General features: G+C 42.8%; 1 long non-coding RNA gene across 1 annotated transcript; it reads right to left on the bottom strand.

Moving 5' to 3' along the window:
* Positions 1-20,272: 20,272 nt before the first annotated feature.
* Positions 20,273-28,763, bottom strand: LOC128411972 (uncharacterized). The gene is made up of 3 exons (XR_008329989.1): positions 28,553-28,763; positions 26,277-26,388; positions 20,273-20,837 (listed from the first exon to the last, which is right to left on the bottom strand). It is a non-coding gene; the product is annotated as an uncharacterized LOC128411972 (long non-coding RNA).
* Between the last annotated feature and the right edge of the window lie 43,326 nt (positions 28,764-72,089).

Genomic DNA, 72,089 nt, shown 5'->3' with positions numbered 1-72,089 from the left:
ATAGAAAAAAACAGGAGGTAGATGCTAACACTCTGGGCACTCTGCTACCACAATTTCCCCTCTTCCAATGCGCCTCATATTACCGCACACATTCATTTTAATCACCTGTATTTATAATAACTATGTCTTTAAAAATAGCTCTTTCTGAGGTAGAGGCCTTTATCCTCAGCTCAGGTCAAATCCTGTATGATTTAACTGGCTGGGGCTGATGGGAGATGTAGTCCTAAACCTCCGGAAGGTACCTCTGTGTTAGAATGTTATGGAAGACCATTATTATTTTGAGGAAGTTTAGGAAGCATGCAGCGATGCTCCTTTCACATCTAGAAAACCTGTGGGCTGGGCTTTTAAGTGGTTAATTCTCTTTTATTTCATAAAACGTTAGTTTCTCACAGGTAGCTGTATGCTGAGGTGGCATTGTGATGGAATCTTAATCTCTAAAATAGGCCTCTGCTAATCCCACGCTGGCACCTGGAATAGGGGAGTGCTGGCTAGTTATATAAGTTATCTAGTCTGGCTGGCTGCCAAGTATGAAGCAGTCTTTGGTGGGAATGGATGTGTCATCCAAACACCAGATTTGACCTATGCAACCCCAACAGCATATAAGCCTTGCAACCACCTGTCCCAGAGAGAACTTCAGTGTAGGCTAGATCCAGAAACTGCTAAACAATAGCCAAACTACAATGTCCGTCTTCAGGAGTCACGCCAGCTGATGATGGAATTCCTGGCAACCAGAGGGGCATGTGATAATGGCAACACTTTGTACCTTTTTGATTAGGGGGTATTTAATAAAATCTTTAGACTTCACCCTTCATCATGCTTTGAATCCAAAAAGAAGATCAGCTCTTTGGAAGAAATGCACCAGGTTGCCAAGGGCAGGAAGAAGAAGAAGAAGAAGAGGAGGAGGAGGAGGAGGAGGAGGAGGAGGAGGAGGAATAGTAGTTTGGATTTGATATCCCACCTTTCACTCCCCTTAAGGCTTAAAGCCCATTTTGGGGGCCTAATCCGGTCTACCATTCAGTTTAATCCGGCCCCTGTGGCTCAACAACTTTGGGGTGAAATCAACAACAAAGAAGCTCAACAACTTTGGGGTGAAATCATAAAAAAAGCTCAAGAACTTCAAAAGGTCAACAACTTTGATCAGCCCTTTGGTTGGCCCCCACGGCCCTTCACTTCATCAAATCTGGCCCTCTTTGAAAAAAGTTTGGACACCACTGCAGGAGCCTCAAAGCAGCTAACATTCTCCTTTCCCTTCCTCCCCCACAACAAACATTCTGTGAGGTGAGTGAGGTTGAGAGACTTCAGAGAAGTGTGACTAGCCCAAGGTCACTCAGCAGTTGCATGTGGAGGAGCGGGGAAGCGAACCTGGTTCACCAGATTATGAGTCTACCGCTTCTAACCATTACACCACACTGGCAGTGGGATTTGCCAGCACAGGTCAGGCCAAGGAAACAGCTGAACCACTATGGAGACTGGAAGAAGGCAGCTGAGAAAGGCAAGGAAAGCTATTGTGCCTAATGAGCAACAACAGGAATGAAGGAAGCGATAGAATAGGCCCGGCCAGATTCCCACCATTCCCCTACCTTCATTGCCCACCCAGTGGTGACCACCTAAATGGTGTGTGGTGTTTTCTCCGCTATCTGGAGACCCAGGTACCACTTTTAATAGGTTTACTGGGTACTTTGTGGGGAGAAATGGCAGCTCCATATGTACAGCCAGAGAATCACTGCCAGAGAAAGACTCTAATGGCTTGGTACACCTAGTTTCTAGTGAACTTGCAGGCATTTGAAACTGTTCTATATATGCCCCTTATGGGACAGATATGTGGCCCCCATTTTGCTGTATTTCTGTACTTTCTCCTTATATTACAAAACCCCACCCCACTGTGTTCACCCCCACCTTAGATTTAGTTCATAGCGGATTAAATTATATGCATTTCCTTCTTCGTTTTTTCTTTCATGTTAGGTATAGCCTATCCTTTGTCCTGATGGATAGCTTTCCAGCCTTCTTTTTTTTTTTAAAAAAGAAGAAGCTCTAAGCGAATGAGCTGCAATGCAGAAGAAATTACATTTGCAGAGAATGAGTTCCTAGACATCAAGAGACTCCAGTTCATGCATCAAGCGTGGTACCTTTGGCTGAAAGAAGAAATGTCCTGCTAGCAGTGCACCCTGAAGACATGTTAATTTGGCTTGTTAGATTGTGGTTAAGAGACTAAGTTGGGAGCAAGGAAGTCCTTGGTTCCAGTATCACAATTCACAGTCAAGAAGTCACTGGATGGCCTTGAGGCCACTAGGGCATGTTCCTGATGCTTCCTGGGTCAAAGATCCTATTGCCATTATGAAGAAATGGGCAGACTGCAATTCTCCACCATTCTCACAAGTGACATGGGCACTAAGTTTCTGAGCAGGGTCAAATCACTTGATCCTTCTGTTTCTTTTGAGGCATACAAACCACTTGTTTCAAGCCTCTGTACAGATGAACATGTGAATGGAAGACGTTTCATTTCGTTTTGTTTTTTATATATAATTTTTATTAAATTTTCTGTTTTACCATTTAAAGCACTCATTTTTACATCCTTAAAATATCGATGACTTCCCTTCTTCTCTTTCTATGGTTCATTTTCCATAACACAAATCCCTGCATATTTTACAGAAACTATACCATGACATCCATCAAAATTTATCTATGCTGTTGAATCTATCTTAATGCTGCCAGCATTTTCAGCCGTACACAGTTGTTTCCCACACATTCAATAAATGTTTCCCAATCTTCTCTAAACATATGTGCTTCTTGTTCTCTTATTCTATATGTTAAGTCTGCAAGCTGTGCATGTTCTGTCAACTTGAGCTGCCATTCTTCTTTGGTTGAGACCTCGCTCGTTTTGCATTTTTGGGCTAACAAAACACGGGGCGCAGTAGTGGCATACATGAATAACTTTTTTTGACACCTGGGAATTTCAGTCTGAATTATCCCCAACAGAAAGGACTATTTTTCACCCTATAGGACGCACCTAGATTTTGGGGGGGGGGAATAAAGGGAAAAAAAATATTTCCCCCCCCCCGTCATGGGGCTGGGGCAGGGGAAGCCTGAGCTTCCGCCGACCCCAGCCCCCAGAACGGGTCCCAGAGCTTGCGGATCTGGCAGCTTGCGGGGCTGGGGGAGGGGGAAGCCCGCCGCCAGCCTCCAAACCAGGTCGGGAGACAGAGGTATGGAGCGCTGTGCCTCCCCGCTGTCCCCAAGCTTGCGGGGCTGGCGGCAGGGAGAAGCACGCGTCTCCCCGCCGTCAGCCTCCAAACCACATCGGGCGACAGCGGGATGGCGGCGTTCCACCTCCCCGCTGTCCCCCGAGCTTGTGGGGCTGGCGCTGGGGCTCTCCAGGCTTCAGCGAAAGCCTGCATTCGCCCCATAGGACTCACACACATTTCCCCTTCATTTTTGGAGGGGAAAAAGTGCGTCCTATAGGGTGAAAAATACGGTACCCTTCAGTTGCCTGCTTTTAAGTGACTGTAAAAAACCAATCTCAGATGGAAAAGAAGAAATGCAAATACGCCTTTTGTTAACTTTAGAGAGTTTTGAACCATTTTTCTTGATGCTGGGAGTCTTCGTGACAAAGTGTGAAATTGCCTGCTGCAAGGTATCTTACACACCTTTATTTTTATACAAGTTGTAACACATTTGGTAAATGCCTGTCATAATATAAAATATGACAGCTTTTGCTATCCTACACGCATTTGTATATGTCCTATTGTTGCTGGAGTTTCAACTGGTTCAAGCCATCCTGAAGGTCACATTTCTTCGCATGAGTGAGTAGTGGAAAGGCACCTTTGTAATAATCAGTCCATTTGCAAATATATAGATTGGTTAGGATTCAGGAGCAAGAGCACAAAGGCAGGCAATGTTAACTCAAAAGCCTTCAAAGCACCATAGAATAAATAACATCTGACTATTTCTTGCAGATGGGAGGGGTGCATAAAATTCTGTTCAGTGGCATTTTTATGAGAACTTTCTATAATGCAGTTGGGGGAGAGGAGAGACACAGTATCTCCTTCTTCCTCCTTCCTCTCCCAACCGTGTATTTATTTAGGGTTTATAGTCCAGACTAAGCAGGGGTCAGCAACCTTTTTCAGCTGTGGGCTGGTCCACCGTCCCTCAGACCATGTGATGGGCTTCACTATGTTTTTTTGGGGGAAATGAACAAATTCCTGTTGTTGTTGTTTAGTCGTTTAATCGTGTCCGACTCTTCGTGACCCCATGGACCAGAGAACGCCAGGCACCTCTGTCCTCCACTGCCTCCCGCAGTTTGGTCAAACTCATGCTGGTAACCTCAAAAACACTATCCAACCATCTCGTCCTCTGTCGTCCCCTTTTCCTTGTGCCCTCCATCTTTCCCAACATCAGGGTCTTCTCCAGGGAGTCTTCTCTTCTCATGAGGTGGCCAAAGTACTGGAGCCTCAGCTTCACAATCTGTCCTTCCAGTGAGCACTCAGGGCTGATTTCCTTCAGAATGGAGAGGTTTGATCTTCTTGCAGTCCATGGGACTCTCAAGAGTCTCCTCCAGCCCCACTAATAGCCCAGAGATGCATTTTAAATAAAAGCACACATTCAACTCATGTAAAAACACGCTGATTCCCGGACTGTCCGTGGGCCAGATTGAGAAGGCGATTCAGCCGCATCCAGCATTAGAACTTGTGCCTGCCTCAGTTTGGGGCCCGGATCCAGATAGGTTTCGCCCTGAATCAGCCCAGGTTGGGTTGAGGCCAATCCAAAGTGCCATATTGGGTCCCAGATCAGGGGGATGGGTGCAGCCCTAGTTCTTATATTTGCAAAGGTGGAAATTTACTTCATGAGTTGTGCTGGGTAAAAAGTCAATACAAGCCACATTGTGCAGCTTTACCTCAGAGGGAAAAGTATTGTCCTAAAATGGATTTAGGCATTTTTCTTATGGACCAACCCACCTACCTTTACTTTTCATATGGCTGAGACATTTGGTTCAAATAAATCTTCTGAAACGTTCAGGTAGGGCAGAATGCTTGGGTTAACCATGACAACATTTTATAAATACCACTTTGCTTCAGGGCTTTCCTCCTTGGAATTCTACATTTGCCATATATTTGTATAGCATTAAATTGCAATATTTTGTTGCTGTGGCAATGCAGACCACTGTACTCTCACTTAGGGATAATAATATTTAATTATGTGAACTAACATTTCATTCTTTCGTGGATATTTCCCAAAGTGTGCACTCTTTATGCACCTTCCAGACCTGGAAACAATTTTGTTTTCTTCTATAGAGTTTATTTTTGTGTTTTACCTATTCTGATGTTTATTGGGTTGTTGTTTTTAAACCTCTCTCTCTTTTACTGCCACACTGTCACTCTCAGTCACTGTTTCTGGAACGTATAATGTGTAGACTAACATAATAGTAACAGAATTTTTGGAGTGCGAAATCTAACTTTAGACTGATAGCCACCTACTTGAGAAGCTCAGTAGATCTTAACAGAGCCTTCCCACTGTTTTACTCAGGACTTTAGATCACCGAGGGCAGAGCTTCTCAACCTGTGTACCCCAGCACCTTTGGGTGACCTGAATACTGTTCAGGGGAGCCACAGCTTTCCTTTCTTCCTTCCTTCCTTCCTTCCTTCCTTCCTTCCTTCCTTCCTTCCTTCCTTCCTTCCTCCCACCTTCCCCTTTATTGCTCCATCTTCCTCTAGTCAATTTACAGTGCTCTTCTCTACTATGTGCTTACATAGAGACTCAACGGATTTGTTTCTCACTCAAGCCTTGAAGGAAGCCTGGTGGCCTATGAGTCTTCTCAGTAAAAGCACCCCAATTGCGTAACACACTTCCTCCATCCCCCTCCCCGGTGCCGGATTTACATATAAGCTAAACAAGCTATAGCTTAGGGACCCACTCTCTTGGGCCCCCCAAAAAAATTTAAAGTAAAAAAAACCCCTGGATGTACATTTCTAAAATATAAGATAAAAAACAAATAAAATAAAACCTACATACAGCAACAGTGTTTTGAGTTGTGTAGGCTCCTGTGATGTAAGTAGCGGGCATATATAGCATATATTCAACACACAAAAAAGTGACAATTTGTTGTTGACAAAGGACAGCTGGAGATATAAATTAGCTTAGGGCCTCATCTAACCTAAATCCGGCCCTGCTCCTCCCTCCCCAAGGATAGGTGGGGAAGCTTTTCCGCCCATTGACTGCCTTCCTTGCTGATCGATCTCCCAAGACTCGTATGCCCAGTGATGGTTGGAGCTAGCGGCAAAAAGTCGGTGGAGCAAGAGATGTGAATGATCTTTGTAACTGCAGCCAGGCAAAAGTCAGAGGTTTCCCTGCACAAAGCTTGCACACCGCTCCATCAGGCAAGAAAAAGGCATTATCACAGTTCATCAACACATTCCAGCCTGTTCTGGAAGCCCCTAGGTTTGTAGAAACACATATAGTCATTAGGGGGTAAAAGGTAAAGGTAAAGGTACCCCTGCCCATACGGGCCAGTTGTGTCCGACTCTAGAGTTGTGCGCCCATCTCACTTAAGAGGCCGGGGGCCAGCACTGTCCGAAGACACTTCCGGGTCACGTGGCCAGCGTGACGAAGCCGCACCAGCGCAGCACACGGAAACGCCGTTTACCTTCCTGCTATAAAGCGGTCCCTATTTATCTACTTGCACTTAAGAGTGCTTTCGAACTGCTTAGGTTGGCAGGCGCTGGGACCAAAAGACGGGAGCTCACCCCACCGCGGGGATTCGAACCGCCGGCCATACGATCGGCAAGTCCTAGGCACTGAGGTTTTACCCACAGCGCCACCCGCATCCCTCGTCGTTAGGGGGAGAGGGACCCAAAAAGGCCACAACCCAAAACAGAGCAATAAGGACTGAAAAAGTTCAGCAACTATGTTGATTGTCTTGATTCGGGGAGGGGAGACTAGGAGGAGATTCTATCTGTCTGACATTAACCCAGAAGTAACTGCAAGGGTGGCTGAGTTTTTGTCAATTGGATCTCTTAGAGTGGTGAATGGCACTGTTTAGCAGGAAGAAATCCCAATGAAAATCCTTGTTACTATATATTTTACATGGCTGTTTATTTGCATATATTTTAAAATTTTAGATATGGATGTTTTATGATGTTTTATGATGACCTATGCTTGCAATGGGATGTGGATGGTGCTGTGGTTTAAACCACAGAGCCTAGGACTTGCCGATCAGAAGGTTGGCGGTTCGAATCCCTGCGCGGGGTGAGCTCCCGTTGCTCGGTCCCTGCTCCTGCCAACCTAGCAGTTCGAAAGCACGTCAAAGTGCAAGTAGATAAATAGGTACCACTCTGGCGGGAAGGGTAAACGGCGTTTCTGTGAGCTGCTCTGGTTCGCCAGAAGCGGCTTAGTCATGCTGGCCACATGACCTGGAAGCTGTACACCGGCTCCCTCGGCCAGTAAAGCGAGATGAGCACCGCAACCCCAGAGTCGGCCACGACTGGACCTAATGGTCAGGGGTCCCTTTACCTTTACCTTTATGCTTGCAATGCCTAATAAAGGTTTGGTGAAGGAAGGAAGGAAGGAAGGAAGGAAGGAAGGAAGGAAGGGGGAGGAGGGGAAATGAAACCGAATCTCCTGGCAGAGGGCATGACTGCCCGGAACACTGAACATGAGCACTGTGTGCTACATCCCATAATATGTGCATGCACTTACCATAAAGTCCATACATGTGTAGATGGGATTCTTTGTTCTTTGTTCTTTTCCTGCGCACTTTGAAGAACCCAGGAAATGGTTTGACGCTGTACGCCAGACAGCAGAATCCTTTTGTCACGGAGGAAATGTTATCTTTATTATTCTGGTCTGCCATTTCTTTTATGCTCTGCGATTCATCAGCCAGCTGTTATTTGTGCAGCACCCTTCAGCTCCTCAATAGGACTATGGCATTACAATCAGCCTTCATTATCTTCTCGGGCTCTTATATTAGAACCAAGCACAGAGGAAACACTTTGTAATTGCTCTAGGCATAGTTCCTACATGTTAGAGATGCCATCGATAGGATTAATGAATATCACTTGGTTGCGGGGGTGGGTTGGGAGGTTGAAGAGGAGGGAGAAAAGAATCGGCAACAGTAACCGTGCCCTGCAGATGGGTTGCAGGGCTAGTGGGGGGGAAATCCCATCAGCAATTAAGTTTGTTTCTTGTAGCAGCAGATGTGCCGAGACTCTCACTGAATATTGAGTACACTTGAAAGGAACTTGGAGAGGGAAAGAGTGGGAAAATAGATGAAGATTTCTTTCAAAGAAGGTCCTAGCAGGACAGGACGGCAGCCTGGGAGTAGCTGGTTTTATGAGTACATTTTGTAATAGTTGTCGAGGGACCATCTCGACATCAGGAGTGGAGGGCAGGCAATTTCCTTGGTTAACAGACGGTGGGTGGCTGGCCAGCCAGCCAAATGCAAGCAATGTGATGGCACACAGGGCTAAATTCATTTAGCCCTGGGGTGGTCAATCTGTGAACCTTCAGATGGTTTTGGACTACCAGTTACAAACACAGCCAACCAGCCCTTTCCAGCAAGGATGGGCGGCTCCCAATAATTTATTGGCTCTTCCGTTAACAAGCAGTCTCTCTTGGAATCCACTTGTTGAGATTTGTGGCTTCCCTGTAAAAAGCAGCTCCCATGTTTGTGTGAGCCCAGCAGTGGCAGCTTTGTGCAGGCTCTCCAGGCACCTCTGTGACTTTGAAAGTGCATGTCAACTCAAGCACCTTTGGCCCTGGAAACAGTTGCTTCTTAAGTTTCCTGAACCGATAGCAAAACAGGCACCAGGGAAAAGACAGTGGGAAGAGTTGCCCACAGAGGAACAACCTGCTGATTTGATACCTGATTTGATTTTGTGGTTTTATATGTGTTGGAAAAGAGACATGGGTGGTGCTGTGGGTTAAACCACAGAGCCTAGGAGTTGCAGATCTGAAGGTCAGCGGTTCAAATCCCCGCGATGGGGTGAGCTCCCGTTGCTCGGTCTCTGCTCCTGCCAACCTAGCAGTTCGAAACCACGTCAAAGTGCAAGTACAGTGGTACCTCGGGTTACATACGCTTCAGGTTACATACACTTCAGGTTACAGACTCCGGTAGCCCAGAAACAGTGCTCCAGGTTAAGAACTTTGCTTCAGGATGAGAACAGAAATTGTGCTCCAGCGGTGTGGTGGCAGCAGGAGGCTCCATTAGCTAAAGTGGTGCTTCAGGTTAAGAACAGTTTCAGGTTAAGGATGGACCTACAGAATGAATTAAGTACTTAACCCGAGGTACCACTGTAGATCAATAGGCAGAAAGGTAAACAGCGTTTCCGTGCACTGCTCTGGTTCGCCAGAAGCAGCTTAGTCATGCTGGCCACATGACCCGGAAGCTGTCTGCGGACAAACGCTGGCTCCCTCAGCCATTAAAGCGAGATGAGTGCCGCAACCCCAGAGTTGGCCACGACTGGACCTAATGGTCAGGGGTCCCTTTAACTTTACTTTATGTGTTGGAAGCTGTGCAGAGTGGCAACGCAGCCAGATGGGCGGAGTATAAAAATACTACTACTACTACTACTATTATTATTATTATTATTATTATTATTATTATTATTATTACAGTGGGACTTTGTAAGTCGAATGGAATCCATTCTGTAAGTTTCTGCAGCCAATAGGAAGCTGCAGAAGCTGTGCCAGACGTTCAGGTTCCAAAGAACGTTCCCAAACCGGAAAACTAACTTCTGGGTTTGTGGCGTTCGGGAGCCTAAACTTTTGAGTCGCAAGGCGTTTGTCAACTAAGGTACGACTGTATTATTATTATTATTATTATTATTATTATTATTATTATTAATTATTATTATTACCCTGATCATGCCCCTCTTTTCTTTTCTTTTTTAGCCCTCTGTCACTTTAACTCAAAGCAGGGTTTATTTGTGTTGCACTGACATGTTTTCTCTGCTTGAAAGATGTTTCAGATGATATTTAATAATTGACAGAGACCTTTAACACATGCATCGCAAACCATGGGTCATCATTAGTTGTTTAAAAAACCTCTCTGCACTTTTCCCCCATTAATGATGTGAATCCATGAGATTGCTATGGTGATGTTGGTGGAGCATCCAGCATCATCAGTTTGGGGTTGGTTTACTTCAAAAGGGCAAACTGTAAGTTCAGGAACTCCAGGTTTTGAAGCTGAATTGGGTTCAGCTTTCCATGTTCAACATTACAAAGCTGGGGACAAAATTCAACTGCAAAGGCTTCATTTAATTGCAGGGGAAAGAGAACTTGCTCTCTCCTCAGACAGACAAAGATGGGCAAGTACCTGCCTCATAGATTTTTCAATTAATACAAACAAACCAGGAAACATATGGTGATAACATCATGCAGCAAGTGGCATAAAATATAACAATTTAACAGCATTGGGTGGGGGAACCCAATGATGTTATTTTTGACAATGAACAAGACCAATAGGAGAAGATAACAAGATGTGAACTGCAATAGCCTGTAACCAGTGGCCAGTTCATCAAAGTGACAACTGAACTGGTACCAAACTGTGAACTGGATCCTCAGTTGTGATCTATTCGCACACTTTAGAATATATGCAGGGGCTGGCTTCAGACTTTCTGACAAATGCAAATAAATCAGAGGCGGAGCCTCACACATTCATTATTACAGTTATCAATGTATGTACAGAACAAAGGGGACTAGGAATTTGTTGGGCAGGAAACTTGTCTCAAGAAGCCACTAACTCAGCCCTTCCTTTTTGTGCACATACAAAGACCTGTGACCTTTTTGAATCTTGGCTCACAGGCAACCAAGGCTCAGGCTACGGCTTGAAGAGCACAGTCAGCTTGGCTTGTTCATTGTGTTGCATCATGACATGAAGTATTTTCCTGGCATCAGAGTGCATTAAAGAATTCCTATAACAAAGAGAACTAAGCTGGTCTCGAACTGATCGGGAGAAGCTACCCTGTGGGGGGCTTTTAATCACTGAGAGGCACACGCAGTGGCATTGCTCAACAGTTTAGTACATCAAGTTCAGAAAATTGCCATACGTGTTCAAAACAGCAATGTAATTTTTAGCCAGCCAGAATATAATTAGCTGAGTAATTGTCTCCTTTAAGGCTGAGACAACAGTCAGACAGAGTCATCCGTTTCAATAATTGGATTCAAGTGGGTAATTCTTCAACTCAATGAACTTTTTTTCTTTTGGGTAGAAGAAATGCCCCCTGTGAATTCTCACCATCATTTAGCTTGTTCATTGTTGCAGCATTTGGAGATGTAGTTGTGAGCCTGATTAAGGCTGCAATCTGATACACGCTTGCCAGGAAGTAGGTTTCCTTGAACTAAACAGGACTTACATCGAAGTAGAGATGCACAGAATTATGTTGCAAGTTACTGTTCTGCTGTGCTGTGCTGTTTAGGTTCTGGAACAGAATAAATATATAAAATATACAGTGGTACCTCGGGTTACATACGCTTCAGGTTACATACGCTTCAGGTTACAGACTCCGCTAACCCAGAAATAGTACCTCGGGTTAAGAACTTTGCTTCAGGATGAGAACAGAAATCGTGCTCAGGCGGTGCAGCAGCAGTGGGAGGCCCCATTAGCTAAAGTGGTGCTTTAGCTTAAGAACAGTTTCAGGTTAAGTACGGACCTCCGGAACGAATTATGTACTTAACCTGAAGTACCACTGTATGTCCATAAAAACATAAAAATATATTCTCTCTCTCTTTCTCTCTAGCTATTCTTTATTCCCGGTTAACATTTAATAGGGGACAGAACTGTGGGGTTCTAAAAACATTTAGAAGTGGGAACAGATATTTCTAATGGCAGAAAGATTCTGGGTGGGGAAACCAGATTCTCTGGGCTTAACTTTGGAAATCCAGTTTGCGGATCCTGGGATGGTAAGCAAAATATGATGAGGTCAGCATTTGGAGGATGTCTTAAGTGGGTGTCCTCGGAACCTAGGATGACCACGAGTCCTACTTTATAGAGGACAGCCCACTTGTTGTCTTGCTGAATACCAGTTTAAAGATAAATAACTATAGGGTAAGAATTAGCACCTGGACAGCAGACTAAGGAGGCTCATAGCTCACCTGATCACTGTCTTCCCCCACTGTGGTGAGATGTATTGTATTTTTATTAAAATTATTGTAATTATTTCTAAATATACATTAGCACATGCATGTTTTATTCAAATCTGTGCCCCTCTTTTACCTTATTTTTGGTGACATATTTCCTCATCTTTTGTTCATGTGTAACAAAGGGTAGATGGGATACACAAACCAATAACTCTCTCCTGTTGCCTTTCGTCGGAGTGTGAGCTCCTGTTGTGTGTCCCAGCTTCTGCCAACCTAACAGTTCGAAAGCACACCAGTGCTAGTAGATAAATAGGTACTGCTGTGGCGGGAAGGTAAACGGCGTTTCCGTGCGTTCTGGTTTCCATCACAGTGTCCCATAGCGCCAGAAGCAGTTTAGTCATGACCCGGAAAGCTGTCGGTGGACAAACTCCGGCTCCCTCAGTCTGAAAGTGAGATGAGCGCCACAACCCCATAGTCGCCTTTGACTGGACTTAGCAGTCCAGGGGTCCTTCACCTTTTTACCTATCGCATGTTTTTAAAATACATGTTGAGATTGGGCTTGTGACCTTTTGGTGAAGGGCAGGAGAGAGATACAGAAAACGTACAAAACAAGAAAGGGCTTCTTATCAGAAAGGCACCCACTGCAAGACATCGGAAGGCAACTGGTCTGTCATCCACAGACTCACAGTAAATCTTGAGCCGGCCCCACTATTCAGAGTTAACTTGCTGCCACAAGTTTCTGTTGTATGTAAGACACCAGTGGGATGTTCAAATCAGTGACGCAGAGCAAAATGCTTCTCCTTTTCTTTTCTTTTGCTGGTACTTTCAGTGCCACCGGGCTCTGCAATCAACCTCTGTGTGAGCCTTATCTATTTTACCCCCACTGTTACAGAGAAAAGGTCAAGTCCTTTTTCTTGGGTACTTTTACACTTGTCCTTTCAGTTTTGCAAGCCTGATCGCTTTGGCCTTTAATATTCCTATGCCTTTAGCCTTTTCCCTTTGCCTGTCTATCTGTCTAAATCTCTTGGTTTTGCATATAGATAGATAGATAGATAGATAGATAGATAGATGATAGCAACTCAGCTGTTCTGAAAACCATACATTGTCTGCCAACAAGGCAGGCATAATGGCATAATTTCATCTGGAGTGGAATCTGTAAGGTATTGATATGGCTTTTGTTCAAGCAGGCAATAAAGTGCTTTTAAATGGAAATCCAGTTATATATTCTACATGGCAAAAGGTTAATTTATATCAACTTCATTCATAATCACATTCGTCTGCCCCACTACACCTTGATTGAAAAAGGCTTCATGGTTATTTTATCTCATTTGTGTATATGTTATTATGATGATTTAAATAACTGAATTGTAACGGTGCATCGGGTGGTATAATTGATGATATTCAGTCACTATATTTGAGTTGGTAGAATCACACCAACAGCAGCAGCGACATCCGAGGCCTGGAGAATGAACATTTTCCATTATTGTCCCCTTTCCTGCAGGCTTTCACAAGCAGCTACTGCTTTTAAAAACAAAGCATATGTTTGTTATGGATTAATTTTCTCTTATCGTCGATCACCTTGGTGGCCTGCTGTCAAACCAGAAGGTGTCATAGAAATAATCTAAATAAATAATATAGCATTGCTAATACTTCTAATTGAGTCTTTTTGTACCATAATAAAGTCTGAAGGCATATGAGGTTACCCTCTTGCTGAAGTTAAGGAGGTCTGGATCTGATTAGTGTCTAGATGAGTAACTTCCTGAGAACTACATGTACATTCTCCTGAGTTCTATATTGGGAGGAAGGCAGGATCGAAATGTAAATATGCACATAAATAAGTTCCCCTTGGTTTAGTAATACTGTCCAGTGTATGTGATAAAATAGCTTACAGAAATACAGTGGCTACGTTTTTCCTATCTGTCCATACTATTTATTGCTATAATTTTACGCATTTACATCATATACCATACTTTCCTAGTCCATTTCTCTATCACGGATTTCTTCTTGTTTTTCCATTTCTTTTTTCATTAGCACACTAGCAGTATCAAGCAAGCGACCCATTGTGCTTGCAATCTTCTGCACACTTATTTTTTAAGTATGAATAGGCTGCTTTTCCAGCAGATGAATTTAAAGGCAGCTTATAGCATTTTTTAAATACATTTTTAAAAATCAGATGAAAACATCAAATAAAAACCAGGAACACAGAGAACAATATTTTATCAAAAGAAAAGTTGCTTCAGTAAATTTAATTCTGTGGCACTTAGGGGGAATCCTATGCCCAGATCCAACAGGATGAGCAGTTTAATATGCCGGGTATCTCTTGCAGCTCAGCCAGCTTAAAGTCCCCAACCTCAGCTCAGCTGACATTGTGCCAGCATAATTTAATAATTCCTGCTCATCTGGGGATCAGCTAGCTGAGCCAAAGCTGGCAACCCAGCACAACACTATTTTAAGAGTTTGTTTTCCCTTTGCCAGGCTTAGGCAGAGCAGCAACTTTGCTCCTGAAAGGCGTTTGGGTCTGATGTAACTTTGTTGTTTGTTGTTGTTTAGTCGTTTAGTCATGTCCGACTCTTTGTGACCCCATGGACCAGAGCACGCCAGGCACTCCTGTCTTCCACTGCCTCCCGCAGTTTGGTCAAACTCATGTTGGCAGCTTTCAGAACACTGTCCAACCATCTCGTCCTCTGTCGTCCCCTTCTCCTTGTGCCCTCCATCTTTCCCAACATCAGGGTCTTTTCCAGGGAGTCTTCTCCTCTCATGTTGTGGCCAAAGTATTGGAGTCTCAGCTTCAGGATCTGTCCTTCCAGTGAGCACTCAGGGCTGATTTCCTTAAGAATGGATACGTTTGATCTTCTTGCAGTCCATGGGACTCTCAAGAGTCTCCTCCAGCACCATAATTCAAAAGCATCCATTCTTCGGCGATCAGCCTTCTTTATGGTCCAGCTCTCACTTCCATACATCACTACTGGGAAAACCATGGCTTTAACTATACGGACCTTTGTTGGCAAGGTGATGTCTCTACTTTTTAAGATGCTGACTTAACTTAGAGTAGCTAGCTCTATGCCAGCTTCTAGAGCATAGGATTGCTCCCCAACTTTCTAGGAAGCATGCTTGGAGCAGGGCCATGTCTCTCTGTGTTGTGTCTTTATCCTGTCACTCATGTAATTCAGCAGAATTATTTATTGCATCAAATGGTCATTTCATTATTAATTTGCATTCATCCTTTCTACATTCCTCTATTCAGGAAGGGTTGCAACTCAGAGAAAGGACAAAACAGACAATCTAAAGCACATTGTCATTTTATGACAACACAAAACAATTAACAAACTCTGAGAATCCATTCCACATATAGTGTTAACAAGAAAACATGCTTAAAAATAAGCAAACAGTAAAACAAAATTACCCCTGTCAATTGCAACAAATTAAATAATGACAAAAATCCAAGGAAATATCTGCAACAATACAGTACAGTGGTACCTTGGTTCTCAAACGCTTTGGCTCCCAAACGCCAAAAACCCAGAAGTAAGTGTTCCAGTTTTCAAACGTTTTTCAGAAGCCGAACGTCCAATGCAGTTGTTGGCTATTGTTTCCGGGATGCCTGCACCAATCAGAAGCTGTGCCTTTATTTTCGAACATTTCAGAAGTCAAACGGACTTCCGGAATGGATTAAGTTTGGTGCTTTTGTTTTTGTTATTTATTTTGTGTATTTGTTTTTGAGGCTTTTTCGGTTCACTTGTTTTTGTGACTGTGTAGAACCCAGCTCAGCTACTGATTGATTGATTGATTGATTGATTGACTGATTGTTTGACTGCGGAAATAGATAAAAGCCCCCATCCAAACAATGACTATCATCAGTGCAGGTAAGACAAAATTTTAATTTTAATTTTTATCATCACAATACTGCCTTATTTACAGTACAGTAAATAATCTCGCCATAAATAATGATCGCCAAAGAATTGATGCTTTTGAATTATGGTGCTGGAGAAGACTCTTGAGAGTCCCATGGACTGCAAGAAGATCAAACGCATCCATTCTTAAGGAAATCAGCCCTGAGTGCTCACTGGAAGGACAAATCGTGAAGCTGAGGCTCCAGGACTTTGGCCACCTCATGAGAAGAGAAGACTCCCTGGAGAAGACACTGATGCTGGGAAAGATGGAGGGCACAAGGAGAAGGGGGCGACAGAGGACGAGATGGTTGGATAGTGTTTTCGAGGTTACCAGCCTGAGTTTGACCAAACTGCGGGAGGTAGTGGAGGACAGAGGTGCCTGGCGTGCTCTGGTCCATGGGGTCACGAAGAGTCGGACACGACTAAACGACTAAACAACAACAAACATTGAGTATTGCTTTCATTTTATGGATCAATGGTCTCGTTAGATAGCAAAATTTATGTTAAATTGCTATTTTAGGGGTTGTTTTTAAAAGTCTGGAATGGCTTAATCCGTTTTGCATTACTTTCTATGGGAAAGCGTGCCTTGGTTTTGGAATGTTTTGGTTTTGGAATAGACTTCCAGAATGGATTAAGTTTGAGAACCAAGGTACCACTGTATACGCAATTCCAGAGACCTTGAGCAGCCAGCTCATGCCTATCTTATCCTGTCCTGTAATTCAGCACCTGTGAACAGTTGTCTGACTACATGTCCCATGAGCCCCAGCCAGGATGCCCAATAGTTAGTGGGAAGTGTGGTCCGACAACATACGTTGCGCACTATGTTGTCTACCCCTGAGGTAATTATTATTGTCATATGACAGATGACAGGCTGGGTTTGAGAGACAGGCACTTTCGAGAGTTAATCTCAACAGTTCATGACGTAGCTGAGATGTGAAATGAATTTGTTTCTGAGGACTATTTCTAGGGTAGCTGAGGTCCCAGCCCTCCATGGAAAAAGCAACGGAAGGGTATTATGTAAGCACCCACCCATAACATTCCAGTCACGGTTCCCATGGTGGATTCTTATAAAAACATGTTGTGGGAATAGTTCTGCTGAAGGAATTGCATAGCAATGAGCTGCCACCAGAATCTCCACAGGGCTCCGCAATCGCTGGCACACCGTTCCCTCCCTGGCACAAAGCCTCAGGAATGCCTCGTGGGAATTGTGGCAGAAATCACTCCATGGTGGATAAACATGCTGCATATAAGTCTTCGGGGAAAGTTAATAGAGCAATAGTCAGTAGTTAAAAAGGCAGCAGTGCATAATCTAGAGAACCAAGTTATCCTGACTGAAATAATCCAACACAGAGGGAGGCTTGCAACTGAGTCCTGACTTACACAGTTTCTCCATGCTATTGTATTTATCAGGTCTATTTCTTGAGCTAGGGACGCGGGTGGCGCTGTGGGTTAAACCACAGAGCCTAGGATTTGCTGATCTGAAGGTCGGCAGTTCGAATCCCCGCGAACAGGGTGAGCTCCCGTTGCTCGGTCCCTGCTCCTGCCAACCTAGCAGTTCGAAAGCACGTCAAAGTGCAAGTAGATAAATAGGTACCGCTCCAGCAGGAAGGTAAACGGCGTTTCCATGCGCTGCTCTGGTTCACCAGAAGCGGCTTAGTCATGCTGGCCACATGACCCGGAAGCTGTACGCCGGCTCCCTCGGCCAATAAAGCGAGATGAGCGCCGCAACCCCAGAGTCGTTCACGACTGGACCTAATGGTCAGGGGTCCCTTTACCTTTACTTTATTTATTGAGCCCAGTGGCTCAAGATGAGCTCCACTAAAAAGCAGCATAGTTGAGGTGATGTGGTGAGATATTATTATTATTATTATTATTATTATTATTATTAGCTATCCTTCACCAGCAGGTCCCAGGGCAAGTTACAGCAATTTGAAATTCAGACTTAAAAACAGTTTAATAACTTACAATTAAAAAAGCTGTATGATGAAGAAGCCAAATGTGCCTCTGTGGGGAGGGAATTACACAATTTAGAATCATAGAGTTTGAAGGGACCCTGAGGATCATCTAGTCCAACCCCCTGCAACTCAGAGGCTGCCGGAGAATGGTGCTCTCCTGAGGCACCACTTCAAACATCTGATGGAGGTGGAACAACCTTTGTTGATCTTAACACCTGGAAATGTCAGTAGGGAAGGAGGCAATCTTTCAGAAATTTGGATCCTATGTCATTTAGGGCTTTATACACTATGAATTCCACTATGAAAGTTCTGCTGGCCCAGTTATATCTGGGATGGCCTGTTCATGCATGCAAGTTATCATGTTATATTACAGTTTGCTTCTAATGAAGATCATGCATGTTTAAACACTGGTGTAAACATTGTTGTTAGTGATAATCCAGCTCAAGGGCATCCTGATCAAATTTGCAGATGACACCAAACTGGGAGGGGTGGCTAACACCCCAGAGGACAGGATCACACTTCAAAACGACCTTGACAGATTAGAGAACTGGGCCAAAACAAACAAGATGAATTTTAACAGGGAGAAATGTAAAGTATTGCACTTGGGAAAAAAAAATGAGAGGCACAAATACAAGATGGGTGACACCTGGCTTGAGAGCACTACATGTGAAAAGGATCTAGGAGTCTTGGTTGACCACAAACTTGACATGAGCCAACAGTGTGACGCGGAAGCTAAAAAAGCCAATGCAATTCTGGGTTGCATCAATAGGAGTATAGCATCTAGATCAAGGGAAGTAATAGTGCCACTGTATTCTGCTCTGGTCAGACCTCACCTGGAGTACTGTGTCCAGTTCTGGGCACCACAGTTCAAGAAGGACACTGACAAACTGGAACGTGTCCAGAGGAGGGCAACCAAAATGGTCAAAGGCCTGGAAACGATGCCTTATGAGGAACGGCTAAGGGAGCTGGGCATGTTTAGCCTGGAGAAGAGGAGGCTAAGGGGTGATATGATAGCCATGTTCAAATATATAAAAGGATGTCACATAGAGGAGGGAGAAAGGTTGTTTTCTGCTGCTCCAGAGAAGCAGACACGGAGCAATGGATCCAAACTACAAGAAAGAAGATTCCACCTAAACATTAGGAAGAACTTCCTGACAGTAAGAGCTGTTCGACAGTGGAATTTGCTGCCAAGGAGTGTGGTGGAGTCTCCTTCTTTGGAGGTCTTTAAGCAGAGGCTTGACAACCATATGTCAGGAGTGCTCTGATGGTGTTTCCTGCTTGGCAGGGGGTTGGACTCGATGGCCCTTGTGGTCTCTTCCAACTCTATGATTCTATGATTCTACATACCCCATGCATAGTCTCCAAATGGAGTCAGTCAGTCATCATTCATTCAACTGCCCTTCATCTGAAGATCACAGAATGATTTACAGTCTAGGAGAAAGTGCTCAGGTGTACAATGTCTGTTAGGGGTGGCTGTCCAATGCATGCATTATCTGTGGGGCTTGCAGACTGCCTAGAGACTATTAATACAGAGCCTGCACATATTAACTGTGCACGTGTGTGAAACATCTCTGAATAATCTGCATTTGCAGATACTCATTGCTGATTATACATGTCTGCGTCACATGCAGCATCTCCTGATGTTATTCAGTTTGTGCACATTCTACCTTCCTGCACATTCCCAAGGGAGGTTGGAAGTGATCCTGTGGGGGTGAAATGCTTCTGGGAGATGATATATAATGAGTTGAAAAAAATGTTGAACTATACATTTATAAAGAAACCAGAAGCATTTTTATTGGGCATTGTGGGGAGTGACATAAATAGAAAGGAATGTAAGCTCTTTTTATATGCAATAACAGCAGCAAGAATATGATAGGCCCAGAAATGGAAGCAAGAAGAGTTACTGACAATTGAAGAATGGAGGATGAAGTTAATGGACTATGCAGAACTAGATAAACTAACAGGAAGGATTCGAAACCGGCGAGACCAGAAATTCACGGAAGACTGGAGTAAATTTACGGACTATTTGAAAAGTAATTGTGAAGAACAGACGACGTTTGTAGGGTTGCAAGAAGTTTTGTGAGGCGTATTATTAGAAGTATTGTAAAAATGGAGAAGGGGGAGGATGCTTTGTTAAGAGATGTAAAGGCAATATAAAGTTAAGAAATGCATAAGAAGTGGTTAAAATGGTGGATCATCAGAGGTGCTGATGGAAGTCTAAAAAGATTGTATAAGTGATAAGTTTTGTGGTACATTTTATAATTTATATGTTAAAATTAATAAGAAAATTATAAAAAAGGAAGTGTTCCTGTGGGAGGGAAGGAAGGAAGGGGGGAGGGAGGGAGGGAGATGGAAGGAAGGAAGGAAGGAAGGAAGGAAGGAAGGAAGGAAGGAAGGAAGGAAGGGGGGAGGGAGGGAGGGAGGAAGGAAGGGTATTATATGAACTTTGTTAACACAATGCAGCCACATAAACTCTCTGAGGCATTAGCTGGTAACGATTTTAACTGGAAGAAACAATTCAAGGCTGGCTGTACAAATTGCCCTGCAGATTTGCTGTTTGTTGCAGTTGATGATTGGCGGGGGTTTTCTTCTTGTCTTCTGATTGATGCTCAAAAATGTGAGCAAGGCACATGGAGTCTATAAAGCAAGCTTTCCATGGCTGACTGATGTTGAAAACGTGATGGAATGGATGGGTGGGGGGAATCCCGGTGGGAGATATCTTTTTTAAAAAGAAACCTCCTAAAGTTACCTGTTTGCACGTATCAAATGTAGCCTTTAGCTAATTCTGCAGAAAAGTAGCACTCATTTGTTCCGGCTCCCTGACTGCAGTGGTGCCCTCTCTGAGTCAGAACTTGTTTCCCAGCGGTATAGAAGAATTCTCTACGCAGTAAGCACCTGAGATCTGAAAGTGCTGGAGGTGGAAATTCTGCAACAGCAATAAAAGAAAAGCCCAGCAGTTAACGCTCCCACTCATCACAGAACGCAAACCAATGCAGCAACCAGAACTCCCATGAGCAAAGCGAGATGAACATCTGCTTCCCTTGCTTCACAGCCTTCATTTTTAAATATAAAATCTCTCTCTTGAGACGGCTTGCAGCATTGCAGAGCTCAATAAATTACATTCCTCTGTGACATTCAAGCCAGTAGACAATGGGCAGCAGAGGCACACGCCATCACTTCCACTTGTTGTCACTCTGGGGAGTGTACACAAACACAAAAGGAGAGAGAGAGAGAGAGAGAGAGAGAGAGAGAGAGAGAGAGCTAAAAATTAGCATCTACTATCTTATGTAAATACATACACACATGCCTATCAATAAATCACATTTATATCCTGCTGGTTTTCCACTGTGGCTTCCAACAGTTCTGTGAGATAGCAACTGGCTCAGTGTCTGCTGGTTTATTTAGTGGTTGACTGCATTATTATTATTATTATTATTATTATTATCATTATCATTATCATCATCATCATCATCATCATCATCATCATCATCATCAACAACAACAACCTTTATTACAGTCCAGAGACCCAACAAATCGTTACAAAGCAATACACAATTCAGACAGCCTACCTCCAGGTTAAACAAGCATTTCCTTCAGAATATAGGGATCATTGGTTCTTGCAACCACCAACAAAGACTTGGCCACTGCTAATGTTCTAGCATTTTTATTATTAATTTTCATACTACCCTTCCTCTGAAGATCACAGGGTGGTTTACAATTTAAAAAACATAAAAATTCTCAACACAGTAACAAACAAAAGCTATACTAGTTAGGTGCCAGGCAAAAGCATTCCTCTTCTCCCAGCTAAAGGCTTGGGAGAAGAGGAATACTTTTGCCTGGCACCTAAATATAAGCAATGAAGGCACCACCAACATCATTATAAATGACTTGGATGAAAAAGTGGATGCTCATAAAATTTGCAGATGATGCAAAAACAGGTGGGATAGCTAATACATTAGAAGACAGAAGCAGGACCCATATTATCTTGACGGAATCAAGACCTGGACCAGAACTAATGAATTTCCACCAGAGCCTGTTTTCACATGCAAGGGAAGTCCCTAAGTGAGGTTTGACACCCATTTGCTACCCTCACTTTTAACCAGCCAGTTGAAGCCGTTTCCTGGGGTGTGGCCACTGTCACATGCTGACAGCTTCTAGGAGCCACAGGTGAGACATGGGTGCAGGGTGGGGACCAAAGGTGGACAAACTACCCCAGAAGAAGCACAACATGTTGCCCCCTCCCCTAACACCCCCATACACCCCATTGAACCAATGCATTCAACTTAGAATAAAAGGGCTTTAGATTAAACATTCAGGAGAACTACATGATGGTGCAAACTGTTCAACAGTGGAATAGACTGTTTCTGAAGTTGGTGGACTCTCCATCAAGAGACGTTTTTAAGTAAAGGCTGGATGACCAGTTATCAGGGTTGCTGCAGTGGTGGATTTCCAGCATTGGGCTAGATGAACTTTGAGGTCCTCTCCAGCTCTATGATTCTATGTCTTTCTCCAGTTTCTGTCCATCACACTATAATGTTTTGCAATGCTTATGTATGTTATCTCAGTAACTCCTAAAACAATGCTGTAAGGTAGCGTGGTGTTCCTTCCCCCATACTGAAGAAGGGGAAGGGGAAGGGGAAGGGGAAGGGGAAGAAGAAGAAGAAGAAGAAGAAGAAGAAGAAGAAGAAGAAGAAGAAGAAGAAGAAGAAGAAGAAGAAGAAGAAGAAGAAGAAGAAGGTCACACTCTTGTCAAGCTCCCAAAATAGAACTGGAGAGGTGTTCATTAATGGAAGAACTCATAAATGCTTTTTTAAAGAAAGGCATAAATGCTTGTTGTGCTTGGCAATCGTAAACCTAGGCTTGAATTTCTGAGGAAACTCTTCAAGATGTGTGTGGTTCCCTCCCCAATGAAATAAAATGTCCCCAAAATATTTTGTCTGACAACCACTATGACTAGTTCAGTTACAAAAATAAATAAATGAGGATATGGTCTGTGTGGAATGAGATCAATGTTCAATCGTCTGATGCATAGTCTTTTAACAAAATAATTCCCAAACTGTGTGCCAAAGCCATGCTAGCATCCATGAGAGAAATGCAGGAAACGTTGAGAGAGTACCTTAAATGTCATCCATTCCTTATTCCCTATAATTCACCTTACGTGGGTGAGTGAGATAAGCTTGCCACCATTTCTGTTCTGGGCAGTATGACTGGTTCATTTACTCACTCTTGATGGAGAGGTACAAAATTATTCACAGAGGAGGCGGCGAGCTATGTCTCTGCATGAATCACTGATCGCCTCTCCCTATACACCCAGAAGTGTGATTCATGCAGAAACACAGAATGGGGTGTTCCCAAGGACGGATGCTTCTTACGCTAACATACTCTAAAAATAAATATTTTGGGTGAATGATCGAAGTATGCTTCCAATTTTCATGTGGACGCAAAACTTTATTTTCAGAGAAATATGAGCCTCAGGTACCAGATGCTTGGCCAACAGCGTACCAACATTATCTGACAGATAAACTGAGACCGAAATCTTGAAGCCTTGTAAACATTCTTGTAGATGGTTTAAAAGCTCCTAAAATGGATTAGTGCTGTCCATCATCAAATAGATGTTTACATTTTCATACTCAGTGAAATAAATTTGGAGTCCCTTGAGTCAGAGTAAAAATTCTAAATAGATTCTCAGTGAATTATTTCCCCCACATAAACCTCAAATATATCAAGTAAACACCAGTCTGAAGGCACCTATCATTCTTGGGATTGTTTCTTTCTGCTTTGTAATGAAAGCTCCCAAGGGAGAAATTATACTAACTTGGAGCTGCGTGATGACACATTCTCTTCACAGCTACATTTGTCTTGTAACTTAAGCATGTTTCTCTCTCTCTCCTGGCAAGACATTAGGGATGGAGAATCTCTTTCACCCTGAACAGGCACATTCCCACATGGCGAGCCTCACAGGGTCACATGCCACTGGTTGGAAGAGCCAAATGAAAGCAGCCTTGTCAAGAACTGGCATACAGCACACACCCCACCAAACTCATACACTCACATGCATACAACACACCAGACCAGGTCCACATTCAGATACACATAACAATAAGCTGTGTGTGGGGAAACATTTCACCTTCTTTTTTTAAGCCTGAATGCTGGATTATGTGTGATTTTAATGGAAACAATATCCCTTTCTTACCTCTTGAATCTCCACAAAGGTCTTCTACCCACACAGCAATTAGCACAATGGAACAGCCTTTCTTTGCCACCCATAGAGGGATGCTTTCTACCTTAATCATTGTGTGTGTGTGTGAATTTCAGTGGGGTTGCAGTGCATGGGGAGGAGAAGATTAATTGCTGTGGGGTTCGTGAGCAGCAAGGAAGTCCCAAAGACTATACCCAGCCTTTGAATCCATGGTCTCCTCACCTCTGTAGTCTGTAGTGATAACATTGCAATCAGTGTTTCCATCAGATAATGTGGAGCTAAAATTAAAATTTAGATGTACGGGCTCCATCATGTATTTTTGTTTGGGTGCCAAACAAGGTCTCTTGTGTGTCATGGAACTGATGTAGCAAAAAGTATCTTCCGTGCACTTTTATCAAAGGTAAGCAATTAATAGGGGCAGAGGTAGTAAACCTGTCTGGAAGCCTTGCTGCTTTGTAACGTAATTGGCTTTCCAGAACAGTTCTTGGACACTTCTGAAATATGTACTCAGAGTGCATACAGTATCTCCTAAATCTTACTTAGAGCCCATAGCCACTTCAAACAAGTCTGTAGCTGCTCTCTAGCTGCAAGTGGGATATCGATCTTCTTTGTAGCTCTTCTTTAAAAACAGACAAGGCACCAACTCAAACTCCTCCTGTTGGATGACTACAGCTGAAACATAACTAGTTTATAGGTTCAAGGCATTTAGCTTTTACAATCATCCTTGCTGTGCCTTTGCCACCATTGCTCTGACAGCAGCTGCAGCAAAATAAAAAAATAAAAAGGAGCTGTGCTATATGCATATCAGGAGAGACTTGGGGGCTACCATATGCAATGTCTTTCCATTCTCCCAAGACACTCCCACAATAGGCAGAAGGAAGGTGCCAGCCCTGGAGTCGCCCTCCCTGCCATTTGTTGTTGGACAAGCATATGACCTTGCCCACACACATTGCTCTGTCAACAGATATACGGTAGGTATTGGGGTGGCCGGAGAGGTTTCTGCAGCTAAAGCAAAACATCCCACTGCCACCCTCACAATTCGTCTGTCTGAAAGTCTGTTCCGTCTCATTTTCTACTCATATGAAGTTGTTTCAAATAGTACTTACAATTTTCCTCTCTCGCTCGGTCTCTAAGAACTTGGAGTGGCTGTGAAGGAAAGTGTCTGCTGCAGGGATTTGAAACGTGTCCTAAAATGTATCTAGAAGTGGTAGTGTGTTACGATGTGCTGTCCTTTCTACAGCCATTGCATGGCAAAGAAAGATGGCTGCCGTCATACACCAAAGAGAGTAGCCACATTTTCCTCATATGTTGTCACTTGAAGGCTACTGGGGTCATTGTATGGGGAAGGCATGGCTGCCTCCATCAATATATGGGGACAACCATAGTTTTTCTTGTACAATTCTCGTGGGAGGAATAGCATGTCTACATGTGCCACTACTTCCAGGGACATTCAGACACATTTTCAGCTTACACTTTATGCCTAGAATTAATAATGATAATGATAACAACAACCGAAGAAGAAGAAGAAGAAGAAGAAGAAGAAGAAGAAGAAGAAGGAGAAGGAGAAGAAGGAAGAAGAAGAAATGGTTTTTAAAGGGGAAGAATGAAGGCAGCCTTCAGACTACCTCCCTCCATTTTGACAAGAGTTAAGGATGGATGAATTCAAAGGGTGGATGGATGTGTCAATCTCAGAACTTTACTTTTTTTTCCAATCTCAAGTCCAGTTTGCCACATTTACATATCTGCGTTCCTCTTTTTTTTTAAAGTTTTCATGAAAATTCATCAGCATTATATTGTGCACTTCTCCCTCAAGGTATATTTCTGTGTGCAATTGTGCCAGCTGCTCACATGTCTCCTGGTATACATGCATCTTCATGCATGCTTTCCTATAAGACCTGCATTTCTACACACTTATTTTGGTCGGGAAAGTGCAGCACAAAATTTGAAGAATTGTGTGCATTTCAAAGCATACCTGGATTTGGGTTCACAAACTGTTTCAGGAAGCGTGAATTAGCGAGGTTTAAAGTAACATGCCTAATAGGAGTACAATTTCTGGAAGGTACCATATTCTGATCTGCACTTTATTCCAGGAGCTGCAGATTGGGCAAATTTACTATGGAATGGGTTGCTGCACAGATTTCTCAAGCATCTATCATACCAACTCACCTCAAAAGTTATTAAAATGACTCATTCTTCAAGGAGCTATTTGAACCTTGCTGCCTGCTGTATGATTCTATAGCATTTCCGTTATCATCTGAGGTAGCTGATTAGCTCATTCCTAGTCACACACAGGGGACGCGGGTGGCGCTGTGGGTAAAACCTCAGCTCCTAGGACTTGCCGATCGCATGGTCGGTGGTTCGAATCCCCGCGGCGGGGTGCGCTCCCGTCGTTCGGTCCCAGCGCCTGCCAACCTAGCAGTTCGAAAGCACCCCTAAGTGCAAGTAGATAAATAGGGACCACTTTCTAGCGGGAAGGTAAACGGCGTTTCCGTGTGTGGCTCTGCCTCGCCAGGGTAGCTTCGTCACGCTGGCCACGTGACCCGGAAGTGTCTCCGGACAGCGCTGGCTCCCGGCCTATAGAGTGAGATGAGCGCACAACCCTAGAGTCTGTCAAGACTGGCCCGTACGGGCAGGGGTACCTTTACCTTTACCTTAGTCACACACAGGCAAAATAACATGGCATAGTATCAACTGAGAGTATTGTCAAGGGCCACAGAGGTAGAGAAGCCTCTTTCTCATAACCTAACTTAAACTATATGTTCCTTGGTGTTGTGGCAACTATATTTTCCCGCAGAGAGCAGAGGGTTTATATATATCTATATCTCAAAACAATAATGTCTGGTTCTGTGCCAGTTGGTCATTCAAGCTTTGCACCAGTTCATCTATTTCTGCTTTAAGCACCGATAATTGCTTTTCAAACATTCCGCTAAGAATAACCTGACCACAATCTAATTTCCAGATGCGACTTTGATTGCGTTTTGCCTCATTGCTGCTTGGCAATGATTAAAATCTATTTCAAAAACAGTCACCTAATTGGATTCCATTCTTGTCCTCCCACCCTGGCCTCTCATTTCCAACAAAGAATCTTCGGAGTCTCCTCCTGATATGAACCAGAAACCTTGGATTTTCGAGTTTGTTGGTATTAGAACAGAGCCTGTGGGAGTTTGAAGTTAAAATGGTATGGAAAGTCCATTGGCTAGATTGGGGAAAAGAAACAGCTGACAGGTGCCTCTTGTAAGGCAAGGTGACATTGTGGGTTTGGGCCGCCATTAAGGACTGTAGACTGGGAGACATGAATCTGAACCATTAGCATGGAGTCTACTGAGATGTTCTCCTGCCCAAGCTCCATTGAAATAAACCTGTGCAAGAACATGGTAACATATGCATAGATTCTATTCATTTCAATGAGGCTGCAACAGAAATGCCTCTGGTTAGAGCTGAGCCAAAGCTTATCACACAGCATATAGCTGAACTATGGAATTAACTTCCACAAGTAGTAGTAATCACTACTAACTTGGATGACTTTAAAACAGGATTAGACAAATGCATGGAGGATCCATGGCTGTCAGGCTTCGGGAAAATGGCTTCCTCCCTTCCTTTGGCCATGGATAAGCAGAACAAAGCGAAAATAGTCTCTTACCAGTTAAAGAGATGTTTAATGTTCACAGCGAAAGAACAAAGACTCCATTCTTGGGGGGAAAGATGCTCCCAATTATTTTATTTTATTTTATTTACTTACGGCTATTAGCCCATAAAGTATGTACAAACATAAAAACACAGAGACATAAAGACCGATATATCCGACAACAGAAGGTGAACACCACGATGCAAGGGTGGGTCCTTGAGCAGAGCCAAATGACAGCTTGGGGCCAGGAGAGCTCCAAGGGACGGATCACAGAGAAAGGAAAACTGAAGACGAAATCCGACATGCACTCTCATCATAACAGTCCGATTAGTTTTGATGTTTTTGTTGTTTTTTGGTGGTTTTTGTGTGTGAGATAACCGCATTCAGGAATCTTGCCACCTGCAGAGTTACAGAAGGATCTGTATCCTGCAAAAGCAGTGCGGCGTGTAACTCAACAGGCCTGCCAACCAAGCGCAGTAAAGCAGGACCCAGGAATTTAGTCCTGGCTATGCTATGTAGGGGACAGTTGAACATTATATGTGGAAGAGATTCAACAGTTTTCCCGTCACACACGCATAGCGGAGACACCAAACCCTTGGAAAATCTGTGGCTCAGCGGGTTCGATGGAAAGACATTGAACCTTGCACGAATAAATGCGAGTCGGTGTGGTACTGATGAAAGAGATGATATGTATGATGGAAGGCCAAGTGGTGGGGTACTAATTAAGGTTTCCACCCACTTCCCCCTGAAGCCACCCCCATCACTTCCTCATCTGGCACCCGATCTCGCAACCATTTGGCCTTATGTGTAGCTCTACCTTATCTGCTCTCCTTGACTTTGGACTGATCGGTTGGACACTTTCCAATGAAAGGGAGTCTGTTAATTCTCTTTCTCCCTGTTCATCTTCTCCTACTGTTCCCCACTCAGTTCTGCCCAGCTGTTGTCTTCCGAACTATGTCCCTCTGCAAACCACTGCTCCAAATCTATACTGCTCCACTGCTCCTGGGCAGCTTCAGGATCCTGGTCAGGAGCAGGGGGAGGCCCCCATCATTCCTGAAGAGAGTAGCTCCTGATCAGCCTGCTCTCTGACAATGGCTATGTTCTAATTCCAATGTTGGAAGCAGAATGCTTTTGATTTCCTGTTGCTGGAAATCACAAGTGAGGAGGTTGGTGTTGTGTTCAGGTCAGTTTTCTGGGCTTCCCAGATGAGAACAGGAAGATGGATTAAATGGGCCTTTGGTCTGGTCCAGCTGGGCTCTTCATATGTTCATATCAGAATACAATTTTCCCTGAGATTTGGTTTCTCTTTTTAAAAAACATTTTAAACCTGCTCCTCAGCCTAAAAAAAAAAGCTCCCAGAGCAGCTTATATACAATCATTTGGAACAACACACTCCCTGCCTGAAGGCTTACCATCTAAAATACAGTACACAAAAGGAAAAAGGGATGGGGAGAAGAAAAAAGCAAAGTCAGATGCCAATTCTTAAAGTTAAATGGTAGTTATTGCAATGACCAGCTGGGCACAGTTCAGGGGAAGGAGGTCTCCCACAGAGCTGGCCTTTCAGCAGAGTTGATGGAATGAGATTCAATCAATCCCTAGCTGTTTCAGTTCCCATCTCCTGAAAGGCGTAGGCCACTCTGCTGAATTTTCGCCAAATGTTCTCCACCATTGTGTTTGTGTGTGTGTGCTACTATTCCTCCCATCTGCCTCACCGGAGAACAATGCTACAATGCTAGGACTGAGCCTTGTAGAGGGGTGACACCCATTTAAAAGCACTAGGCTGGAGGGGTGGGTGCGGGGAAAAACCATTGCCAATGATGATGGTGAGTCCCACCTCTGAGCATTAGCTGGGCAAATTATTCTCCTCTTGAAGAAATCTGGAGAAATGATTCCCCCAATTTCTCTGTTCAAAAATAGAGTGGAGAATTTGGAGACACCTTTAACATCCATGTCTAATTCTTGTAGATTGTTCCTCCGAATACAGAGGTGTTTCCACCTCAGGGTGTTTCCAGACAGAGGCTTCATAGTGCTTGATATTGTCAGTCAGATATTGCAAGCAGGTTGTCAGCAACAGTGCTATTGTTTTGAACTGACTTTTAGGTGGAAAGAGTTCCTGTGGAAATCTGGATTAAGGGAGTGGGGACATAGGCTGGCATTTTGATGCCAATGACATCAGGTGGATGCAGTGGAAAGTTTGCAGGTATGCGGATGGGCATTTGGAATGCACACTGGATGCAAATCCCAGCAGCTCACTCCCTGACTTAAGCAACACATGCAATGTAAATAATATACAAGTAAGAAGCAGCTCTGGGCTTTGTTAGAAACATAGAATTAATTTTTGAAAAACTAAATAAAATCCTTGACAACTGATCTGTTAGATTTCTAATGATGAGTGCTATGTGACGATAGTCAAACATCTGCCATATATATGACATGACCTTGGTAGGACCTCTGAATTTCCTTATTAGAATCGGAAGCTAGAACCTTGATACCAAACGCTTTGAAACCAGCAAGTCATGCAGTCACCTTGGCATGGGGGAGAGTGTTAATGCGAATATAATGAAAGGCACGCTTATTTTAATAAAAAGGAAAGTATCCCTGTCAGCTTTGGTTAATCAAGGCTTGGTCTATCTGTTGAGATGGTTATTGTGTCATTAAGCTTTAAGTAGCTGCCCTGCAGCAGAAACCAAGGGAGCTTTCACACACCCACAGGCTTTCATGAAGAGTGTGGAGTTTGCAAACTTAGGCGGCGTGCCCATAACTGACTTGGTAATTTGTTGTTGTGTTTATTTTCAATCATGCAAGGCTTTTGCATGGAACTCAGCTGTCTCCTGGTTTGTTTCGTTAAGTAGCATATTTTTTAAAATGCATTTTGCACCCTTTTAAGACGGTTGCCTATTTTTTTGGCTGGTAAAGCAATCTGTACTGCAGAACTTATTTTTCCTTCTTTCCTTCTTTTCCTGTGTCAGCTTTCTTCCCCTTCTCCCCCCCCCCCTTCCTTTCAACCTTACTGCCTTCTCCATAGCTTTTTCTGTCTGTTTTTTAATATGGAAACGTTGGTCACATGCTGTAGAAAACACTGTGGCAAGTTTGCAGACCCTCCAAGTGTTCCTATTTTCCCATGATGTCCCTGATTTAGAGAAACCGTCCCAGTTTCTGATTTGATCCAAGAATGTCCAACTTTTCCTTAGGATGTCCCTATTTTCTTTGGAGAAATGCTGGAGGGTTTGGAGTTATCCGGCCCCTGAGCCTTCGGAAGGCAATCCTGTATAGGGAAGGGTTTTTTAATGTTTTATTATGTTTTCATGTTTGTTGGAAACTGCCCAGAGTGGCCTGGGCAACCCATAAAGATATGTGGGGTATAAGTAGTAAAATTATCATTATGGAACGAGACGTCCCTATTTTCATTGGAGAAATGTCGGAGGGTATGAGTTTGCAGACCTTGTAGTTATGGAGAAATACTTTTCAAAAAACGGACCCAGAAACTGCAAATGGTTTTCAATTGTACATGACTATAGCATGATTTTGAATGTTCAGGGTTAGTGATACAGGATTATTTTTGTTGAATAAAACTTCAAATATTGGTTACAGCGATGTAAAGACACTTTGCAAGATTAAAGGCAAGAAGACACCAGGCTGCAGGAAGCTAAACTAGTACACCCTACTAGTATCCTGTCTTACTGGTATAAATAAAAAGGTTTGTAGGGACCCAGTTTTATCTTCCTTTAGTAACTAATTTGTGCCAGCTTTCGCTAGATGAGTGAAAAGAATGGAGTTGTGTAATTTCCCAATTATAGGAGGGGAGAAGCAGAAGGGGGGAAATGGCATTGGCGAGTGGTGGCCTTGCACTCAAATTAGTAGAAATGGAAGGATTTGCAAATGATGCATGAGTAGAAGGAGCAGAGAATGAAGTTTCAACTGCTCATTGAGCACTTGACCTTATGCTGCTGATGTCTGGGTATAATGGGGTTTGAGATGAGCAGTGACCAAATGAACAGGACCATCCTATGGAGTTTGATTCAAATTTTGAACGGGTAGTTGTGCTCACCTATGTGAGCGAAAAGCAGCAGGGCCCTCTGGCAAATTAATGATGACCAAGCGTATTCTGGCAAGGGAGCCAACATAATCTGATACATGAAGGTGATGGTGATCAATACTATACACAAGCATAGGTCAGGGAGAGGAGCAAGAAGAACATGTCAGGCAAGGGGAATTCAAAAGAGAGAGGAATCTATCCTGAGAACAGAGTTACCATGCATGAATCCATCAATTGATAGCAAGATTCAGTTACCTCTTCTCTGAGTTGGTTGGCAAACGGGATGTTTTGGGAGGCTAATTTAGAGACAAACAAAACATGACAACATGCACACAATTACTAATAAAATAAATTCCTTCCAGTAGCACCTTAGAGACCAACTAAGTTTGTTATTCATATGAGCTTTTGTGTGCATCTGAAGAAGTGTGCATGCACACGAAAGCTCATACCAATAACAAACTTAGTTGGTCTCTAAGGTGCTACTGGAAGGAATTTTTTAAAATTTTGTTTCGACTACAGCAGACCAACACAGCTACCTACCTGTAACTAGAACAATTACTAATGACATTGATGGTTTGGGGCTTTAACGTTTTGCCCCCCACCGTGGTCCCAATTTGCACCAGGTCTTCATGCCTGCTATTTGTACTGCAACTAAATTGTCCATTGGTACAAATGAGAGCTTTCCTTCCAGTGTAAATGAAGAAATAAATTATTTGTTAATAAATGGATTTATACCCCACTATTCCTTGCAAATGAGCACAGGGCAGTAAACATATCCATGGAAATATTGTTAAAGACAGTCACCTTCTCTCAGTTAATAGCAGCAGATGCAAAGGTCCCAATCTGGACCTTTTTGGGATGGGAGTAAAGGTTCATTGCCTCCTCTCTTTCCCATCAAGGTCCTGATCTTGATCAGCTTCCGCACCATTGGGATTGGGCTGTGTGGTAAGTCATACAATTAGTAATTGTGCTAATAGCTAATTGTTCTAAACATTTAATTTGGCTATTACTGGATTCAGGCTCCAGTGGAATCCTTTTAAGAGAACACAGGCACCAAATATTTCTTACCTGGCAGGTACCTCTCAGTGGGTTCCATCTGTGTGGCATTTTGTCTCTGATTTCTTTTTAGTGCAGAGAATGGGCAACACAAGTCAGATAAATAAAGAACAGGGCTTTTTCAACTTTGACGGTTGTTTACAAGAGGGAATTTCAGCTGTTTTATCTTACCTGACCTACTACACTCTCTGAAATTCCCTCTTCTACACAACTGCTAAAGGTGGAGGGGCCCAATCCTCTTTTTCCATCTGATCTCCTTTGAGTGACCTCTGGGTTGCAATGAAATAAATGCAGGCTACATGGGATCAGGGCCAAGTGGGTTACAATAACAGGTGATTTCCTTTCAAGGGAAACTTTGCTCTCAGCAACCTTTGAATTTCAGTGACATCCATTCAAATCCAAGTTTGTGTGGAAGAAAGTGAAGACAGAGAGCTGGCATATTTGAAACACACATTTCATTTCATCCCCAGTGAATTAGTAAATTGAAGTATGAATTATTCAATGCCAATAAAAACAACAAAAACACTAAATGCCTGTTGAAATCCCTTGCTCTTGTCCAAAACTGCAGCTACAAATACAAACTATTTGTCAGAGAAAATGAAAGGTTCCGATCGATTTCATCAGTTTTATTTGTGTGATGAAGTCTGACTCATACATGCTCCAGAGCGTGCTGTGGCTTGGGGAATATTCACCCAGCCGAGCCATATTTTTCACATATTTTAAAAATGTCATATGTCAGCTTAGGCACCTCTGGGGAAAGGTGATGCAGACATTTTATAAACGAAGAAACCAAGTGGGACCCTCAACAAATCCTGCAGCATGGACTGCTCCTTGTTCCAATTCCTGCTGTGATTTCTCCCTTGTTTTGTACTTCTTCAGGCTCAGAGGCTTTTCTCCAAGTCCGTCTGCTGATCACCTCCCTTTTCATAGACTCATAGAATTGTAAAATGGTAGAGGTGGAAGGGGTCACAAAGCTCACCTAGTCCAACCCCCTGCAATGCAGGAATCTTTTGCCCAAAATGTGTCTCAAACCCACTACCCTGAGATTAAGGAGTCTCATGCTCTACCAACTGTAGATGGTGCTGTTACCAGGATCTGTGGTGAAATGCATTTGCTATTAGTATATAGTAGCTTTCCCCAACTGGATGTTTGGAGGACACTTCGTCAGAGAAAGAGGCTCTATAAATACCATTGCAAAAGTACCTGTGAATGAGGACAAAGATACCCCCATAGTTAAAAGAACACTGATTTATGATGCTTACAACTGCTGCTCTTACTTGGAGGCCCCACTTGTCTTCCACCCAGATGACTAATGAGGTCTTCACCTAGTTAGATCCAGCATCTTTCTCCTAATTGGGCTTTTGAAAACAACACCGAAACATCACTGCATATAAACTGGTCCTTGGGATCCACCTTTACTGACAGATCCCAAGATTCTATCTGCCAGCAAATACATGCCAACTGTAGTTTTACTGCAACTCCAGAAACTATGGCTGTCAGTGGAGTCATGTCACTCCCCAGGGCTTTTTACCATAGATTTTGGATCTCTCTCTCTCTCTCTCTCTCTCTCTCTGTGTGTGTGTGTGTGTGTTTTAGAGGGGACAGAAAATAATATGAATTATTTTCATATTTCTTTGCAACCCTGCCTACTCGCAACCTGGAAACCAAATGATCCACAAGGGAAATAAATAAAAAATTGTCCAGTAGTACCTTAAAGGTAAAGGTAAAGGGACCCCTGACCATTAGGTCCAGTCGTGGCCAACTCTGGGGTTGCGGCGCTCATCTCGCTTTACTGGCCGAGGGAGCCGGTGTACAGCTTCCGGGTCATGTGGCCAGCATGACTAAGCCGCTTCTGGCGAACCAGAGCAGCACACGGAAACGCCGTTTACCTTCCCACCGGAGCGGTACCTATTTATCTACTTGTACTTTGAAGTGCTTTCGAACTGCTAGGTTGGCAGGAGCAGGGACCGAGCAACGGGAGCTCACCCTGTTGCGGGGATTTGAACCGCCGACCTTCTGATCAGCAAGTCCTAGGCTCTGTGGTTTAACCCACAGTGCCACCCTTAGAGACCAACTAAGTTTGTTCTGGGTATAAGCTTTTGTGTGCATACACACTTCTTCAGATACACTGAACACAAGGGGTTTTCAGACCAGACTGAAAATAGGGTGTCTTTATTCATCCATAAGAACATAGGCCCTAGGGCTGAATGAAAATGGCTTCCCACAGTTCTTCACCCTATTAACAATTGGTGGAATTGGAGGAGGAGCATTTCACTGAATATCCCTTTGGGAAGGGAGAGACAAATCTCCGGTCAGCTGAATGGAGGCAAAAGGAGAAGTTGTGTGTGTTTGAAGTTGGCGCCTCAAATGGTTTCACAGATTCTTATCGTTGAACAATCTCCATGTTTAGATTCATGGACTATACTGAAGACCATAACCACACCCACCGAACCATGTTTTATAGATAAGACTAAAGGAGGTAATTTAGAAGGAAAACAAAAGACTTTGGGGGCATCAGCCAATTCAGCAAACATCACCTTTTCTGGTTTGGCAGGTGTGTGTAGGTGGTTGGCAATGCAAAATTGGCTTATTCGCCTTTCAGTCTGACCAATAAAGGTGAATGCTTTCAACTGGCCTCTTGCTGACATTTTAATCAAAATAAATTGAAGCAGATGTACTGTTTTCCTCCCTGGGCAATGGGGCGACTTTCCCCCTGTGCTATGCCAGGAAGAAAATAACAAGATCACAAGATTCACATTGCAGGAAATCCATGCAAGCTCTGTCATTATCGACTGGGATGCCTGCTCAGCTGGCAAACAAGCGAAGTGATAAAAGACTGCACCCCTCCTCCTCATTGTCTTTTATGAGCTCTATCTAGTACACACAATAGGGCATGAAGCCATTAAGCCCTGCCAGAGTCTTTTGAACCTCCAAAACATCTAGGTTATTTGTGCCTTTGTAAAGGACCTGCTTCAAGGAAAAGTGAGGCATAGCAACATAAATAAAGCCCCCCCCCCCCCCATACTCAGTGTCTAAGCCGCTCTCTGCTGGGAAGAAGGAGTAAAGAAAAGAGCAGCAAACAATGCTGATTGAGGAGCACTCTTTGCCAGTGGATTCTGGGATGGTTTTGATCTGTAAAGCCTTATGACTCAGTACTGCAATAGCTCAAGGACCACCTCTCTCTATATGAATCTACCAGGACCCTGAAGTCATCAGCTGAGGCCTTTTCCATGTGCCTCCTCCATGAGATGTCCACAGGCGGCAACATGAGAATGGGCCTTTTCTGTAGTGACTCTCTGTTTGTGGAATACTCTCCCCAATGAGGCTCGCCTGGCACCTTCATTACATATTTTTAGTCACCAGGTGAAAACGCTCCTCTTCACCCCGGTATGGCTCCCCTTTATCACATACACAACCCAACAGGACAATGACAATAATCCACCAACAGCATACAAATCAATATGGCTAACCTGATCCAAAACACACACACACCCACCTCACTCACACACGAAAACAAAGATCACCACAGCCAATCACAAGCAAACAATCACACCCTAGGCCAACCCCAACCTCTCTCACCACCAAAGGAACACAAGTGAACAACACAAGCAACGCTGACACCAAACTCTACATACATTAAACATAATAGAAACACCGCCACCCGACCCCACCCCCATCCATCTTCCCTCTCTCCACCCCCTTTCTTTTTTCTTTCTTTTTTCTTCTCCCCCTAATGCCTCAACAAATGAAACGGATTTGTAAAAATGTTACATGGAAGAAGAAGAAAAAAATACGAGGCACTACACTTCTGTAAAACAAGAAAATCCTTAATAAAAAATAGTAAAAAACAAAACAAAACCAGGCTTTTGGCTGACTAACATCCTATATCCTTTTAAATGTGTTTGTGGGAGGGAGGAGAGGGTTTTTGTTTTTGTTTTTATTATTTTATGCTGTGAACTGCTCTGAGATCTACAGATGAAGGGAGGTATACAATTTTATTAACCAAATTAAGAAATATAATAATTCAGGCTGATGCTACAGGGCCTGGTGGTGAAATGGATAACCTTCTGAGTCCTGGTGGTGGCAGCGTTCCTGGAGGCTATACAGTCAAACTGGATAAGGGGTCAATGGCTAGAAATGAGTCAATGTGTTGTCTTTTATTTATCTCAATTCCTCCTTCTTCCAATCTCCAGTTCTCCACAGTCTGTGATTTGCAATGAAATTTCATCATAATTCTAGTGTAAATTTCTCCTAATGCCCACATTTGTGTGGATTTTCGCCTAATATATGCATTTTTGAACAGCGGTCTTCCATTATGTAATGCATTTTTGTATTTCTTTTGCTAATAATTTCATTTTTATACACACTTGAACCCAGTGCTTTTTTTCTAGGGGGACGCAGGGGAACGCATACCCCTAAACATTTTGTGAATCTAACGGGAGAAGAAACTAAAATCGTTTTTTAAAAAAAGTTTATTCTCTGGCACGGTGAATCGTCAATTCCGTTGCAATCCTGATGGTGGCCTCATTTCCTGTCACAGTGTTTCCTGAGTCTCAGATGGAAGCGAGCGTTTAATGTGTGAAGTAGGAGTTGGAATCTAGCAGGGTGGTTGGTCAGTTTAACCCCATTACATCCATTTCCGTACACATTGTTTGGCTGGAGAACTGCATTGCAAAATTCAGAGAAATGTGAATTTCAAGATGGTTGTGTTTCAGTCTGTGTATTGTTTTGGAAAATATGAATGAGGCAGCTTCACCTTTAAATGTGAACTGAATAGAATTCCTCCACCCTTTCCTATAATAATAATAATAATAATAATAATAATAATAATAATAATAATAATAATTATTATTTATACCCCGCCCATCTGGCTGGGCCTCCCCAGCCACTCTGGGCGGCTTCCATAAAAACCAAAAATACAGTAAAATATCACACATTAAAAACTTCCCTGAACAGGGCTGCCTTAAGATGTCTTCTGAATGTCAGGTAGTTGTTTATCTCTTTGACATCTGCTGGAAGGGCGTTCCACAGGGCGGGCGCCACTACCGAGAAGGCCCTCTGCCTGGTTCCCTGTAGCTTTGCTTCTCGCAATGAGGGAACCGCCAGAAGGCCCTCGGCGCTGGACCTCAGTGACCGGGCAGAATGATGGGGGTGGAGACGCTCCTTCAGGTATACTGGACCGAGGCCGTCTAGATGCATGGTCTAGATGGGAAATAAACTAATACTGGATGCAAATAATATGTACATTTTTAAATGTAAACAGTAGCAGCTGAGTGGATTTCTAAGCAGCCTCAGAACCAGGAGGGAGGAATAGTAGATGGAGAGATGGAGTTGAATTTCTCTCCCAGCTTCATCCCAAGAAAAATGGCCTCTTTGAAGCTGAAAGCTTATCTTGAAATACAAACAGCAGGTTTGGAGAGGTGAATTTGTTGGAAACAAAGAAGAAACTTAAGAAATAAGTAGCAAGGAAGATATTAATACTGCATAAAATGTTAACTTTTTATTTTGTTTAAAAGACTCAGAGGAGGGAAGAAGCAAGCAGATATGGAATGCAGATTTTCTTGACCTTGGAGACATATCATAGCTAAGACTACTTAATATAATTAGAACAGAATTCAGAGATGAAAGGATCTTGGTATAAGTTTTTCTCATGCAAAAGGTAATTGGTGTTGCTTGAAGGTTTGCTGGTGTGTGGGTGGCTGGGGCTGCTGGTGGAGTTGCTTCTGCAAGCCATTAAAATGAGATAGCAGGAGAAGAGGAACCATCTGCAATTAGAGGCAGATTAATGAATATCTTAATGCATTAGGCCACTAAAAAGGTTTTGAGGAGACATTTGCAGATGAGATGTGACAAGATACCTTCCCTCCTTGGTTTCCTTTTCACCATTCCCATCCACAGCTATAATTGAGACTGTCTACCATCGTCGTATTGAATATGCCTTTTACAACCATTATTTGTTTCTTTAAAAATTGAAAGTTGGCAACCTACATTTTATTGGGAAAGAGATCAAAGATAAAATTGCGAATATCTCAATGCCTATATAGGAGTGTATGGTGTGACTTGGAATGCAAGTTGTTGTATCTCAGAAAGGTTCTGGAGAAGCTTCAGAAAAGAGGAACCAAAATGGCCAAGGGGCTGGAGCAAGGGAAAGTTTGAGAAGAAACTTCGGGGGGGGGGAGAGAGATAAGTAAGTGGGAACATGATCGAGGGTTATAAAGTTATGCATAGTGAGGAGAAAATAGATAGGAAGATGTTTATCATGCTCTTATGATTCCAGAAACCAGAGTCATTCAATGTAACTGGTTTGCATGAGATTCAAGACCAACAAAAGTAAGTACAGTGGTACCTCGGGTTAAGTACTTAATTTGTTCCGGAGGTCCGTTCTGAACCTGAAACTGTTCTTAACCTGAAGCACCACTTTAGCTAATGGGGCCTCCTGCTGCCGCCGCGCCGCCAGAGCACGACTTCTGTTCTTATCCTGAAGCAAAGTTCTTAACCTGAAGCACTATTTCTGGGTTAGCAGAGGCTGTAACCTGAAGCGTCTGTAACCTGAAGCGTATGTAACCCGAGGTACCACTGTACTTATTTACGGAGCAGAACTTAACATAACTCATTTCCACAAGATATGATGATGGCCAGTAGGTTACATGCCTTGGTGGGTGGGTGTGAATTCACGGCAGAGAAGGCTATCAACTGCTACTAGTCATGGTGACTACATATTACCTCTAGGTTCAGAGCCAGGAATGATAATAGGAGAAGCCTATGGTCCTCATGCCCTGTTTGTGGGTTTCCCAGAAGGTATCAACCTTCAAGTTTCCATGCTTAAGGAATCCTATTCCACATCAACACATCTCTTTAAGTGCAACTTATCCCCATTCCCAACTCTGTTGAGCCTCTGGGAGGAGCTACTGCCAGTTGAGCCACCAGGTAAGTGTAGGCCCAAATTTTGAGGATGGGATCCTAGGTCACGTGACCAAGCTGAACAGGGTTTGGAATAGGTGTAAGTCTCTCATTGCACATCTCACCTCTGCCCTTCCCTTGGAATGCCCCCTTTGGGGGGGATTTATGCTGGCATGAGTTACCCCATCTTAAATTATGCTGTCTGAATCCTGGCTGGAATAGGGTGATGGATTTGGCTGAGTCCCAGCTGAGCCAGAAAAGCCCAAGGTCCTCCAGAGCCATTCTGTCTCACTCCAACAGATCTTGGGTTTGGGTTGTGCTGCAACATACCCACCCCTCTGGAAATGAGAGCAAAGGCTGAATTTTCTTGCACAGTTTCTATTTTCTCAGACTTTCATATCTGGCTTGTAGCAATCTTCTTTTTCCACTTCAGCTAACTCTCCTTTTAATCATGGAACTTTATAGCTTAGCGCTCTGAACTTTTTCAACCTGCCATATCAGAGCCTCCCAAAGCTTCCTATTTCCTCTGGCCATCCATCTTTTGTATTTGTCCTCTCAAACTAAGCCTCTTTTCTTGTAGTCCATGGCAAGATTCCATCTCATCCTCTTGTTTCACCCATCATGCTGCTTTAGCTGTTTTCAGAGCATCCATCTCTCTTTTCTCCCTCCCTCCAAACAATCGCTTCTCTCTTATGTTCTCACGTGCCCTTCTCTATCTACATGCTTTGTATTCATTACAAAAAGGTTTAATATTCCGTATTTGTGACTCTGTTTCAGTGGATCAATCTTCATTAGCTCAGTCTCTGATCCATCTTGTCTGCTGTTTTGTTCCTGGTCTTCTTCTTCTTCTTTACTTCTTCTTCCTTTATTCTAGTACAGGCAATGGAGAGCTCAGATCAGGAGAAGAAAGGGCATTAGGAAGGGGTGTGTCCACCCCCGGAGAGATGACAGGAATAGAGAGGTAGTTAACTTCCTCCTGTGACTGGCAGAACATCTCCCAAGCACCAGGTTTGTAGGGTGAGCCCTATCACTGGGCAGAGTGAGATAGCTGCCTCAGATGGGGTGCCTGTGAGGCATTTTTCCTGAGCTACCTGCCCCTCTGCTGGAGGACAGAGCTGTGTATGTCATGGAGCTTGCCCAGCACCCCCTAAATTAGCCTGATGGGGGATACTGTAATGTTTACGGCAGATACATTTCTTGACCCAGACCAAGGTTCCAGAATGCTCTGGGCTAAGTTTAGACCAGTTTGCCCCAGGACTTACGGTAGGCAGATTGTGGGAAAGAGTCTGCAATGCAACGGGAAGCTAAGAGGGGTATAAAACAAACCCCTTCATCTGCGTTGCTCTATACCATGTATACTTCATCCTTGTCCCAGGTACTGAATCTGTCCCCAAGTGGCCCTAGGCAAGGGATGGATAAATCTATCAATTTTTTGTTCTCTCATTTCCCCCCCATCATGAATTCAGTTCTTCACATTTCTGCATTAACTTGCAAATTCAAAATGATCCACATGAAAATTAATCAGCGTTTTCGTGTGAATTTCTCCTACGAAACAGATTGTTTTGTCTGCAGCTTTGACAAATGTACACATTTTTGGAAACATCTTCCCTAACATACAAATAACAAACAAAACAATGCATTTTTGTATATCGTTTTCACTAATACATTCATTTGTTATGCAAATGTTATTATATGCATTTTTTGGGGGGCTGGAGAATTGCATTACAAAATTTGGGGAACTGCAAATTTGGCTGTGTTTTGGTTTGTGTAGTGTTTCAGTAGGTGTGCATTAGATAGGTTTGCCTTTAGATGTGGATTGCATTAAATTTCTCCCCCATTCCTACCCTGTATATAATTAAAGTGTATTAAAATGATTTTGCTCACAATTTCACTAACAAGTTGTAGTCTACATGTCTTCGTTCCCACCTGAAATGCACTTTTAGGAAGCACAATCCATGTCACTGCAAGTTTCATCCTATTGCAAAGGACCTCATACTAGTGGACAATGTTACGTAGCCAGATAAGTTGATTTGTTATAACCCCCCAGACCAGTGTCTGCAGCATATAGACCCCCCAAAAAAAATTACATAAGTGGACCTATATCTATATATCCCCTACAGACTACACACTAGGGTATTTTGTGGAGTATTTTTTGGACCTTAGGTAAAGGGTAAAGGGACCCCTGACCATTTGGTCCAGTCATGACCGACTCTGGGGTTACGGCGCTCATCTCGCTTTATTGGCCAAGGGAGCCGGCGTACAGCTTCCGGGTCATGTGGCCAGCATGACTAAGCCGCTTCTGGTGAACCAGAGCAGCACACAGAAACGCTGTTTACCTTCCTGCCAGAGTGGTACCTATTTATCTACTTGCACTTTGACGTGCTTTCGAACTGCTAGGTTGGCCAGGAGCAGGGACCGAGCAATGGGAGCTCACCCTGTCACGGGGATTCTAACCGCCGACCTTCTGATCGGCAAGTCCTAGGCTCTGTGGTTTAACCCACAGCGCCACCCGCGTCCCAATTTGCCCAAATTGTTACTAGAGCAGTAAAAGCAGGCTTGTTCGGGTCCAATTTGCCCAAATTGTTACTAGAGCAGTAAAAGCAGGCTTTAGGCTTGGGTCTCAGACTACATAGTCTGAGAAACAGGAAGGCAGCAGGCCTTGTGAAATATAAGAAGGCTATCTGAAAGATTTCAGGCTCTCCAGACTCCAGGCTATTTTTAAAAGCAACAATTTTAGGGGTGGGTGAAATGATGTCTGTCTGGGAATGCAGAGGATTCTGTCAGCTCAAGACTGATATGATATCAGAGACAACATGATCACTGATGTTCAGCAGGGCAGCAGTGCTATGCCCTGGAATGGAAAGGTGAACAGTACACATTGTGGGCAGGAGCAAAATATCTCATTGAGCGCAAATTTACAAAATTGCTCAGATGCAAGCAATGAAGTCCAGAGAGGGCTGGTCAACGTCAGAGATCATTAAAAGGGAAAATGTAAACAAGCATCTGCATGCATATCCTCAGGAAAAGAAAGTGATGTTTAGGACTGGAGAAGAGAAAGTGGGGAGGCATTATTCAAAAAGAAAATACACTGCTATTCCTGGGGTTGTAGAATGGGTGGTATCACTTTGGTTTGCAAGTGGAAGATTGCAATTTTTTTAAAAAAATCCCTATGTGAAAACATAAGCAAAAACCCTCTTCTTCATCCCTGCATTCTGTTTCAGTGTATCTGAAGAAGTATGCATGCACACAAAAGCTTATACAGTACCCAGAACAAACTTAGTTGGTCTCTAAGGTGCTACTGGACAATTTTATTTTATTTTATTTCGATCCCTGCATTTGATAAACTTGCAAAGCAGGGAGACAGCAGGCAAAACCCTTTTTAACCTGATACAGTAGTTTTACACTTGAAGGCAGATCTAAATGTGAGAATATCTAGAACTGGTACCCTCTTCCTTCTGCAAACATTTGAAAAAGTGTGCCCGATAACTCTTCACTTTTCTGCTTGTGTTGATGTGGTTTAATTTGGCATCCACCACAAAAAGAAAAACGGCACCTGACCTTACCTTAATGTAGGCAACTGTTTGTTATGCTGCACTCAACATGCATGCACTGCAAATTATAGAGTTTGCCTGAAAGTGTTCCTGGAACATTTGTTCTCAGTATCTTTTTGTGGCTTAGCCACTGCAGCTATAAAACAGTCTCCTTGCTTGACTAGGATAATTGTGTGAAAATATCAAGTAGATTATATGTGTTTTGTGGAACTCTGAGGTGCTTTAATAACTTAAGTTTGTTCATCTACAAGCAGTTTGCTGTGTGGGACATTCACACCATGAATTAGAATTAGATGTAGATCGCTGGGAGGAGGGAGAGTTAGGCTTGTATCTGCAAAGGGAAGCACTTCAGTTGGCCTCTGAGATGCTCAGAATAGGAGATGCAGCTCAAGACAAAAACTGCTAATGATAAGCAATTTGCATATTTTGCAGCCTGCACCTATTCTTTGCTTCTGCCTGCAATCTGCCCTGCTACCTTTTGCAAGCGCAAGGTAAGCTCTGCCTCCTGCAAGTGATTTACATGTCCCTGGGTAGAATTCATTGTGTGAATATATATTACAAGACTTTAGCGAGGAATGCAATTGCTTCAGGCCAGGCTGTGTTTAGCCAGGTGGTTCAAGCCTGTAATTTGCTCCCTGTAGGTATGAGCTTCCGTGTGCTCTTCCAAAAAGGTGACTTCTTGGGGAGGAGGATGTTGCAACCACTCACAGAATATTTAGCTCTGTGATCTTCCATTCATATGTACTGAGATTTCTGAGCAGCTTCGCACAGACATTTAACATGCCCTGCAGTCCTATCCTAGGTTTGCCTGCTCCAAAGTTAACTGGAACATACTCTCAGGTAACTCTGCATAAGAATGAGGTCTAAGCTGCTTATTTCTACTAGATGTGTAGTGTTTGCAGGAACATGCATCAGGTATTCGCAAAGATACAACAAGGGCAAGAGAAGGGTGAACCAAAAGAGTACCGTGCAGTGAATTAACTTAACAGATAGTCTGGTAGCCGCAATATACAAAATACTACTGCAAAATCCAACAAGCCCCCTAGACATAATCAAAAGATAATGGGAGGACAACAACAACAACAACAACAACAACAACAACAAACAACAACAACAACTTATTACTTATACCCTGCCCATATGGCTGGGTTTCCCCAGCCACTCTGGGCGGCTTCCAACAGGAGACTTAAAGTACATTAAAACATCAGTCATTTTAAAAACTTCCCTAAACAGGGCTCCCTTCAGATGTCTTCTAAATGTCAGATAGTTGTTTATTCCTTTGACATCTGGTGGGAGGGCCTTCCACAAGGCGGGAGCCACTACTGAGAAGGCCCTCAGCCTGGTTCCCTGTAACTTTGCTTCTCGCAGTGAGGGAACCGCCAGAAGGCCCTAGGCGCTGGACCTCAGAATGACATAGGCTCTGAGACTGACGCCACCCAATGGACCAGAATGTGATCTAAACCGCCCTTTAAATCCATATTAGTGAAAAGAGCTCACTCTGAAACTCACTTACAAGTGGTACCTAACACCACAGAAACTAACACTAATACCTCCACAGGCACATACCTCCACATATGGTGGGAATGTCCTAAAATTCAACTCTTCTGGACATCAATCATACAAGAAATATGCAAAATAACTAAGCAAGTATTAGAAGTCACCCCAGAATTGGCCCTACTAAACGTCTTCCAAGACAATAATGCCCACTCACATCACAAAGAGCTCCTAACCCACCTGCTGTCAGCAGCCAGAAGCATCATAGCCAGACACTGGAGAGACTTGTCAGGAATAAGCTGATACCAAGGGTATTAAATAGTATGGGAAACAGCCTTATTAGAAAAACTAACCAACAAACTGAAACTGACATGGGGACAAATAGAAGAAGATGCCTTCACCCCAATATGGTTACCCTTTATCACATACACATCCCATCCCAACCAGACAACAAGAACCCACCAACAACATACGAATCAGTCTGGCTAATCTGATCCAAACACACACACACAAAAAAAATTTCACTACAGTCAATCAAAGGCAACCAACCACACCCTAGGCCACCCCCAACCTCTCTCACCACCAAAGAAATACAAGTGTATAGTAAAGAGAACCCACACAAGTGACACTGACACGAAACCCCACACATACACTAAATAGAATAGAAGCATTGCCACCCAACCCCAACCCCCTTCCCCTTCCACCACTTTCCCCCTTTTCTTCCAAATGTAACACTAATGTCTCACAACAAATGAAACTCATCTGTAGAAAACGCAACTTGAAAAAAGAAACATTGCACATACTTTTGTGAACTCAGAAATCTTTAATAAAAATATATATTTAAAAACTTAACAGATAGTCCTTTAAAATTAATGAAGATAGGTAGAACTACACATTTGGTAGCCATGACTTGTCTGGGAAACATAATCATAAGATAAGGCAGTCCACATTCCCCTTTATGTCTGCTTTTCTGCTGCAAGTTTGCTCCCTAATCCTTTTCTCCCAGACAGGGTTCCTAGATCTCTTTCTATGAGAAACACATGGGTCTGAGATGCCAGCCAGAATGGGGAGGGAAGAGCTGGGTAGCTGACACTGGCTGTGCTTCTTTTCCAAATCCCCACCATCATTTTCCTCGGAGGGCTTGCAGATGCACGACGACCTCCAAACATGTATTCCTGACCGAGATACTTGTCTAGACATAGAATGAAAATTACATTCAGCCTGGAGATGCTGTTCATTCCTACCAAGGTACCACATTGCCAAAAAGCAACGGTTTTTAGCAACCCATGAAATATAAGGAAGTGGCATGAGTAGATTAAATGTGCATTCAGGGTTGTCTTCATAACTCTAATTAAATAGAGAAATTCCATCACCATATAGACCATCCCGATTTTCATTCTGCTTTCAGCAAGTATGAGATTTATTCCTCTCTGAAGGCAAGCAGGTGGCAAGACACTGTTTATATAGGTCTACCTTTTTGTTGTTTTACATACTGCTCCTTTTCCTGTGTCTCTTTCTCAACCCAGCATAGGCCCGTTTCTGGGGACCGATGCTGTCAGGGGAAGGAATCACGTCATGATTTGGCCAACATTTTTGGCTCTTCCTGACGTTCCTGGAAGGGTGCCAGTCCAGACCACAAAATAAGCAGCTCTCATACTGTTCTGGTAATGTCCAAATTGGACTTTATTTGAGACTTTCCTGAGAGCTGTAATGATACACGCTTGCTCAGGGAGGAATTAGGAGTATACATTTTTGTTGCTGGCAAAGAGATTGTAAGTAATGTTTATAAATGAAACTGTGTTTTGCATTATTAGACATCTGGAGTAGCTTTGTTAGAAAGCCATTTAACCAACGATTCTGAAGAAACCCATGTTCAAGAAGCTTCACAGTGTGTTGTGTATTTGTGGGCAGAAAGACTGTCTTGATCTCCCTCCAGGATGATAATCAAAACAATCGGTGGAGCCTTTCCATTTCCCAGCCTTTGGAAATTCTTCCATATGTAATGCATGGAATTATAGGGTTGTGTTGCTGAAAATTATCCTGCTGGGAACCTTTCCCACTTCCCACAACCATTGTATTCTTTCACTGCTTAGTCTTTAAGTCTTTTCATTTGTTTTACGCTTTTTTATGAGTGGTTTTGCATTTGTAATTGGATATGAGAACTCCCTCATAGATGCTTTAAGCCCTCTCCATATGACTCTTTCTGGTTAAATCAAAGTCTTAGATCTTCCTCCACCAACCTGGTGTCCTCCAGATGTTTTGGACTACATCTTGTGTCTCTCGAATTTAGGGGGGGGGGAATGTGTGACCCACCCCACTCAAGACACACAACCATACATGGCAGCAAGTAAATCTGAGGAGACAAGGCAACACCAGTACAATAGTATGTTGTAGATTTATTTGATATGACCAAGAGAGATGGACAAGAGACTGAAGAGATGGACAGTTGCAGGGCCGGAACCTTCCCCTTCATTACATATAACTTGAGGCTTAGAGATTTTGGGCAGGGGGAATGGGTAGGGGCCTCTGGGTCAGAACCAGCCAGCATTGGAGGGGGGCATTAAAAGAAGGGGAACCAGGAGCAAGGGAGAGACAGAGAAAATGGGGAAATTGGGGGAATAAAGGGGGTGGGAGGGGAGGACAAGGAGGGATGAGAGTTGGGGGTACAGACACAAGACTCACCAGCAACTGGACCCCAGAGACTGACTTGCAGCTGCTGTAAATCAAAGCGCTTCCATTATCAAAACATAGAGACAGAGGAAGACAGAGAGAAGGGAGTTAGACAGCAAAGCTGGACAAGCCTACAGTGGGCATAAACCCAGGCAGGAGTGCCAGTAGCAGCTCAAGGGTATTGAAATGGCCAACCCAGCAGTTGGCAAAGGGACAGACATTCAGAGAACTATATATAATGTGTGTGCTCTTTTTTTGAAGAAAAGGTGTGTGTGCCCCGGTGCAACCGGCACAAAAAAAGCACTCCTTAGAGAGATATTTCAGATAATAATGGGGAATGTATAAATGGAGACGATGCAGTCCTTAATGGCATCCCAACCTTGCATTTGTCTTCCTCTGAGCATATTTTCACTTAAGCTTTTTTTTTTTTTTAATTCAAGTTCTTTCTTGGTATAGCCCACCCATTTCTGAATGCTGAGTAGGGGCATTAACAACTGCAATATGTTGGAATAGTATAATCAGATTGAATAACACTCCTGGTATGCCCCACGGAGGACCTTAAGGTCCATAAATAGCAACACCCTAGAGGTCCCGGGCCCTAAGGAAGTTAGATTAGTCTCAACCAGAGCCAGGGCCTTTTCAACACTGGCTCCGGCCTGGTGGAACGCTCTGTCTCATGAGACCAGGGCCCTGCAGGATCTGATTTCTTTACGCAGGGCCTGTAAGACAGAGTTGTTCCGCCTTGCCTTTGGCTTAGAGTCAATTTGATTCCCTCCCCCATTTTCTTTTTCCTTTCTCCTCCTGTGATGAGGCTGCATTTTAATGTTTTAATGTTGTATTCTAATCTTGTTTTTAAGTTGTATTTCAATCAACTTGTTTTTATTATTGGTTGTTAGCCACCCTGAGCCTGGTCTTGGCTCGGGAGGGTGGGGTATAAATAAAATCATTATTATTATTATTATTATTATTATTATTATTATTATTAAAACTGTGGAAGTGTCTGAAGGCATTATAATATTTACAAATACATGTTCTTACCCTGACTGAATATACACACACAAAATGATGCACATATATGCATATACTCATACATACATACAGTTACACACACACACACACACACACACACACACACACACGTGAAAAACTACCAACAGATCAATTATCTTCCCTACCTGCAATAATTTCTCAATCACTTCAGTTGATTATCCCAGTCTACAAATGTAAACATCAAACTTCCCTGTTTAAGTGGCAGCTCATGAATTGGTGTTTGAATCAGAGCAATCGCTTGCATTTCTTTTTATTTAAACAATCTAAATATACCTGAGAATTCTCCCCCCCCTTTTTTTTATTTAGCCATTTAGAAACAACTTAAGGTCAAAGGTATAACTGGAAGTTCTAAGATCTGGTTAAACCAAAAAGGATTATGTTGTCTTTGAACACAGCAGATGTAACTCATGGGTCAGAAAGTCACAAGAGTGTTTTTTTAAGGCCTCTTCATCTTCAGCAACTAAACACATGATTGGCTGTGGTCATCCAGAGTTCTTAAAATTTGGTCATCCAATGAAGGTGATTGACAGCTGATTTGACAGTACTTCTTCACACAATGCACAGTTGATCTCTGGGTTTCATTAGCACAATATGTGGTGGCGGATACTACCTTAGATGGCTTTAAAGGGAGAGTTGGACAAATTCATGGATGGTCCAGAATGCTGGATGAGATGGGGCTTTGGTGCAAACCAACAGGGTTCTTCTGGTATCATTATGTTGACCTGCCAAGATATAACAAAAGTGCTGCACTAGGTGGCAACTATCTTGAATTAGACTCTGGCATGCACTATTCTCATTTATGATACCCACACATTTGCTTTCATGTGGTTCTGAGTATAAGAAGGGTGCATCACCCAGTCACTTGGCCTGAGATTCATCAATATTGGTCTTTAGTTCAGAGTCATTTATTAATAACAAGCATTAATTTGACTCCTTGGTCTAAATATTTCCTTTTTCTGGCTCAAGAAGTAATTGCAGATGGTACAATGATATTTTTAATTTGAAGTGAGCGTGAGGTGCGTGCGTGTGATTTGGGTCTATCATATTTCATTTCCCCATTTAATAGTATTAAATATACAAGGAAATTGATGGCAAGTGCAGTCAAATCCCGAGCACCAGCTGCATGCTGGTAGCACAAATTAATTTTATGTCCTCCTTCTAGAAGAAATAATTGCTCCTGACCTTTTTTTTTTGCAGCCTTTTGTGAGATCTCACAAGGAATCGAGTGAAATCTCATGTTGGGCTTGAAATTATACCCTGGTACTCAGGGAGTGACAGGAACAGTTGAATTTTAAGCTCCCTTAAATGATGGTGTTAACCTGTCAAAGGAAGCATCAGGCGGTTGCTTTTCATTGTCTGTAAGATTGATCCCAGCAGTCAAGAAAATTCAAAGGCAAGCCGAGTGATAGTATCACCAGAGCCCTTTCCCCTCCAAATTAGAAGCATACATCAGTGGAAGTCAATTTCATATTACCAGGTATGGAGAACTGTGTTAATACTCTACAATTTCCTGTGACTCTTCAAGAAAACTTGGGTTGCAAGCCACTTCTGCCAGGAGAGTTGTATTAAGATCAAGGAGGTTCACTTGAGAAAGAACTTGAACTTTCCAGCCAAAGGCAGAGACATGTTTGTTTCTCTTTCATGATCCTCTTATGTATCTATTTCCATATTTACTATTTCCTGACTCAGTTATTCTAATATATTTCTTAGTATCCTTCCCCTTTCTTACACAGCTCCTCTACCATCCAAATAGTGAACACACCTGGAAAACCGACTTTAAAAAAATCCTAAACAAAATATGAGTATCAACACAAACCTATTGTTAGGTACAGCTCTTACTCTGAGGTAGGTGTGCATATTATCGTAATCCTCTGCACACTTATATGGTACTAAGATCCAATAGGGCTTACTGCTGAGTAGACATGTCTAGTATTGCCCTGTGAATTGCTTATTTTCACATTTTCTGGAGGGAAAACAGTTTTGTTTTCATCTGACTTCATCTCTCTCTCTCTCTCTCTCTCTCTCTCACCTGAATTTGGGAATTGGAACCAAGTTTTGTGTTCAACATGTCTGGGTTTCACAATGTCTTGACAAGTATGATAATTAAAAATAGATACAAGGCACTTTTGTCCTTCTGGAATTGGTAAGGATCTGTCTTGGACTGTGGGTCAATCCTAGCTTTGAGGTTGAAACTCCTAGGTCTATCTCCGTCTTGAAGCCCATAGTGGGGCTATGAGCAAGTAATATTCCTCAGCCTAACCTATTGCAAAGGTTGGATGTTGGAACACATACATTTGCAGCATTTAAAACACTTGACAATCATGATAATAGCAGCTCTGGTTCATCCTTGCAAATGTGGGGTATTGATTGCAGAGAAAACTAGAATGTGCTTGCAAATGGGCACATTTCCAGACAGAGACATAGTACGTGGGGGATGTTGTTCTTCAGAATGTGTTGCAGCAGACTGAAAAATGTGGTCATAAAACACCATGGATTAAGAACCATGTAATCAGTTGAAAGAAGAACAAGTAGTAAGCTTGTCCTGACAGCTCTAATACTATCAATCTGCACACTTCAGAAGCAATAAAGAATAAAAGATGCTGCAGTAAAAGGAGGAATCAAATGGAAAGGAAGCCCTGAGGTCTTAAGAGCTGAAGGGGATGAAGTGAAGTTCTTGAACTGAATGATTTTTATCCATCAACTTGCAAAGTGTTGAAGAGATGATGGACCGGGACACTTTTGTTTTGTTTTGTTTTGGGGCAGAGGACCCCACAGGGCAAGGCTGCTGGTCAGAAACTTGTTCAGATCAATTTTGGAAGTGAACTGAGCCCTTTTTGAGCCACCTCCTTCAGTCCACCTTTCCTGGGTTCTTTCCCCTTGTGAAAGACACAGGGAACCCAGGTGTGTGGCTCAGAATATTAGAGATATATTTTGGCCAAAGGCCATCTCAAAAGCAAAATTCACCAGAATTTATGGCAGAACAATCACACCTGAATTAGACAGATGCAGTCTACCACACTGTCTGAATGCTATTTATGTGAGTGAAATATCTCTCTTGTGCATTGATTTCTTTTCATAGGACGATTGACTAGATTCTAGTCACTAGAAGATTTGATTTTTCTTGAGAGTTACAAACAAGATGTGTGTTGTTGTGATGGTAGGTTGCTCTTCCCGAATTACAAATTGATTAGGGACTTCCGGGTTAGCGCCATCGCCTAATGGCGGATTCCCTCCGAGCTCCGGAGGGAATCGGGTTAGTAGGGGTCGGGTCAAGATTTTTAAGAATAAGTACTGATGTATAAAGATTCAGGTTTATAAGTTAAAATTGGTTAATTAAAATGAATTAAAGAAAATAAGGTAAAGTTTGGGGACAAGAACTTGCTGAGCTAAAAATTGGAACTGGAATACAAGAAGGGGAGGTGTGGGGAAGTCAAGGAAATTGGTTATTGATAGTAAGAAATGTAAATTTTATGTGCTTTTAATTGTTTTTTTGTTTTTTCTTTATTTTTTGAAAATTTCAATAAATATTTATAAAAAAACAAAAAAAAAACAAATTGATTAGAAGCTTGACCTATCTAATGTTGTTGATTGTGGACTTAAATGAATCCATTGAATCTTATTTTGATTTTATTTTACAGATCATAGAATCATAGAACCATAATATTGTATGGTTGAAAGGACCCCAAGAGTTATTTAGTCCAACCTCCTGCAATGCAGGATCACAACTGGAAGGTGGCCATCCAACTCTGTGTAAAAGCTGTCAATGAGGGAGAGTCCACCACCTTCTGAGGTAGTCAGTTCCACCATAGTCTTATAAACCGCTTCATAGCTAAAACTATTGAAGATAGGTATAAACAAGTATTCATTTAGCAAAACCTAGATACCACTTGGGAAAGCGCAAAATATGGTCTGAAGCTCAACATCAAAAAAACTAAGATCGTGGCCACTGGTCCCATCACCTCCTGGCAAATAGAAGGGGAAGAAATGGAGGCAGTGAGAGATTTTACTTTCTTGGGTTCCATGATAACTGCAGATGGTGACTGCAGTCATGAAATTAAAAGATGCCTGTTTCTTGGGAGAAAAGCAATGACAAACCCAGACAGCATCTTAAAAAGTAGAGACATCACCTTGCCAACAAAGGTCCGTATAGTAAAAGCTATGGTTTTCCCAGTAGTGATGTATGGAAGTGAGAGCTGGACCATAAAGAAGGCTGATCGCCGAAGAATGGATGCTTTTGATTTATGGTGCTGGAGGAGACTCTTGAGAGTCCCATGGACTGCAAGGAGATCAAACCTCTCCATTCTGAAGGAAATCAGCCCTGAGTGCTCACTGGAAGGACAGATCCTGAAGCTGAGGCTCCAATACTTTGGCCACCTCATGAGAAGAGAAGACTCCCTGGAAAAGACCCTGATGTTGGGAAAGATGGAGGGCACAAGGAGAAGGGGACGACAGAGGACGAGATGGTTGGATAGTGTTTGCGAAGCTACCAACATGAGTTTGACCAAACTGCGGGAGGCAGTGAATGAGACAGGAATGAGACAGGAATGCCTGGTGTGCTCTGGTCCATGGGGTCATGAAGAGTCGGACAAGACTGAACGACAAAACAACAACAATATACCACTTGATGGAAAATGTCATATATGACATCAGGTTACTGGCAGGCAGGTATGGATGGACCAAAATGGCCTGGTGGCCTTGATAAGACCCATGCCTTCCCCACCCCTGACTTAAGTCCATTGGTTTTAGCAAGTTTACTCAATGTCTTATCACACTAAATATCTATTTTGATTGGGTCTATAGAAATCCCTGAACCCAGCCGTGATATTTGCTTCCTCGTGACATTACCCCACACAGCTGCTGTATTTAAGAGTACTGCAGTCATCTAATTGAGCCAATTGCAAAGATCTTTTATACCCAAGAATTACTTGGTTACTCCTAGTGATGTGGGGAAAGCTCATTTAATCGCCCCATGTATGCTCTTCTGCAGCCACATGGGATAGCACTATGAAGAATGGTTCTGATACTATTAGGCTGGTTTGACTTGGGGCAGTTGCAATTTTATTTCTTTAAAGAAGAGCCTCCTGACAAATGTTCTTTTGCAATTCTCTCCTAGGCAATACTCAGCAAAATATCTTCCCCAGTTATGCAGTCTGTGAATTCTGAATACAGCCATGGGTCCAGTTTTAATATTGTTTAACTATTTTAACATTCTTGCAGGAAATTGTGGTCGTGGCCCATTGCTTCCTTCATCTTCCAGCATGAACTAGCTATAGAATTTCATTCAACATTAAGTGATGCAAAAATTTCTCAGAATTTTCTGACAGAGCTTTCTGCCTCTTATTTGAATTAATACTCAACTTCTGGGTAATTTCTGTCCTGTCAGAACATTCAATGAAATCCTACTATCTCATTTTGTCACCTACAAATAGTGTGACGAAATTGGGAGGCCATATTCACTGAGACCTAACATTTGTTCTTGTGATGGCCTTCATCCGAACAGTAATCTTGAGCTAGAATGTATTAAAAACATATTGTTCAGATCTGTTCTTTTACCCTGGTCAGTACAAATCTTAGTCTAATATATATGCTGCAAACAATAAATCTATAGATCTTTATGGAGCCACAAGTCCATGATAGTTTCAGTAGACCTATTGAAATAAATGACTTGTCCATAGATTTTAAAGGGTGGATATCACCCTTTGTTGTTTACTGTATTCTAAATCTTCTACTATATATTGTGGAAAGTGGTCTGTCTGTCTGTTTTCTTTGTATATGGACTCCTCTTAAATTATTGTAACCAAGTTTTGCATGATGGGTGCCATTTTGAATCATTTTGAACGTTTCAAAACTGCTTAGAATTCCCAAGTAATGTCAGGAACTTTCTGCTAGTGTTATATACTTTGAATTCCTGTGTCTACTCAAGAAAATATAATGAATATATGTTCTGGGCTGTGAGTGTAGTGATGGAGAGAGCCCTTTTAAACTGGCATTTAGGTATAACACTTTCAAGTATTTTTATTTCACTCTCAGTAGATATGAATTTCCCTGTGCTTTGTCATAGTGACAGTTAATGCTGTCTAGGGGAAACATGGTAGTAATTGACTAGATTTCCTTTCAGAGAAAGCATGCTATTTTTTCTGGAAGGTATTATTTTGGCATGAGGGTTTATTAGGCCCCCTTCCATCTGCTACATGACATAGGGCAGATTGAGGTTTGCCTTTGGCCTGCTTTTTTAAGGGAAGCAACCTGATTCAAACTTCCTGGACTAAGAGACTTATCCTTAGGTTTCTGCACTTCTCTGAGTTTTGCAATTTAGCCCTCCCATTTCAAAAGAATTCCAAAACATCTATAAAACTGCATTTCATCTTAAAATGTGTACAAAAATATACCTTTTAAATAAACTACATTAAAAAATGTGAATTTTCATGCACTTTATTCTATCTACACATATGAAGAAAATGCACAAATGTCATTATGCTGCCGTTTTAGGGTGCCATATTTCAAAAAGTGGGCAGGGCGTACTGCCCAGGGGGGCGGGGCGAGCTGCCCAGGGGGCAATCAGTGGAATGATCAGTGCCCATTGGGGGTGATCGGGGCAGAGATCAGCGCCCATTGGGGGCGATTGGCATTGCGATCGGCACCCATTGGGGTAGGGCGACGATCTGCCATGGGGGGTTTCGTCATCCCCCCTCAAGGATGACACCCAGGGTGAGACACCTCACTGCCCCCCTTCCTACGCCCCTGGTCTGCCATACCTCTGGGTTTTCCGGACATTTGAGCGATTTCCGGCAATTCCACCAGACACAATTTCAGTCGGACTAATCACAGATATGTCCAGGAAAACCTAGACATATGGCAGCCCTAAATGGATGTAAAGAGTGGACTAGACTCCATGGACAGAATTGAATCAAGACTCTCCTCCCTGGAAGAGAGGGGAGTGGTTGTGGGCGGGAGACCGAGCTCCGCCCCTGGTAGGGGGCCTTAGTCCCCTCCCCTCCTTACCTGGCTGGCGCCCACGCCCACCAGAGGCAGCCAACCAGGTGCCTCCGGGGGGGCGTGTGTAGCAGCTTAATGCTGTGGCGCCAGCTCCGCCTCCTCCTCATTCGTCGTCGTCCCTCAGCGAGTCACCCACCCTCCACTCCCATTTAGCTCAGGGTCTAGGTTTTTGGCCTTGCTATGGACCTTAGGTTGGTCGCCCCGGTTGTCTGGGGGGCCTGGTAGGAATTTTTCCATTTGGCATTAGGCTTTTTGGTTTTTCCGCCTACCTCGTAGCAATCGTCACAACTTTTGTGGTATTGGTGGGTAGGTTAGGCATTGGATTCATGTGTGTCAAGGGCTAGGTGTGGCCATCGCCTATGCTATCTACCGTGGGTTATTCCGTTAAAGGAATCTGGCGGTCGTGTATTCCGTCCGATGCCTGCTTGGCGGGAGGCCATGGCACGACCCTCGGTGACATCAGGGGTGAGCCTATAGTTGGATTAGCATCAACAGGCTCCACCTACTGGTGAATAAACCCACCTCCTATAGTCATCCAATGCCTAAGCCAATACCTTTTCACTGCTGTAATCAATAAAGTTGTGGCCTTTCCTTGCCCATTAACCTTATATCACGTGTCCTTGTGTGTTTATTTCACATAGCGGGGGTCGGGCCCTCGATCCACAACTTTGTGTTGCCTGGATCATCTCCCACTTCTTCCTGCACTCAGCTGCCCCTTTCTGGAGCAAGTTAGAAATATAACAAAAAGGCAAGAATAAAATGCTAACAAGTTTTTGGCAGAACTCAGTATGTCCTAAGGAGTTATAACCAGACGTTTATGACAGCTGTTATGGCAGACCTTAACTATAAATATATTAGTGCCAGGAGGCAGGCTTTCATCATAACAATAAATAAAGAATGCAATTCCAATTACAACTGTATTTTATCTAGCCTTTTTTTAAAAAGAAAGGACAGCATTGTTCAGTTCATCCTGTTTTTTTGTCCTAATGAAGGAAGGCCAGCTGTGGTGTCTCATGCATTTACATTCATACATTAAGAATTTTAAAGTGTCAGAAAGACAGCTCAAATTTTCCTTTTGACGGATTCTTTCCCCCTCCTTCCTCCTTGCAGTACACTGCTGAATGACGACCCATGGGACAACTAGTTAACCTACTTTTTACGCTCTGCTTAAACATTTTCTTGTAACTTATTTGGAAGGAAATACGTTCTTAAAAATGAATGTGCCTGAAATTCATTTCATTTCATCTTATTGTTGCCCTCAGCCAGACGTTCTAACAGGCAAACGCTTAAAAACAGCACAGCTTAAATCAGACTTGTGACCTGCTAAAGCTTGCAATTTTTCAGTGTTCAAATTACAGAAAAGGCATCTGCAATCTTCCATCAGTCCCCACCTCAAACATTTCAGTATTCACATGCGTACTGTGGGCTGCTCACACAGGTCCAGTTTCAACAGCAAGAACCCCCAGCTTCCAGGGAAAACCCGCAGCTGACAATTGCCCTGAGATCCCTTTTAAAACAATTTCGTTTGCCCACCCTGTGCTCCAGGACTGAATAGCTTCTAGCCACCATCTCGGTTTATCTCACTATGCTCCAGAACAGGGGTCTCTAACCTTTGGGGCTCAGTGGCACATTGGAATTTTGAGGGGAAATCCATGGATTCCAACCACCACATGGCTGCTGTGTAGGCATTGGATAAAATGGCTGCCACATCAATAGTAGAAAAACCAACAAAAACCAGGACCACAAAATGAGGCAGGCATCAGATCTCTCATCCACGGGGGTGGGTAGGTGCCTACATCAACCACCCCCTTTCTAGGGGACATGTTTAATGTAGGAGAGGTCAGGCCAGTGCAAAGAAGAGCAGAACAAACTGTCTCTCACAGATTCTAGATTTCTGAGAGGATATATACCGAGACCTTACCTGGGCACCTTAGGAAGTACTGGCGAGCACTATGCTGCCCACAGATGCCATATTGTTACCTCTGTTGCAGACGTTGTTCTCAGGCACTGTGGGGGAAGGGAAATGGCCACTGCCAAGAAAAAATTTTTTTCCAGGTACCAGGCATTGCCATGACAAGGGATGAACACTCTGGGCTCTGAAGATCCCTCAGTCTGCAACAATCCCACTGACTTCAATGAGAATAAGACCATGGTGTTAGACATAATTTTTTGGAAGTTCTATGAAAATTGGTTGGATTTATGTTATGTATTAAGCTTGGATCCTAGAACAATAGGCATGTAGGATCCTAGAATGCAACAACTGATTAGTTTGCAGGAGAAGACCAATCAGGCTCCAGGAGGAAGTTAATCAGCCTATTAGGCTGATAGGATTATAGAATGGAACAACTGATTGGCCTGCAGGAGAAGACCAATCAGGCTCCAGGAGGGAAGCAGAATCAGCCAATCAGGCAGGACTCGCGTGAATAATAAATATAAAAACCTGAGGTTTTGGGGGAAATCCATTCACTGTTTTACAAGCTGCAATAAAGAGCATGAAATCACTGCAGGACTCCGAGTATATTTCAATTTACTTTTGAGATTAAGATATAAGGAAATGTCTCATCCCTGCTAGTCACCTGTGGCCCTAGAGAATTCTTGGGTCCACTTATTCTAGCACCTTATTCTTCACCCACAGGAAATTATCCCAAATACTGGGACATAGTGACAGCCCCCTGTGCTTCAGTGATCTACACCAGCTTCCCTTCAGAATACATGTGATTGTGGTTGCTTAGAAACAGTTCCTTGATTTTAAGTCTAATCTGTGTGCATCCCCCATCCTCTAACCAGACAGGGTTCTCATCTCTACCTCTGTGGACCAACTGTCTGAGAATGTGGTTAGTTGTAGAATGTCAATAACACCAATTCCCTCCTTGGCATCCACAGTCGGGATAAAATATTGTGGGGGCCCAGATAGGCTCTACCCCACATAATCAATCATATGACATAGTGTACACACACCATTCGAATGGGAATCCCCATCTACTTTGTGGGGGCTTGCCCCCTCAATATTTTATGGTGGGGACTGAAGACCCCATGCCGCCTAGGAGTTGGCTCCTATTTCCACAGTGGAGAAGAGGCTGTCCTCATTTTGAGAGCTGCTGTGGGCCTCTGCCACATTTTTTGTATGCTCCCGTGGTAAAAGCTGAAGTCACATGCTGAAACAAAGCAGGCCAGTGTCTGGTCAGTGCCTGGATGAGAGACAGCCTAGGAGCCATATGTATTCTGCCTTGGGTTCCACAATGGATGGGATATAAAATGTAGGTAAACAACAACAACATTTTATTTGTATCCTGCCCTCCCCGGCCGAGGCCGGGCTCAGAGCGGCTAACATCATTAAAACAACACAATATGCATAAAAACAGACATCCAGGACCAACTGTTTCCACTGATCATACAAGGACCTGTGAGTGGGTTGGGGGCCTCCTTCGGGCTTGTTTTATACAAAGGAAGGTAAGTCAAACTGCATCCTGCCCCAAGGCCTGGCAGAACAGCTCCGTCTTGCATGCCCTGCGGAAAGATGTCAAATCCCGCAGGGCCCTGGGCTCTTGTGGGAGAGCGTTCCACCAGGCTGGGGCCACAGCCGAAAAGGCCCTGGCTCTAGTCAAGGCCAGTCTAATTTCCCTGGGGCCCGGGATCTTCAAGGTGTTGTTAGCAGACCGTAAGGTCCTCCGTGGGGCATACCAGAAGAAGCGGTCCCATAGGTACGAGGGTCCTAGGCCGTATAGGGCTTTAAATGCTCTTTGTTCCCTGCCCTTCCAGGAGACATACTTCTCTACTTTCACCCATCAGCAAACTGTGAGTTAACATGCCTGGAGTGTTGTCACTAGGGCTAGACTGAAATCTCTCCCTCTCAGTTTATCAGATATATTCTTCCCTGCATCTGAAAACAGTAGGTGATTATCTGCTGCTTTCTTGGGCATTGGGGATTTCTCCAAAAAAATCAGGAGTTGGGGGTTGCCACTTATCTTACTGGGTCATGGCAGGAAATGCAGCCAGCTTATTTTGCACTGGGGACTGGGCAATGAAGGGAGAAGAAGCAGGCCTGGGGTGTCAAATCTTGAATACGAATCATGTTTTCTCTCTTTTGAGAAGCAGCTAGAAGCCTTTCTGGAAAGCAGCCTTCACTCCCTCTGTGTGTCTTTCTTGGCTGTTCCATTCCCCAACTTTCTGCTTATTTTTGTTCCCTTTTCTTCAGGGGGTGGGTGTATTTACAAGCCACATACTTCTTCATACTCCTGGGTAATGCAGACCTGTCTTGTTTGCTTGTAGGTGGTCCCATTTTGCCTCCAGAACAATCAGCGTTCAATCTGCCCACTTGGCTGCTAGAGGAATGATGCTGTTGGAATATTCTGACAGCACGGTACCCTGAAATTTTCATGACGACAAAAATATATTTTTAAAAATACATCAATCTTTGTCAAAGCAGAGTGCTCAGCGTTGCTTGGGAAATCAACAGAGTGATCCCTGGAGAAAAAATAAAATTCAAATCCTTGTGAAGGAAATAAGAATGACGGAAGGACTTAATTGTAAAGATCAGCAATGGGGAGGGGGACGCGTATTATTGTAATCACTCAACACTTTCTACTTTTTTTAACTTTCTGCAATTAGGATATTAGCTGTTTAAGATTAAGTAGAGTTGATTAAGGAATAGAGGGAGCATGGGGTGAAAATTTAAAATGCAGAAACTTGTGATTTACACAGCATGAAAGAGTTTTCTTTTGCAAGTAGGTACATCTAATCCATTTTCTTGTAGTAGCATAGGTTTAGCTCAATACACCAGGATGAACTGAAGGCAGTGGTTCTGTGGCAGCTGCCACTGAAATTATATGTATGGCCATTAAAGCATATAGACCACAAAATTCAAGTTGTTATCATTTTCCTCTAGATCACTAGGAGGTTTTGGCTAGGCTGATTAATGAGCTGCCTGCTTCCATATGACCCTGTTCACCCTTTGAGATTCAGCCCCATGTCTCTTATCCATCTGGTAAAGGTAAAAGGTAAAGGACCCCTGGACTGTTAAGTCCAGTCAAAGACTACTATGGGGTGTGGCGTTCATCTCATTTTCACACCGAGGGAGCCGGTATTTGTCCACAGACAGCTTTCCAGGTCATGTGGCCAGCGGGACTAAACCGCTTCTGGCGCAACAGGACACCATAATGGAAACCAGAGTGCATAGAAACGCCGTTTACCTTCCCACCGCAGTGGTACCTATTTATCTACTTGCACTGGTGTGCTTTCGAACTGCTAGGTTGGCAGGAGCAGGGACAGAGCAACAGCAGCTCACCCCATTGCGGGGATTTGAACTGCCGATCTTCCGATTGGCAAGCCCAAGAGGCTCCGTGGTTTAAACCACAGTGCCACAGTGGGTATGCAGGGCTGGCCTTTCTGAGTTGTGGTGTCCAGATATTGGCACTCCCCTGGGAAGCCTGCCTAGTCTCAGCCCCCTTATCAGCTGAGAGACTGGTGAAGACTGTTATGTTTGGAGAAGCCTTCATATTATTAGTTACTGCAAAGGTAGGGGACGTCCAGCCCATTACACCTTGTGCCCTGTGACCTCCCCTAAGCACTCCCCCACCAACAACCTTTAGGTTTTCAAGCGGCGGCAGGTGAGCAGGGAAGGGTGAAATCTACCCTGCTCCTGTACTGGATCACACCCTCAAAAATCCCCATCCCCATGGGACAATTGGCTACCATGTTTCCATAGTAACAGGGAAATATCTCCCTGCTCCCACTGAAAACTAATTGTCCCAAGGCAGGGAGACGAGTAGTGAGTAGAGATCGTAGCTGGGGAAGGAAGGAAGGAAGGAAGGAAGGAAGGAAGGAAGGAAGGAAGGAAGGAAGGGTGTTAGTGCCCATGGGAAAACTACTAGCAGTATCTGGGTGCAAAATACCAGCAACTGGTGTTCAGAAGCATATTGCTTTGAATATGGAAGCAGAACAGAACCATAATGGCTAGTAACCATCAAAAGTCTTATCCTCCATGAATTTGTCTAATTCTCTTTTAAGTCCAAGTTGGCTATCCCAGCCTCCTGTGGCAGGGAATCCAATAGTTTATACACTGTGAAGAATATTTGAGAATCTTCTAAAATTCAGCCTTGTTTGGATGTCCACAATTCTAGCATTATTAAAGAGGGGGGCGGATTTCTCTATCCCCTGTCTCCATGCCTCCATGCCCAAGCATAATTTTTATAAACCTCTCGTTACCCGTCTTCCCTCTAAACTAAAAAGTCCCAAATGTTGTAACTCCCATAGTGGAATTAGTCCACCTCCTTGATCGTTTTGGCTGACTTTTTCTGAACCTTTTCCATACTACAGAAATCCGTTTTTGTATCCCTGGTTTTGATTCACTTTCAGTTGAGTTATGTGGAAGAAACTGATGTGTCATTTGTAACACAGTTTATTAAGTTAAAGGATGCATGATTCCAGGACTTAATTTATCCCGTGTTGGGACTGGGGAGAAATTCATTTCAGTCTGCATTTAAACCTACCTAGTTCTGAACAATATGAGAACAAAATAGGGCCATAACTTGACAATTGTAGTTTGTGAATTTTGCAGTGTATATACTGGGGTGAAGTGTCCGTAAAATACATATATCAGTGAAAATAATATACAAAAAAATGGTTTATATTAGGTGAAATTGATTTGCAAAAATGTGTGTATTATAAGGCTACCAGACGTCCCCGTTTCCCGGGGACAGTCCCAGGATTTACCAATCAGTCTCCTGACAAAATCCTATCATTTTGACTGAAGTTGAAAAGTGTCCCCAGATTCATTGAAAAAAATCTGGTAACCTTAGTGTATTAGGGAGAATTGCAAACAAACATTAGGGGAAATTCACACTAAATTAATGTTGAATTTTCATGGCAAATCAGAAACTGATTGTGGGGAACTGAATTTAAGATTAGAAAAATTAGAAACTGAGAGAAACAGAAAGAGTCACTCGTCTGTCAGTTATTCCCAGTCAGTTTTGGTCCCAATCCCTCTTTTTGGAAATCAAGCTTTTTATGCCATGGAACTATATGAAAAAAGATATTATTTGCCAATGCACCTGGTGTCTCTAAACTCCTACTGATGACACACAAAGTGGTCTGAATACTTGTACAGAGCAGAACAGCCATAAAACGTAGCATAATAAAATGTTAATTTTCTCCCTCGTTGCTTTGGGAACTTTGGCAAGAAGCTCTAATCATATGTGCATTTATCTTCTTTGTTAGAGAAGATCTGCTTGCACATTTTTTCCGTAAAGATATGCATTTTATTTTATTTAGAAAGTGAAATTAATCCCTCTCCCTTTCTACTAACTTCATCCACCTTGGAGTTGTGTGCCTTAAGGGGGTTTGTAACAGAAGCGTCAAATTTTTCTGAGGGAAAATAGCTTGTATGAATTGCTGAACCATGCACCTTGTGAGATAAAAGAACCTTCATCAATATGTTTTCAAAAGTAGAAAATAACATGAAAATAAATATGTTTGAGAGACACTGCTTGCTGAAGTATCTTCATTTCTTACCTTGCTATGTTCCCATGCGATTTTGCCCTTCTTATTACCAGTGGCATTATACTAATCCAGTTATCACTCAACTGCAAACTTAGGGCCAGAGAGAAATACTCCATGTTTGAGGCTAATTAGACCACAATTCCCAGGCAAAAAAAGAGAGAAAATCTATTTGTTCTAGCATTAGGATGATCTGCTTTAGTGCTGCTTCATAAATAAGCATCTGTCAGAAATCTAAACTACTTGGCTGTGTCCTCCTTTGTGGGAGGCCGTTTGGGGGAAAACAGAAAAAAAATGGTTCCCCCCCCCCAATTTTTCTGGTTTTTTTCCAGGCCTTCCCATCTCTGCTCCTACCATGAGAACAGGAGTCTCCCAAGTGTTGCTGTACTCCAGCTCCCATCGGCTGCAGCTAATGGTCAAGGATGATGGGAATTGTGGTCCATCAACAATGGATGACCAGAGATTTCCCTCCCCTCTCTATTAGAATGGTTAGAAAGCCCCTGCCTTTTAAAAACATCAGATCCACCTAGCTTCTTTGTTTACTGATTGTATACCTTGGCACGGTTTCAAACATTGCCAACTGCTTATTTGACCGGTAGATACACAAAAACCCCAGTAGAACATCGTTTATGTCCTTGCCTTATGAAAATTAAAGAGGATTTTACACATTACCTCCTCTATTGCCCCATTTACTCGGGCTTTAGAGACGCATTGCTGCAAATTATACCCAACTCTATAACCAGTCCTGAAGATAGAGTAAAATTTTTGTTAGTTGATGCAAACCCACGCATTACCCATGTGGTAGCGGTTTTTGTGATGAAGCCCATGAAAGCCAGGGAAAGATTTATGGACGACAATGTAAAGACCCCTTCATCGTCTGTTTAACTCATTGCTCATTTTCCCTCCTTTTCTATTCTGTGGGAAGAAGGTTTTGTTGGCATAGTATGTAATGAATTTTAATATTTTTAACTATTGTAGTGTTGATGTTTGTGCACAGGCATGGTCCTCACAATAAATGGATTTTGATTTGATTTGTATACCTTGTGGCGTCTTTTACACAATCTTTGCACTGAGTAAAATCGGTGTATATTTCTTTCTCTTTTGTTAGGTAGAGTCCTCCACCTTCCTTTAAGTTTGCAAGCATATTGCGTTTCCAAGCATTCAGGTAGCAACATTTTGCACAGTATGAAGTGTCACATTTGAGCAGCTAAAGATAGGCCGTATGTAACAGTTTAAAATGCCTTGGACACCAAGGTCCATATTCTTGGCTTCAGTGGCATGGATGGTTTTTCAGCATAAGACACATTAAATTTTGTATCACCTCAGAGAATCAGGGAGATGTTGTGGGGTTTCCTGCTTTTGACATTCTGGCATGAATTGTGGCATCTCCTGTGTTCTTCATCAAGATGGCTTCAGAATGGATGGTGCCAAACAAGCATGAATAGATTCGTATTTGGTGTTACGTTCTAAGTGCCAAGATACCTGCTCATTTGCCCTGTTTGCTGGAGAACACAAACTCTTTAGCCCTTCGCGTTTCTACACACGGTAATAGGACATTTGTGGACAATCTCAATGGAGGAGGAGGTGAAGTGTCATGAAATTAAAAGTCCTGTCATGGCACTGAGGCTGCTTATTTTGTTTCCTCCTCTCCCTTGAGACAGAGAAAGCCTTTCTACTGGCTTATACTTGCAGCGCTGTTGCAAAGGTCTTATCATTCCAACCCCACTAAACAATTTCTGTATGGTATATAGAAAGTGGGTGAAAAAACACCCACTAGAATGTGTCCTGTCAAAATGCTCCTTCTAGCCAAGTAAACAATTCTTTTGCCAAACTAGCCAGCAGCAAAGAGAATAAGGTTATAAACAAATGCATTTGTGATTCTGGGAATGGACAGGAAAGGGAGGGAGGGAAGGAAAGGAAGAAAAAGGAAGGAACCTAAATGTAGAAATGTTCAATATTTTAGAAATGCCAAACTCATCATAACTGAGAAAGGTCTCAATACACTAATTACCAGCATTTTCTGTTAGCCTCTGGCACTTCCAGTGAACCAGCTTATACTAATAGCTTTCTTCCCTGGAAAATGATCCGAATTGGTCACTAAGAGATGTTCCTCCACAGTCTCAGGAGTATTTCTCATGTTACCTCCGAGTGGGGGAATATACTGCAGCATGATTCATTCTCACACTAGGAAAGTACTGACAGAGGCCCTGGGATGTATGGAAAGAGACCATGCTGTGAACTGATTGGGCCCTGGAGGGTGGAGCTGGAAAGCTTCATTTATCTATCCATTGGATTTAGTTCCAGCCTTCTTCCCAGTCTCAAAACATGGCTGGCTACATTGATAATCTCTTCTAGATATGTCAATCCATCACATTAAATGCTGGAAATATGATTAACAATGTGTGTGTGAATTATTCATATGTGTATTATTCATTCTGCTTTCCCTAGAATAGCACATTACGCCTTTGTGGTAAGTCTGTTTGAGAAAGTGTGCTGAATCAACTTCTGGGCATTTCTGCATTAGGGTCCCCCCCCCCCAAAAAGTTCATTGCCTCAGGAAAAGAATAATAGTCTTCCAAATAAGCAAGGGAAGAAACAGGAATAGAATTTCCCACTGGGTGAAAGAAATGTAATTTATATGGTTAATTGGCTGTATATTTGTGTGTGTGTGTGTGTGTGTGTGTGTGTGTGTGTGTGTGTTTGGATAGCAGCCTCCCATATCCTCAAGGTTTTTTGTTAGAATGGAAACATACCGGTATGTGTTCTACAAATATAACTTGCAGAATATCCAGATAACTTCCCCCTAAAAAAAAAATCTAAATCGCAATTCATACAATCCTCTCAGTACTAGTTTTCCTGACAACATACTGCTTGAGGCCTATCCACACTACATACTCAAACAGATGAAAAGAATTCCCTCTCCTCAGAGAGCTTTGGCAATTGCCATTCTTTAATTGAATCTAGAATTATCTAAGATAATTCTGAGGACTTTCACCCAATTGTTTTCCCTAGAAAACTTTGAGGAAGCCATGATGGTTGAATTTACCGTATTTTTCGCTCTATAAGACGCACCAGACTGCAAGACGCATCTAGTTTTTGGAGGAGGAAAACAAGAAAAAAAATATTCTGAATCTCAGAAGCCAGAACAGCAAGAGGGATTGCTGCGCAGTGAAAGCAGCAATCCCTCTTGCTGTTCTGGCTTCTGGGATAGCTGTGCAGCCTGCATTCGCTCCATAAGACGCACACACATTTCCCCTTATTTTTTAGGAGGGAAAAAGTGAGTCTTATAGAGCAAAAAATACGGTATATGCAACTAATATAAATTTGGGGTGTAGATTTGCTGCAGATTCCCAGGTAATTTAACCAAGGATTCCATCACCTATCCAGCTACTCTTTTTGCCTTTCAAACTTTCCTCAGGTGAGAGGCTGCAGTTTTCCACCCACCTGAGAAGGAAGAGCTTTGAAGATGCTGTTTGTCTATCTGTCAGCCAGAGGACCAGAGCTTTCAAATGCACTTGGTAGCCTTCTGGCTGAGAAGAGTGCTGAAGGCATGGACCCACTAGTTGTCAGCTGAAGGTGCCTCACCCTTATGCTATATAAATGCTGTGGTTTTGTTGCTGCTGTTCACAATGTCTGATCCTGTCCACACCTACAGTCTGAAGATTCAATGTGAGCAATCATGGCTAGAGCCATGTTTGCTTTCTGGCACTGAGGTGGGACCAGGAACCCAGTTCAACCAAATGTAATCTCTATTCTTACATGCTGAATTCCTGTGAAAACTAATGACAATAAAATAGGAAGACTCCACCCCCACTATTTGACCTCTAGTGGTAACTTGGGCATGACTGAATTTTGCTGCTCTCGACTCCTTGCCATTCCCTTGGGCCGCAAACAACATTTATGACGGAGTAAACAGTTCCTTTCCTTTTGATCAAATGCCATTGTAATCAGTTGTAATGCAAGAGGGAATCACGGATGTAAATTGTGCCAGTGGAGTGGATACTGAATAATTGGATCAGCAAAATAGGCTCCAATGACTGGATTAATCCATGGCTGTGACTCACAGTTTATTCTTCAAGTGCTGACAGATTTGCAGGCCAATCCATAATCCTTTTAAGACAGCACATTTGGATTTAAGCTTGTTGCCACCCTGATTCTGCATTCATTATTTTGAACTTAGTCCCATTGATTCCAGAGAAATGTATTTCTACATCATTGATCAAATCCAGCAGTAGAGGCAGAGCTTTGCTCATTTAAGGACTTTAGATTGTGCCAAATTTATTTAGGTGTATCGGTGAGGCTAACAGTCTGCTCCGCAGCCCAATAACCTAAAGTGTTTGCATTTTAGCCAATTCACACCATAGTCCAAATTTTTTGTCCTGGCAAATATGGCTACATAAAATTGTGGCTAATGACTCTACATAGATAATAATAGTTGGTACATCTTATTGAGATTCTGGTGATTTGGTTTTGTCTGATAGGGTGCTACTGTGAGTTAGAAAATACAGTGTCCTGGGTGAGCTCTCTTAAGTATTTAAGTGAATGAGTTAGACTGCTGATCTCTGGGAATACAGAAAAGCACATGAATCGGACCTTTAATGTTAAGTGGAAACTTTTGGAAAAAACTTTGAAGGGAATATTTTAAAAATCTAGCAGCCCATATTTCCACGCTTTTTGCCTTGCTTTGCTGCATGTTTCATAATTTCAAATCTCTGCTGGGGCTTTCTCACCAAAGATTGCTTGCTCCAGACCTGGAACTAGGCATCCAATGAATTCTCTTTTTGTCCTTTAACCAAAAGACCACCACAACCTCCGCCACCACAACCCAGGAGCAGTGGGCACCCACAGCTCTTCCTTTCAATCTTTTGCCACCATTGTTTGTGGTACTGCAATGCAACAGCACCATGCATGCAGAGCTATGCATATTGCATGCACAAGGCCTGTTTGAGTGTATCGGCTGCCTTGGCTGCAAGGTACTTTAGCTTAACTAATTTATCGCTCGCTTTGAGAACACAACCTGCAATAACCCTCCTGAAACAACTGCCAGTGGGAACATTTGACCAGCCTCTGAAAATATTTGAAATAGTTCAAAGCCACATTAATAATACACGTAGCCATTTCTCCTTTGTTGCATAAAGGCAGGCGCTGCTGGTATATAACTGCTCTGGGCTGTAGAGCAATTATGAGCTATCTGATCAGCAAAGTAGACAGAACCTGGCAGAGACGGGAAGCGGTCTCAAAGCTGGCAAGGAAAGAATCAAACGAGAATTGTATGAGAACAGAGAAGGATCAAGAGTAAGCTTCTTAAGAATATGAAGAGACCAGGGGCAACTCAAGACCTGAAAGAGCTGAAATATGCTAAGCAAGTAAGAGGAAGGAATGGCAATCTAAAAAGCAAGCGACAATCCTGGACAAAAGCTGGAGTGCCGAAAAACGTTGACAGCATGCCTTATGACCCAGCTGGAAAAGCTGTTCTGCTGAGGATTAGGTGCTAGAGAATTCTGACTGACAGAGGGCATCATTTTTTTTTCATATTTTTCACCGAAGTGTCCAGTTTGACTTCAACCCCGGAGGCACACTCCATTGTCTCTTGAGACAGAAGGATGCCATCAAGTTGGCGTCTGTTTTTAACTTTGTTGTATGGTTTCTAATGTACGTGTCACATATTTTTGCTGTAATCTGCTTTGATATTAATCTTTTTATGATATAAAAAGGTAAAGGGACCCCTGACCATTAGGTCCAGTTGCGGACGACTCTGCTTTATTGCTCATCTCGCTTTATTGGCCGAGGGAGCCGGTGTACAGCTTCTGGGTCATGTGGCCAGCATGACTAAGCCGCTTCTGGCAAACCAGAGCAGCGCATGGAAACGCCGTTTACCTTCCCGCCGGAATGTTACCTATTTATCTACTTGCACTTTGACATGCTTTCGAACTGCTAGATTGGCAGGAGCAGAGACCAAGCAACGGGAGCTCACCCTGTGGGGATTCAAACCGCCGACCTTCTGATCCTAGGCTCTGTGGCTTAACCCACAGCACCACCTGCATCCCTCTTTTTATGATATAGCAGTCCATAAATGTTTTTATAAATATAAATAAATAAATGACGCATTTTGCTGCAATTACCAGTGAATATTTTTGCAGGTTATCTAAGAACTCAATAATTAAAATGTCCTGAATTTGTAAGCATGACGCATACAGATCAATCTTGCAGTGGAACAGCTTTATTTCAGCAGAGGTTTCTCTTTAAAGAAAGTCTACTCTACATATAGATTAAATTGGGCTCTGTGGGAAAATTAATAGCATTCTGAATTAATTGCAACTCAAAAGTGCAAGAATAACTCTGGAGAGCAAACAGATGAATTGAGGGAGGGCTTAATTAGAAGCATTTTACTGCTCATAGGGAAATATAAATTTCAGAACGCCAACCCGTGGGCTCACACTCATTGTATCTATTATTCATTTCCTAGCGTCTCCTGTATTCTGCTGGGATCAGAATCATGGTGGTTTCAGAGTAGAACCATCAACTGGAAGCCTGTAAACAGAATCTGGCCTGTGGGAGGCTCCTGCAGAGTGCAAAAGACATCAGATGATAGTGTCATGGTCTGGGATAAGGGTGGAGATGTCGTTGAACTCCATCTCTCACCAGCATCACCAACCCTGAGCAATGGCCAGGGGTGATGGAAGTTGTAGTCCAATAATATCTGGAGAAGGCCACAGATTCTCTACCCATGGTCTAGAAGGAATCCTGCCCACCTTTTTCCTGTCAGTTTTCTGGGGAGAGAGAAGCACATTCACTCATGTGCAGAAGTGATTTGGAAACTCCAGATATCTCAGCAATATTGGCTGTATACACACCATGCATTGAAAAGCATATTTAAAGCTCATAATTTACCCCAAAGAGTTATGAGAATTGTTGTTTACCCCTCACAGAGGTTCAGTTCCCAGGATCCTTTGCTACATTTCCCAGCGTTCTTTGGGGTAAGCCATGTGCTTTAAATGTATGGTGTGTATGAATATCTAATACTATGGGGTGCAACGGAGTAAAACAAGAGGGGGGTGGAGTACAATTTATACACATCCTAAATCCTGTGGCTTAAAAGACCGAAGACTGCTGATGAAGCCCAACAATTAGCCTTACCAATGACACCCCCGAGCAATCTTTATTTCATTCTCTTCTGTGTTGTTTCCCTTCCATGAAAAGAATTCATGATGTTCCCAGTTAATTAATTTATTATCATAAATTAATAATAAATAAGTAATAGCACCCACTCTAACAGACACAGACTTTTAAATATTTGAAAAGTTCCTTAGTTATTTCCCTCAGCAAAATACCATGACATTAATTTTCATCAGTGACTGAGAGGGATAAAAACATATTTTTTTTTCAATGCTGCAAGACCACACAGTAATTATATATTTACAAGATAAAATGAATAACTTCCAGGACTTTAGCAAAATTACTGTGCATGCACGTGGGTTTAGGCAATACCAGACCTTGCTCAAATAAATAAGAGTATTGCCTCATCTGATTTTCATTATTCTCTGACTGATAACAAACTTTATAAATTCTCCTCCTTTCGCCATAGGAATTGCTTCTGTTATGAAATTGTAATCCAAATGAGCACTGGATTAATGAATGATGGCTCATTGCGTTATATCATGGGCACATAGTGTCAGGATTGGCACTAACTTTTTGGCTGGAGACTGGCATGTGTATTTGCTGTTTCCAAAATGTCTTTTGCTAGTAGACGCCTGTGCCCATCTGTTAAAATGGCACCATTCCCATCCATGAGTCCATATGGCTATTGTCTTACAGTAGTGATAGGCTTATTCAATCAGCTTGTATGACAATGAAGGTACTAGTCCTATTTCTTTAAAAAGTCCTTCTTGCCTAAAAAGATGAATGCCCATATAAAGTTTCTAAAGTTTGCAAGAATAAAAATCTGGATTATTTCAAAGGTTATCTCCTCAAGGATATGTAACATGGGCTAGAATTGCAGAAAGTGGATGCAAAGAAGCCATGCAACGTATCAAATGTTTATCAGAACTAGGCTGAGAGTATCCAGCTCCAGGCTGCTTTAAAAATAGATTTTTGAAAAGAATAATTTTAGAAGCATAATCATATTGTTCTTACAGCTAGAGACAGAGTTCCCTTGTAAATATATACACACAGAGAGAAAGAGCACTCACCTATAAGGAGAGTTTAATTGAGCCATCATGAAAAGTTCTTCCAAACGCCTCCAAATAACCGGAAGAACTGGCATGCTGAGTTTTGTCTCTTGCAGAATTCCCCTATGAACCTGGCAATTGTAATTAAGAACTAACCATTTTTGTCTCTGAAAATTGTTTCTGTGTAATATGCATTGTACGGTAGGTTAGGCTACAATTCTCTACGCACTTACATGGTGATATATGATCTTGTGTTATACTGAGTTATTTGTTACTCTAGTAACTAAAGACCATTTCATCTCATAAATAGCACGCTTTTGCTCAGTAACTACTTTGTTCTAGAAAGCTCTGAGTTACAGCCAACCGCCACCAAATAAATAGGGACTTAGTTGCAACCAAGCCTCATAGTCTAATTCCAAGTGTGGTTACTTAAAAGTAAGTCTCATGAGCACAATGATACGTCCTCCCTAGCATGCTTATGACTGAAGGCACAGGCTTAGTCTTCAAGTAAATGATTCTGCTTAGAATTATTTCATGTGTGCAGAGAAAGCCAAACAGGAAGCACTCTCTTGTCTCTAAGAATCGGGTCAATATGATCAAAGAGCTTTTGCAATGCTCCTAGGTTGCAGAAATGCTCTGTTGAATTGCATGCAAACCAATACGTTTTAATTGTTACAGCACCCCAATTAGTGTGTATGGTTGTTTGGGAAACATTAATTTTAAAATGGAAAAGCTGGCTTAAATCAATGATTTAAATTGATTTTCTATTCTTGGTGATGCCCATCAATCCTCACTGCTTGAGAAGAAAACCTTTGTGCTGATATTGAGTTATAAGAAAGCCTGTGCTAGTGGTGTTGGATCAGTGTGGGCTCGTTCACACATACAAGTCACCTCTTTAGTAAGGAATGCATGTGTGAGACCTGGCCCTTTGACTTTCTA

This window comes from Podarcis raffonei, chromosome 4 (genome assembly GCF_027172205.1).
Source record: "Podarcis raffonei isolate rPodRaf1 chromosome 4, rPodRaf1.pri, whole genome shotgun sequence".
Taxonomy (NCBI): domain Eukaryota; kingdom Metazoa; phylum Chordata; class Lepidosauria; order Squamata; family Lacertidae; genus Podarcis; species Podarcis raffonei.
Note: the sequence above shows the minus strand (reverse complement) of the source record. Positions and strands in the feature narration are given on the sequence as shown.